Source organism: Staurois parvus, unplaced genomic scaffold, assembly GCF_062004578.1.
Source record: "Staurois parvus isolate SC_StPar_1 unplaced genomic scaffold, SC_StPar_1.0 ptg000287l, whole genome shotgun sequence".
NCBI lineage: Eukaryota > Metazoa > Chordata > Amphibia > Anura > Ranidae > Staurois > Staurois parvus.
Window position 1 is genome coordinate 174567 of NW_028318083.1, and position 72089 is coordinate 246655.

General features: G+C 43.3%; 1 protein-coding gene across 1 annotated transcript; it reads right to left on the reverse strand.

Annotated features, from left to right (window-relative positions):
* Positions 1 to 3660: 3660 nt before the first annotated feature.
* Positions 3661 to 35134, reverse strand: EEF1E1 (eukaryotic translation elongation factor 1 epsilon 1). Its single transcript, XM_089682169.1, has 4 exons — positions 34981 to 35134; positions 27709 to 27909; positions 20086 to 20181; positions 3661 to 3872 (listed from the first exon to the last, which is right to left on the reverse strand). Exons 1-4 carry the CDS (start codon positions 35065 to 35067, stop codon positions 3732 to 3734), a joined length of 525 nt encoding a protein of 174 aa, XP_089538295.1. The 5' UTR covers positions 35068 to 35134; the 3' UTR covers positions 3661 to 3731.
* Between the last annotated feature and the right edge of the window lie 36955 nt (positions 35135 to 72089).

Genomic DNA, 72089 nt, shown 5'->3' on the forward strand with positions numbered 1-72089 from the left:
TGTTTTCCCCTCTCCAATCAACTTTTTAATCAAGCTACGCTGTTCTTCTGAACAATGTCTGGAACGACCCATTTTCCTCAGAATTTCAGAGAGAAATGCACTGTAACCAGCAAGTACAACATTTGCTGCGTTCCTTCCCTAAATAAGGGCAATAATTGCCACCTGTTTTTCAAAGAATGAATGACCTCACTAATAGAACTCCACACTGCTATTATTTTGAACATGCCCCTTTCAATTAGTGATTCAATTACACAGAATCAGCAGCATGCATGTCATGACTGTTGGATTTCTATTACTTGGATATCTGTCTGTTGGATATTCTATTACTTAGTGATGTCTGACTGCTATTATTTTGAACACAACTGTATATACATATATACAAGTGAAAGTTAATTTATTTCAGTAATGCAACTTAAAAGGTGAAACTAATATATGAGATAGACTCATTACATGCAAAGCAAGATAGTTCAAGCTGTGATTTGTCATAATTGAGATGATTATGGCTTACAGCTCATGAAAACTCCAAATCCACAATCTCAGAAAATTAGAATATTACATGCAATCAATAAAACAAGGATTGTACATAGAACAATATCGGACCTCTGAAAAGTATAAGCATGCATATGTACTCAGTACTTGGTTTGGGCCCCTTTTGTAGCAATTACTGCCTCAATGCGGTGTGGCATGGAAGCTATCAGCCTGTGGCACTGCTGAGGTGTTATGGAAGACCAGGATGCTTCAATAGCGGCCTTCAATTCTTCTGCATTGTTCAGTCTCATGTCTCTCATCTTTCTCTTGGCAATGCCCCATAGATTCTCTATGGGGTTCAGGTCAGGTGAGTTTGCTGGCCAATCAAGCACAGTAATCCCATGGTCATTGAACCAGGTTTTTGTGCTTTTGGCAGTGTGGGCAGGTGCCAAGTCCTGCTGGAAAATGAAGTCAGCACCCCCATAAAGCATGTTTGCGGAAGGAAGCATGAAGTGCTCCAAAATCTCCTGGTAGACGGCTGTGTTGACCCTGGACTTAATGAAGCACAGTGGACCAACACCAGCAGATGACATGGCTCCCCAAATCAACACAGACTGTGGAAACTTCACACTGGACTTCAAGCATCTTGCATTGTGTGCCTCTCCATTCTTCCTCCATACTCTGGGTCCTTGGTTTCCAAATGAGATGCAAACGTTGCTCTCATCAGAAAAGAGGACTTTGGACCACTGAGCAACAGACCAGGTCTGTTTTTCTTTAGCCCAGGTAAGACGCTTCTGACATTGTTTGTTGTTTAGGAGCGGCTTGACAAGAGGAATTATGACATTTGAAGCCCATGTCCAGGATCCGTCTGTGTGTGGTGGCTCTTGATGCACTGACTCCAGCCTCAGTCCACTCCTTGTGAAAGTCCCCAACACCTTTGAATGGCCTTTTCCTGACAATCCTCTCCAGGCTGCGGTCATCCCTGCTGCTTGTGCACCTTTTTTTTCCACACAACTTTCTATTAATGTGCTTTGATACAGCACTTTGGGAACATCCAACTTCTTTTGCAATTACCTTTTGAGGCTTTCCCTCCTTATGGAGGATGTCAATGATGGTTTTCTGCACAACTGTCAGGTCAGAAGTCTTTTCCATGATTGTGATTCCTACTGAACCAGACTGAGAGACCATTTAAAGGCTCAGGTACCCTTTGCAGGTGTTATAGCTTAAGTAGCTGATTAGAGTGGGACACTTTGAGCCTAGAATATTGCACCTTTTCACAATATTCTAATTTTTTGAGATTGTGGATTTGGGGTTTTCATGAGCTGTAAGCCATAATCATCACAATTATGACAAATCACGGTTTGAACTATCTTGCTTTTACATGTAATGAGTCTATCTCATATTAGTTTCACCTTTTAAGTTGTATTACTGAAATAAATTAACTTTTGCACGATATTCTAATTTTTCGAGTTTCACCTGTATATTTGTCAATTCCCAGGAGAATTAAGGCTGTCTTGGATGCCAAAGGTGGTCCAACACCATATTAGGTAAAAATGTTTTTTTACCTGGTGTTTCCATCATTTTGTTTGACTTCCTGTAAATGTGTGTGTGTGTATATATATATATATATTACCATACATATTGCAGTTTACTATATTCAGGACTTGGGTCCTAGCCTGAGACATTCGTAAACAACATTCTGCTCAGATTATTTCACAGGGTAATAAAAAAATTGTCATTATCCAATATTCCTAGGGAGATCATTTTGGAATATAGTCTTGCAGCTGTGTTTGTTTTGATATTTTACATTAAATAAGTGATGCTGACAGATAAATCCATGAACAAATCTTGTGTTTTTTCAATAACTGACACGATTCCCCCTTCCCATGTGAACTATGTCTATACCTTACTTCAACATTGTTGAAGAGGGTGTCACCATATCCTTAAGTTATGTTTAGACATATGGCAGAGTTTGCACCCCACTTATTAACATTCTGCTAAAATTTTCTGTACTCGTACTACTTGGACCTTGAAGAATCTTGTCCTGAAAATGTGGATGTTAGTGTAAATAAAAAAGTACCACCCCTCTGAAAAGCAATCTATGGTGGATCGCTTTTCAGTCATTTGACAGGTCGTGAGGAAGCAAAACTCACATCCTGTTTTAACCCTGTAAATGACACACCACAGTGTGCATTATATGTAGTTGCAACACAGCCCTATTCTCTTGAACAGGTTACATTCTGAAAATAGAATTGTGAACAGGTGATTTAAAATGTTGCTGCAAAATGTGTACACCCTTTTCTTAAAGGCTACAGTAAAATTTCAGCTCAACCACCTCTTTTTACTTCCCCAAACTGTAAGAATAAAACGTACCCATAATGGGAGATGAAGTGGGGTGCATGCACAGTACCACAGTCCTGCAAACAAAACAGTATTTGATGTGATCTATCCAAAAATAAAAGAAAGGTGCTGTAAACACAGTGCTAGGGATCATGCATTTGGGTGTAAATTTTTGATTTAAAGGTCACTGGGAGGCATTCTAAGTTTGTGCCCAGCTTCTTCATTCAGTCATTAGGACTAGTCAAAACATTATGCTGGTGCAACTCATATCTGTCCACTTATAACATATAAGCACACAAAAGGTGGTGGGGGCTTGATAGAGTGATGCTATACATTCTGATTGGACTTTGGTGATGGTATATTGCAGTGCAGCAAGGTTAGTCTTCAGTAAACAATCTGAACATAAGAAAAGGTCAGTAGGGAATCAGTTTGTTTGTTTACATATGGGAATGTTAACATTGGATTTACAGAGAGTGGAAGGTTAATGGCAGAGGGGCCTGAGGGTAGGGTATATCTTTCTGTGCTATGAGTTCTCTAATGAATGATGACACCACTGATCTCTTAGTGATGGTAATACTAACGTATTGTAGGAAAAGGGGATCTTTTGTGGCCACGATCAGTTTTTCATGTTTGCATGCAATGTTATCTGTTCTGGGTTTAGAAATTTAACCTGCCAAGACTAAGGTTTATAATCCATTTTTTATTAATATTAGAGTAGAGTATCAACCTGTCTTTCTTTTGGCACAATATTATAAAACACAGGAAGGGAGAACAAAAAAAAAAAAAATGTATATCAGATTCCTTATTTTACAGAAAGAGGGATGAAAATACAAAACTTGCAAATCAAATATGTGAACTACCAAAAGTTTCATTTATTAAAATAAATAACTAGACAGGAATGCCAGTGGAAGCTGTCCAGTCAGCTAATGGATGTCCATATAGATTCTATTTTTAATAAAGACCAAGCTGGGGAGATGCTGCCAAAGTCCAGGGTAGTGTTGGATATAACTGAACCAACGAGATACATTAATGGAAGTCTCCTTCTCTTGAATTGAAAGGTCAGCCTAGGAAGAAAAGAAAATAAAGAAAAAAAAAAAAACGTTAAAAGCACATTTACAGCACAAGAAAAAAACAAAAAAAAAAAAGTTATATTTTGCAGTTTACAGGTCGTTCAGTGGTTGCTGTATTTCCCCTCCCCATTTTAGGTTTGTTTTCCCTCCCCTCTTTATAATTGGTGATTATGACAGCAACAATCTTCCTGTCCTGGGGTGACCCAAGGAGAGGAAAGGAAACATTGGACAACATTTTTTTTTTTTTTTACTTACTGAAAAACTTTTGGTGGTTACGGTAGACCCCTTTAAACTGAACAGAAGCATAATTTCCCAATGACTGTATAATGTGGAGTACTTACTCACATAACATTTCTGATACGTTGAACGAGTTTCATTTGTAAGCAGTTGTCTGGTGAAACTCAATTAAATTGTATACTTAATCAAATATTCATTTCAGTGTTTGTGTATATATACACACACTTGTCTCCTTGGTTTTTTTTTTTATTCTTTAATATCGAAGAAATGGCATAACAAAATCATACAAAAAGAAAAAAAAACAAAAAAACATCAATACAGAATGTTGGAGAGCTCAGCCCATCCCCAGGCATCAGGAACTTGTACAGATCACATGCGGAAAATCACTGATTCAAATAGGTGTATAGTCCAGGTGGAGATGAACCAAGCCACCCACATCTCTAAGTCACACCACCTCTTCCTTACATTGTCTTTTTATTAATAATAATAATATTAATAATAATAATAATAATATATAGAATACAACATTTAACCCCAGTGGAAGGACATAGTCATGTTCTCCATTTCCTGAATCTCGTTTATGCGAGCCAGCCAATGTGTTTTGGTAGGGGGCAATGCCGGGATGCATGCTTTTGCCACATTAAGGAGGTGTTTCAAGAAAGAATGCTTGTATCTTCTGTTTGACATAGGTGTGAGAGTGCGAATGCTGCAGGGGTTCACCAGTCATACAGAGATTCTCAAATGGGGATAAAAATGTATAAAAGAAATGGTGCTGCACTACTGCATCAATAAAGTGAGTGAACAATCAACATAAAAGCAAACAAATAAAGTCCTGCGCTACAGATTCATAAAGAAGGTGAACACTCCGTATTAAAAAAAAAAAAAAATTTTTAAAAAATGAGTGAACAATCTGCATAAAAAAATCATATGACTCATGTGCAAAAGGAAATAATCCTACAGGTGTAAAACGAGTGTCACAAGTGGCAACAAGGATAAATTGTGACCAAAAAATAGTGAATGCAATAAAAACAGAATCATAAAGTGTTCAATGGATGAAGTGCATGAAAAAAAATATATATAAAAAAAACCAAAACAAACAAACAAGGTCAATGGCAAAAAAACGTGGCATCAAAACAAATAGTCCCAAAACAACACAAAAAGTGTGTATATTCAGCACAAAGCCGTGAAAACTCAGTGACCTCAATAAACAGGCAATCCTTCACCACCTAGTGTGCACACTCACCTTCCAACTGCGACCCGAAAGGAGTCACAAAGCAAAACACAGGTTGATGATCCCAGACCGGATGGATCTCAGTGGTAAGACAAACAAAGGCTCCTCTCCATGGCATATACAGCAACCAGTAATACCGATGTCCTTAAAAGGTGTACAACTTTAAATCTCCTCCGCTTCCAAAATCCTCACAAAAAAGGATCAAAAAGAGCTCCGATAGTGTAGTAAGTAAAAACTTTATTAATAGACACAAAAAAAACAAAAAAACAAAAAACCTACTCACATGTATAAAACGGGTCTGCAGACCCAAGAGGCAATCACTGTATTAACTTGTTGCCGACCGCAGATAGCCGAATGATGGCTCCACTGCGGCTGGCCAGTTCTGAGTGGACGTCATATGACGTCCCCCCAGAACGCGCTCTGGGGCGCGCACCCGGCGATCTCCGTGATCCTATGGACACAGCTGATCACGTGATGTGGTAAAAGGCCAATCACAGCGGCCTTTTACCACCTGATCAGCGGTGTCCAATGACACGCTGATCAGAGGGAAATGCAAGTGCCAGTTCTCGGCTGCACTTTCCTCACGCTGTCAGATCGTGAGGAAAGTACTGCCGAGAACCGGCAGTTGTCACAGCGGGGATCGGCACCGATCATCAGGGCACTGATGATCAGTGCCCTGATGATCGGTGCCCAGCAGTGCCACCCGCAAGTTCCGCCCACCTGTGCCCAGCAGTGCGCCCACTAGCTCCGCCCACCTGTGCCCAGCAGATCACCCACCTGTGCCCAGCAGTGCACCCACCTGTGCCACTCTGCAATGTCACACACCTGTGCCCAGAAGTGCCACCTACCTGTGCCCAGCAGTGCCACCCACCTGTGCCCACCAGTGCCACCCACCTGTGCCCACCAGTGCCACCCACCTGTGCCCACCCACCAGTGCTGCCCACCAGGGCAGCCCAGCAGTGCTGCCAGTCAGTGCCACGCGGTTGTGCCAGTCAGTGCCGCCAGTCAGTGCCCAGCAGTGCCGTCTATCAGTACCCATCATCAGTGTCACCTATCAGTGCCGCCTATCAGTGCTGCATATTAGTGCCGCCTATCCGTGCCACCTCATTAGTACTGCCTATCAGTGCCCTTTAGTGCCGCCTATCAGTGCCCATCAGTGCTGCCTCATCAACGCACATCAGTGAAGGAGAAAAATTACCTGTTTGAAAAATTTTATAATAGAAACAAAGAAACTTTTTTTTTTTCAAATTTTTGGCAATTTTTTATTTATAGCGCAAAAAGTAAAGCGCCCAGTGGCGATTAAATACCACCAAAAGAAAGCTCTATTTGTGAGAAAAAAATGATCAAAATTTCATATGGGTACAATGTTGCATGACCGCGCAATTGTCAATCAAAGTGCGGCAGCGCTGAAATCTGAAAATTGGCCTGGTAAATAAGGGGGTATAAGTGCCTGGTAGGCAAGTGGTTAAAAACAGTACAGGGTGTATGAGGCTGGGAGTACCAAGATGGCAGCTGCTGTCCGTACCGAAATGACATCACCACTCTTCCATCCTACGCGTTATGTCACGAGTCACGTGACTTCATCAGGGCTAGGAAGGTGGTGCAGGACTCCATATAAAGGGAGTCCAGAGCTGCAATACATTAAGGGATGGGAATGCAGCCAGCAATTTTAAAGGAGAACAAGCAGGGAGGGCAGACACAGGAGAAAAATATTCCAGACGATTCCCCCTGGTCATGATGGATTCCATGGTCTAAAGGTGGCCTTGGGCTCTTCTCTTTGTACCGTTCATCATATCTAGGGTAATATTGAGGGCTATAGTTATTATAGGAGGGACTCCAGTTGTTCCAGTGTCCTCTCCCAGATGGTCTTCTTTGGAAAAGAAATCCCATTTCTAGGCTTCCATCCATTCCTAGGTGTCTGATAATTCGGAGCATAATATCCATGGTCATTATCTCCCCTCATATCCACTGGTTTCCACCCATTCCTCGGTGTCGGATGATTAGACCCATAATTGTTTCTTCTCATATCAACTGGGGGATCCCGGTTCATATTCCCATTGTCAGGGCCTCTTGGTTTTTTCCTAACCTCCACTTTAGCTTTCTTGATAGGAGTAGTCATTGTTGACGTTACTTCAGTTTCTTTCAAAATGGATTGCCATTTAAAAACTAGGCCACTCTTAAAATCATTCAGATCCCTCTGGTATATCTTTTACCCTTCCTGTATTTAACATCTCGATCAATACTCTCAAGATCTTTATTCAGTCGGTTGGTGTTATATATATATATATATATATATATATATAAATATGAGTTTTTATTATAGTATTAATGAGTGTAGGTCCACTTACATTTATCACCTTGTATTTCTATTGTTATTAGCATCCCCCTTTATTCACTTTTTATGTATGGATATCTATTGGTATTGTCAATGACATCCATTTATTTTTATTTACTTATTGATTATGGCAGGGGATGAGGGGTGTTTTCTTGTTCACCCCCCCCCCCCCCGTGTGTATATATACAGTTGCAAGAAAAAGTATGTGAACCCCTTGGGATTACGTGGAGTTTTGCATGAATTGGGCATAAAATGTGCTCTGAACGTCATCTAAGTCACAACAATAGAAGAACACAGTCTGCTGAACATAATACTACACAAACATTAGATGTTGCCATGGTTTAATTGCACATAACATGTAAACATTCACAGTGCAGGGAGGAAAAAGTATGTGAGGCCCTAGCTTAATGACTTCTTCCAGAGCTAATTGGAGCCAGGAGTGAGCCAACCTTGACTCCAATCAGTGTGATGATATTGGATGTGTTGCTGACAGCTGTCCTGCCCTTAAAAAACACACACCTGTTTTGGGTTTACTGGTTTCAAGAAGCACTGTCTGATGTGAACCATGCCTCGCAGAAAAGAGCTCTCAGAAGACCTACCATCAAGAATTGTTGACTTGCATGAAGCTGGAAAGGGTTACAAAAGTATCTCCAAAAGCCTTGATGTTCATGTGTCCACGGTAAGACAGACTGTCTACAAATGGAGAAAGTTTAGCACTGTTGCTACTCTTCCTAGGCGCGGTCATCCTGTAAAAATGACTGCAAGAGCACAGAGCAGAATGCTGCATGAGGTAAAGAAGAATCTCAGAGTGTCAGCTAAAGAACTACAGAAATCTCTGGCACATGCTAACATTTTTGTTGACACATCTACAATAAGGAAAACATGAAACAAGAATGGAGTACATGGGAGGACACCACGGAGGAAGCCATTGCTGTCCAAAAAGAATATTGCAGCACGTTTGAAGTTTGCAAAAGAGCACCTGGATGTTCCACAGCACTACTGGCAAAATATACTGTGGACAGATGAAACCAAGATTGAGTTGTTTGGGAAGAACACACAACACTATGTGTGGAGAAAAAAAGGCACAGCACACCAACATCAAAACCTCATCCCCACTGTGAAACATGGCGGAGGGAGCATCATGGTTTGGGGCTGCTTTGCTGCCTCAGGGCCTGGACGGATTGTTGTCATTGATGGGAAAATGAATTCCTGAGTTTATCAAGACATTTTGCAGGAAAACGTACGACCATCTGTCCGCCAACTGAAGCTCCGCAGAGGATGGGTGATGCAACAGGACAATGACCCAAAGCATACAAGTAATTCAACAAAACAATGGCTGCAACAGCACAGAATACGCCTTCTGGAGTGGCCCAGTCAGAGTCCTGACCTCAACCCGATTGAAATGCTGTGGCATGACCTTAAGAGAGCGATTCACACCAGACATCCCAAGAATATTGCTACACTGAAACAGTTTTGTGAAGAGGAGTGGTCCAAAATTACTCCAGATCGTTGTGCAGGTCTGATCTGCAACTACAGGAAACGTTTGGTTGAGGTTATTGCTGCCAAAAGAGGGTCAACCAGTTATTAAGTCCAAAGGTTCACATACTTTTTCCTCCCTGCACTGTGAATGTTTACATGTTATGGCAACATCTAATGTTTGTGTAGTATTATGTTCAGCAGACTGTGTTCTTCTATTGTTGTGACTTAGATGACGTTCAGAGCACATTTTATGCCCAATTCATGCAAAACTCCACGTAATCCCAAGGGGTTCACATACTTTTTCTTTCAACTGTATATATATATATATATATATATATATATATATATATATATATATAAATAATTGTCCCCATACATTTTTTATATTTAGGTCCACAGATGAGTTTCTCATGCTATCCTTTTATCTCTATTTATTTATGCCTCTCCAGAGTTATTTAATTGATCATGGCAGGATGTTTTTAGCAAATCATCTGCAATATTGTTTTTCTCCTGTGTTTGTCCTCCCTGCTTGTTCTCCTTTAAAATGGCTGCAGAGTTCCGCCCCCTTGAGGTATTGCAGCTGTGGACTCCCTTTATATGGAGTCCTCCACCACCTTCCTAGCCCTGATGAAGTCACATGACTTGTGACGTAACGCATAGGACGGAAGTGTGGTGACGTCATTCCGATATGGACGGCGGCCACCATCTTGGTACTCCCAACCTCATACACCCTCTACTGTTTAATACAGTGATTGCCTCTTGGGTCTGCAGATCCATTTTATACATGTGAGTAGTTTTTTTTTGTGTCTATTAATAAAGTATTTACTTACTACACTATGGGAGCTCTTTTTGATCCTTTCTTGTGAGGATTTTGGAGGCGGAGGAAATTTAAAGTTATACACCTTTAAGGACATTGGTATTACTGCTTGCTGTATATGCCATGGAGAGGAGCCTTCGTTTGTCTTACCCACTGAGATCATCAACCTGTGTTTTGCTTTGTGACTCCTTGCGAGTTGCATTTGGAAGGTGATTGCGCATGGTAGGTGGTGAAGGATTGCCCGTTTGTTGGGGTCACTGAGTTTTCACGGCTTTGTGCTTAAGATACACACTTTTTGTGTTGTTTTGGGACTATTTGTTTGATGCCACATTTTTTTGCCATTGACTTTTTTAAAATATTTTTCTTCATGCATTTCATCCACTGAACACTTTAGGATTCTGTGGTTTTATTGCATTCACTATTTTTTTTTTTTTAGGGAAGGAGCTACAGCGTCATTATCTCTCTGCCGCCGGCACCATGGAGGTCACAGCGGCCATCTTTTAATTCACCTCATGGTCAGTGTTTTTTTGATTCCTTTACCTATGCTATACTGTATGGAAATAAAATCCATTTTTTAAAAACGGTATCACGCTATTGGTCTCCTTTCTTTGTGGCCCTTGGTGAGTCACTTATCACCTATAGAGTCACCCAAAAGGGAGACCGTGGATTGTCAGCAACATCCAGCGGGGGGAGGAATATCTGGCCTGACCTGACCTTTAGGAGCTACCAGTGGATCCAGTAGAAAAAGTTCATCTTTAAATGCGCAGTTACACTGTGCATCTGGTGAGTGCACAGCCTTACCCTTCTCACTATCACCGCGTGGAAGAAGCACTTTTGAAGGAGAGGGATTGTCACCAAGACTGTTTGTTTTGCACTGCATGTTACTCTGCTTGTGACAATGTTTGTGATCACATTAGTCACCTAATCACTATATATCTTGGACGTTTTTGCATAATTATAGTTGTAATATAGCGCCGCATCCAATTTGTCTTTGTTGCCACTTGTGACACTCGTTGTTTTACAGCTGTTGGGATTATTTCCTTTTGCACATGAATCATGTTTTATGCCGATTGTTCACTCATTTTGTGATGTTTTTTATGCTGAGTGTTCACTCAGTTTATGAAGCAGTAGTGCAGCACTTTATTTATTTGCTTTTATGTTGTTTAGCACAGCACCATTTCTTTTACACATTTTTTTCTCGCCATTTGATTATAGTTAGGTGTTAGCAGCCATTTAGGCTAGTTTTTAGTTTGGCAGTGCAGGAGGCTTCTCTCATTTTTCTTTCTTCCCAAATGGGGATAGCTCCCTTAGGGTAGTTAGCTCACCTGGTAGAGAATGCAAGAACGCTCCCAGTTGTGCCTGCCTCAGAAAATCTAATGGGGGTCCAGGAGTCCAGGCAGGAATCCCACTGCCCCTGTAACGAGCAGTAAAGGACTCGGACATGGGGAAAAATGAGTAACTTTAAAAATAGTCCTGGTTATTCGAAGTGTTTCTCCCATCAGTGGGTGTTTGATAGACAAAAGGCAAAGAGGACCAAGGGTGCCAAGGAAGACCAGCCAGGGGATGTGCAATTGTGGTCTGCTCTATAACTTTGCTTTGTGTGTAAAACACCAATCCACCACTCTAGCAAGGTGTGCAGCCTCATGATACTTCACCGAGTCCAGGAAACATGCCCCTCCCCTAACTTTTGGCAAAGCGAGGATACTCCTCTGGAGTCGTGCCAGCTTACCCCCCCCCTCACAAAGCTCAGGAAGTCAGAACACAGCTTGGGCAGGCAGCTGGGCAGAAGTCGTATCGGGAGGGCTTGAAGCAGATAGTTAAGCCTCAGCATAATGTTCATCTTTAAGATACTGATACGTCCAAACCATGTGAAAACCTCCCTGTCCCAGCATGGTCCCAGCATGAAAGAGCAGCTTGAATCGTTATAGCCAAAGGGGCAAAGTTGAGTTCAAATGACAGTATCAAATCCCAAGGGATATTCGTACGCAGGTATCTAATGTGAGAAGAAGTCCATCTAAAGTGAAACTGGGAGGCAATATGTTGTTGAAAGGAGTGGTCTACAGAAATACCCATAGCCTCTGATTTGGAATAGTTTATTTTAAAGTTGGAAAGCTATTCGTAGCGGACAAGTTCTTGTAGCAAGGACAATAAAGAGGTGGTTTGGTGAAGACACAAAGAAAATCAAGTCATCCGCATAAGCAGCCAATTTGTGTTCCTTGCCCTTAGCTGTAATACCCTTAATGTCTGAATGCGCCCTGATAGTCCTTAGGAAGGGTTCCATGGTAAGTACAAAAATTAGGGGTGACAGAGGACATCCCTGCCTGGTCCAGTTACGAATAGAGAATGCATCTGATAGTGCTCCGTTAACTCCAACCCGCGCTGATGGGGTGGATGGAGTGAAGAGCAGAAATCCACTGCAGCATGCCCTCTTCTACACCAATATGTTTCATGGTTGTCTGCAGAAAAGTCCAGGAGACCCTGTCAAAAGCCTTTATTTGCATCTGCAGAGAAGAGCACCAAGGGGACCTGCATTGAGAGGGACTAATGTACGGCCGCTAAGACCCGTTGTGTGTTGTCTCTGCACTCTCTATCTGGAGTAAATCCAGATTGGTACGGGTGAATCAATGAAGGAAGAATCCGCAAGAGCCTAGACACCAAAATCTTTGTAAATATCTTAAGGGCTACATTTAGCAGGAAGATGGGCCTATAACTAGAGCAGAGATACGGATCCTTCCCCTGCTTATGGATTACTAAGATATGAGCCTGTAAAGAGCTTGCTGGGATCTTGTAGCCCTCCCTGAGGGAGTTAAATGCCACCAAGAACCTGGGGGCCAGTTTGTCCACATACTGCTTGTAGTAAGCCAGTGTGTAGCCATCAGGGCCAGGAGCTTTACCGGGTTTCATAGAAGCAAGTGCCCTCATGAATTCATCTGCCGATATTGGGACGTCCAGGTTCACGACATCCTCCGCCGTCAGGGTAGGCATCTTCGAAGCTCGCAGTCTTTAGCAGCCTCCTGTTTATCCCTCTGGGAAGGAGGGATAGTGCCATCCGGCAGATTATAAAGGGAAGTATAATAGTCTCGAAATGACAGAGCAATCTCCGAGGAGGAGGAAAGAAAGAAAGTGGATTTTATCTTTGAAATATACGTTTTTGCTCTGGCGGATCTAAGGCATTAGCTAGAAGTCTGCTTGGTTTATTGCCATATTCGTAAAAGGACCTTCGCACCCGAGTAAGTTTCGCCTTAGCCCGATCAGAAAGAAGGGAATTCAAACTATCTCTCAATGTCTGTAGCTGCTCTTCAACCCGCTGGGCTTGATATTTCTCATGTATTCACTCCAGGGCATGTATTTTAGTGAACAGAGATTCCATCTGAGAAGCGAGGGTTCTTTTTCTATGGTTACGTAAGCTTGTGAGAACTCAAAGGAGAACGCATTTATGTGCCTCCCAGAGACAAAACGGGGAAACTTCATCAGTGGAATTGGTCCTAAAAAAGGAATCAAGAGATTCCACAATCTGCCCTTGATAAGTCGGGTCGTGCATTCAGCTTCCAATGCCAGGGTCGATGAATCTGCTCGCCTAGTTCTAGAGTACAATGGGTTGCGGGCATGATCTGATATCGTGAAAGAACCAATGGTCGCATAGGAGACCAGCATAAGAGCATTCTGCGTGACGAATGCGTATTCTATCCTGGAATAAGTTTTATGATTATGGGAGTAGAAAACTATAGTCCCTATCATGAGGGTGTAGCAGCCCCTAACCATCCACCAGTTGATGTTCATGTAGTAGCTTTCCATCCGCAATTTAGAATATGAGAGGTGAGAGGCTCCTCTCGACACATCTTGTAGTAGATCGAGAGCCACATAACAGTCTCCCCCAAAGATCACTGTCCCCTCACAATGTTGATCCATCAGAGATAGGCAAGACGCCAGCGAAGAGACTTCAGTAGATAGATACAAACTGACTAAAGTAACTTTCTGCCCACAAAGCTACCCCCGGACCAGGAGAAATTGACCATCAGTGTCAGTAACAATTTGGTGTTTCACTCATTGGACTTGTTTTGAGATTAGAATCGCCACCCCTTTAGACTTAGAGAATGAAGAGGCACTATGATATGTCGTAGCGAAACAGAAATGACACAACCTTGGAATCTTGTCCTTGCGGAAGTGGGTCTCCTGAAGGAAAATAACGCAAGACCTTTGGCCCCACAATTCGCTCAACAGTTTATGGCGCTTCACCAGGCTGTTCAGGCTCTTCACATTGTACGACAAAGATAACTTTGGGCATGGTGAGGCACACTTGTCTTCTTGTTGAGTTGCATACAGCAGTTGTGTGAACAGATGCATTGCATGCAATTGTGAAAAACTGCACAGGCATTCTGAGCATCCCTGAGCAGGCATTCTTACTGATGTTAATTTGGGTCACAGTGGCTGTGCGTACACAGCCACTGCTCCCAATCTGACATCCATGTGGGTACAGGGCCCAAGACACACACTGTCTGTGTTGGGAGATCTGTGCACCCACATGGACATCAGATTGGAGCAGTGGCTGTGTCCATGTAGCTGCTGTGACCCAACTGACATCCAAGGGACTGTTTGCGAGGAATGTACAGGTGTACGTTGTAGTACACCCTGAGAGGACAAGGCCTAGAGCCAACCCAGTTACTGCTTACATTTGTGCTATTTAAATCATTGTTAATGAATGGTTTTCTATGTTTACTACAAAAGTGTGCTCATGTCAGAACAGGCCAGAGGGTAAATGGATGTAAAAGCATAGTTTATAAAGTTACTGGGGAGAGGTATTATGTTAGAAGAAGGAGGTTAATATAGGTTGTTGAACAAAAGTAAGATGCTATTAGTTAAATGAATGAACCTATGCAAAGTGAAGAGAGTTGAAATTAGGGTAGTATTTGGGTAAAATATGCAAAATTGTAGTGAGAGGTCAGCTGTGATGGGATAATAAAAAAAATGGAGGTGATGGAGATTAATACGGATGCAATGTGATCAGGTAATTCAAAGAACTGCAAGGGGGTCAAACTGTGCCATTTTTGGGGATGAAGGGGCGGCAGAGGAATGTATGACAGTGGAGGAGGGTGAGGTGGCTGAGAAAATTCCCTGAGAAAGAAGGTAAGGGCGATCCAGTTGAGACCACAGAGTCTGCTAGAAGTCTGACTATATCCGAGTACCATGATAGCCTGGGCCAATTCAGTGCAATAAAGTCATCAATATGTCTTACCGCTCTATCCTCTGAAGCGGGTGAGGCAGGAGTTTAGAAAGGAGAAATGCATATAAAATCAGGTTGAACTAATCCACAAAGCCATGAGGACAGCCACCAAAAAGCAAACTATTTCTGGCCCTCGACACGCATCTGTCCTGTTTGTTAATCTGGATGCCTACTTTGGGCATTCTTCACTGGAGACAGAGTGACTGGAAGATCTCTGCGTGGAGAGACCACTCTTGGATCCAGATTTTTATGGCTTAGGAGATCTGCTTGACATTTTCCATGTCTGGAATGTGCACCGCAGACAGGGCCAAAACATGATGCTCTGCCTAAGTCAGAATAAGCTGTACTTCCCTTAAAGCAACCTGACTCTGGATATCTCCATGATGATTGTTGTATGGCTCCCTGTATGCCACCACCTGGAGGGCCTGAGGTCCCAATGTGGCCTGTGCTAAACAACATGAAAGTTGTAGAGGTTGTGTCCAAGTTGACCAAGGCAAAACCAAGATGATGCCCACACACCCACTGTCAGGGATACGGGTGTGACCAGAGGTATGTGAACTGACGTAGGGAAACGCAGACTTCAGATATGTTATAAACATTATAATTTATTAATACTAACAATACAAAACGCAGTGCAATACTAAAACATAAATACAGTGCAAACGAACCAAACCAAACCACCCACAGATAACAATACATACAATGCAAGCGTAGTCAGGCAGGCCGGGTACAGCAACTAACGGGCAGGTAGGCACAGGGGGTCAGGCAGAGAATGGTCGGGGTCACAAGCCAGGGATCAAACAGGAGAAGTCAGCAGAGGTCAGGATCAAACAGGGTCGGCAACAAGTCAGTCAGGCAGGAACAGGAATGCAGGTAACAAGATACAGGGGCCCATGGAAAAACACACAGCAAGGCCCAGACTGCAGGTCTGGCCATCCCTTAAATACACCTCCGTAATCAGCTTCAGGTGTTTGGCTGACTGCAGGGTTGAGTCTCTGATTGCTGAGAGCACCCGCTGGCCAGCCCTGGTACTGCAACCCACAAGGCAGGTGAGTCCCACCATTACTGGCAAGTCCATTCCTGACAGTACCCTCCCCCTCAAGGAGTGGCCTCAGGACACTCCAAACAGTCCTAGCTGGGCAAAATGTTCCACCGCCCGGGTCTGGTAACTGGCGGGATATCAAAGAGTGGCACATCGGGCTGGACTCCGGGCAGAGGCACATCGGGCTGGACTCCGGGCAGAGGCACATCGGGCTGGACTCCGGGCAGAGGCACATCGGGCTGGACTCCGGGCAGAGGCACATCGGGCTGGACTCCGGGCAGAGGCACATCGGGCTGGACTCCGGGCAGAGGCACATCGGGCTGGACTCCGGATCACCAGGCGGAGCGGCGGGCGCCCGGCCCCCAGGCGGAGCGGCGGGCACAGGGCCCCCAGGCGGGGCGGCAGGCACTGGGCCCCCATGCGGAGCGGCGGGCACCGGGTCATCAGGCACGACAGCGGGCATCGGGTCACCAGGCATCAGGCCATTTGGCTCGCCAGCGGGCACCGCGTCATCTGGCAAGGCAGTGGGCACCGAGTCACCAGGCACGACAGTGGGCTCCGAGTCAACTGGCATGACCGCGGGCACTGGGTCAGACATTGGATCGTCTGGCTCGACAGCGGGCATCGGGTCACCAGGCATCAGGTCATTTGGCTCGACAGCGGGCACCGCGTCATCTGGCAAGGCAGTGGGCACTGAGTCACCAGGCAGGACAGTGGGCTCTGAGTCAATTGGCACGACAGCGGGCATCGGGTCACCAGGCATGACAGCGGGCACTGGGTCATCAGGCATTGGATCGTCTGGCTCGACAGCGGGCATCGGGTCACCAGGCATGACAGCGGGCACTGGGTCATCAGGTACCGGATCGTCTGGCTTGACAGCGGGCACCGGGTCATCTGGCGTTGGATCGTCTGGCTCGACAGCGGGCATCGGGTCACCAGGTATGACAGCGGGCACCGGGTCATCAGGTACCGGATCGTCTGGCTCGACAGCAGGCATCGGGTCACCAGGCATGACAGCGGGCACTGGGTCATCAGGCATTGGATCGTCTGGCTCGACAGCGGGCATCGGGTCACCAGGTATGACAGCGGGCACTGGGTCATCAGGCGTGATAGGATCATCAGGCTGGGTACAGACCATCAGGCTGGGTAGAGACATCAGGCTGGGTAGAGACATCAGGCTGGGTAGAGACATCAGGCTGGGTAGAGACATCAGGCTGAAGTGCGGGTGCCGAGGCACCAGGCTGAACCACGGAAGGCGGGTTCTCAGACGGCAGGCTCACCGGTTTGGATACTGGCAGGATGGTACTGGTTGGAAAGAATTTTCACTTTTTTCTGGTTTTAACTACTGGAGCACTGCAAGTAAACGCAGGTCTGCAAACGAATGGAGCAGCTGAGGACAGAGAAGAGCTGGAAGATGGAACAGAGGAGGGAGCAGCCGCCACAGAGGACCTCTCCACAGGGCCAAAGAAAGGATAGGTGCAGCGAGTGGGAGCAGGGGACTGGTATGTGGTAGTTAGAGTATACTGGGCCGTCACTGGGGGTGCTGTCGGGGATGCAGGAAGAGTGCCTTGAGCAGAGGAATGACGTTGCAAGCTGACTGAGGCTGGGTGCAACAAGTCTGACCATGTCTGCAGTATGGGTTGAACAAAGCTGAGCTTACACAAAGCCTGTCTGGTCAAAGACTGCACTGCGTTTATACAATCCCTTAATACCTGTGATGAACATGCAGCATAATGCTCCAAGAAGCAATCCACATCATCCTCTAATAACCATACCAGGGACTCTACCTGGTCTGCACTAAATGGTGGCAAAAAGTCATTCCTGCTTTCAGGGGTACCAGATGAAGCCAACTCTACACAAACCTGAATCAAAGGTTGCACCTCAGAGAACTCTGTGCCCTGATCTACTAGAAAATGAGCGATCCGTATACATTCTAGCAGTTGATCCCGGGTATACTTCCTCAGAGTCTGATAAGCATATTCTCTGTCATCAAAAACCAGAAGCGACAAATACACAACCTCATCAAGATCCATCCTTCCCAGCAACAAGCCAAGATGGCTTCCCTGTGCAGCCACTTCTGGTCAGGATCGGCCTTGGTGTAATGTCAGGGATACGGGTGTGACCAGAGGTATGTGAACTGACGCAGGGAAACGCAGGCTTCAGATATGTTATAAACAATATAATTTATTAATACTAACAATACAAAACGCAGTGCAATACTAAAACATAAACACAGTGCAAACGAACCAAACCACCCACAGATAACAATACATACAATGCAAGCGTAGTCAGGCAGGCCGGGTCAATAACAATCGGGCAGGTAGGAGCAGGAGGAGCAGGCAGAGAGTAGTCTGGTCACGAGCCGGGTACAGCAACTAACGGGCAGGTAGGCACAGGGGGTCAGGCAGAGAATGATCGGGGTCACAAGCCAGGGATCAAACAGGAGAAGTCAGCAGAGGTCAGGATCAAGCAGGGTCGGCAACAAGTCAGTCAGGCAGGAACAGGAATGCAGGTAACAAGATACAGGGGCCTATGGAAAAACACACACCAGGGCCCAGACTGCAGGTCTGGCCATCCCTTAAATACACCTCCGTAATCAGCTTCAGGTGTTTGGCTGACTGCAGGGTTGAGTCTCTGATTGCTGAGAGCACCCGCTGGCCAGCCCTGGTACTGCAGCCCACAAGGCAGGTGAGTCCCACCATTACTGGCAAGTCCATTCCTGACACCCACAGTTCACCGCTGCATAGTTGTGGGTGGGTAAGTGGGGTGGGGCCCAGATTGTATCCTAATTTTTCATAACGCAAGGGAGGAAACTCTGCAGTAGTGATAGTGAAAAAAACTCATGTAGAAATTGCAGCACAATGGTTCAATCTCTGCCTCACCTAAGTTAGGCCACTCCCACAGGGTCTGCAGGTACTGGACTTAACTACAGCAGACCACAGGCCTGGAACTGTCAAGAGCTGTCAGTGGGTCCAGTGAACACAGCGACTTAGTGGTCATTCCCGCTCACCTCGCTGGGGTCTGGGTACAGCTCCTCTGGGAAGTCTGTAGCCACAACGTTAGATAAATGCTGCATCTCTGCAGCACCAAGGCTCAGCAGCTGAACGAAATCTCACTAAAATATTTTGGATAATACCATCGGAGTAAAACTCTCTTGAGAGAGAGAGGAATGATGTGCATCACAGTGCAGATGCTAGCAAAAATTGTGGTTATGCTGGAAGAGGGAGGGGTATGCAGAGCAGAGTCAAGGCCTGCTATTTGCCAGTGTCCAATCACTGAAGGTGGGGCAAAGCACAACTGTCTAAAAAATTAATTTTCCTGTGATGTATGGTTAGGAAGTATCAGTTTTTGATACACCGTTTTTTTTTAAAGTGGAACTTTAGCCAGAGAATTAAGTCCTGCTAAATCACTTCAGGCTGGCCCCTCTTGTAAGTATAGCTATGTAAAACTTGTATTAGAAATAAGCGCCTATACTCTTTAAAATCCAGTAATACACAGTCTCACCCAGCTCTGCACATGCTCGGCTGCTGTATTTTTTGACACTGCTGAAAATCAGAGCCACTGGAGGTTGATGTAACAGCCTAAATATTTACTACTGCACAGAGGCTCTGTGCTTCAGCAAATTGGCAGCCTCAAGAAACAGAAGGGATCGTGGAGGCAATTTACAGCACACGCTAATTTTGGTAGCATAATTATTAATGTAGAATGGATGTTCCTTGCTAAAGAACATTAATTTTTATCAAGTTATGGGTCAAGTTCTTCTTTAACTATACCAATCCATATATTTATATTTATTATTTTACATATATATTGATTAAGGCCATTCTAGCTCTTTATATACTTACTATAATTGGATGGAGCCCATAATAAATTAAGATATCTGCCAATGTTAATTTATTTCCAGCCATGTATACTTTGTCCTCCAGATACATGTTAAGGTCCTAAATGGAAAAGCAGATCAACAATCTTGGTTAACAGTAAAATAGAACAGTAAGCAATACACTTAGACCAGTGTTCAGCTTGGGTAAAACGAAGCATTATATTGCAGAATTTTATACTGCATTTTATTGCAGTTTTTTTTTATACTACTTTGTTGGATTTTTAGGGTAGTTCCAGCAAGTAATTATTCAAAAGAGACAAACAGTATCACATAAAATGGGCCACAAGAAATGAAAAAAACAAACAAAAAACAAACAAACAAAACATTCAAATGAAAATGGTTTCAAACTGCAAAGTCAGACAGTGACCTCTACTGATAAAATCGTTAAATGAACCTCCTCATGAGTAAACAGACAGGAACTCTGGAGTAATAAAAATGCACAACTAATGCAGGCCATAGATGGGTCGAAAATCGGCCGATTTTTCGGCCGAAAATAAAATCGGCCGATTTTCGGATCGTTAGTGGGCGATTTGGTCAGCCGATTTTCGGTATTTTGGCCGTTTTTTTTTTTCGGTAAAGTTGGAAAAAAATCGGCCGATTTTGCCGATCGGCCGATTTTCGCGGCAATTAGTGGGCGAATCGGCCGATTTTTTACCGATAAAAAAACTGCGCATGAGCAGTGACCTGCAAGAGGAAGACAAAAAGAAGAAAAAGAAGAAGAGGAAGAGGATGAAGAAGAGGATGAAGAAGAGGATGAAGAAGAGGAAGAAGAAGAGGAAGAAGAAGAGGATGAAGAAGAAGAGGGTGAGGATGAAGAAGAAGAGGGTGAGGATGAAGAAGAAGAGGGTGAGGATGAAGAAGAAGAGGGTGAGGATGAAGAAGAAGAGGATGAGGATGAAGAAGAAGAGGATGAGGATGAAGAAGAAGAAGAGGATGAGGATGAAGAAGAAGAAGAAGAAGAGGATGATGAAGAAGAAGAGGATGATGAAGAAGAAGAGGATGAGGATGAAGAAGAGGATGAGGATGAAGAAGAGGATGAGGATGAAGAAGAAGATGAGGATGATGAAGAAGAAGAAGAGGAGGAGGATGAGGATGATGATGATGAAGAAGAAGAGGATGAGGATGAGGAAGAAGAAGATGAGGATGAGGAAGAAGAGGATGAGGATGAAGAAGAAGAGGAAGAAGAGGAGGAAGAAGAAGAGGATGAGGAGGAGGAAGAAGAAGAGGATGAGGATGAAGAAGAAGAAGAGGATGAGGATGAAGAAAAAGAAGAAGAAGAGGATGATGAAGAAGAGGATGATGAAGAAGAAGAGGATGAGGAAGAAGAAGAAGAGGATGAGGATGAAGAAGAGGATGAGGATGAAGAAGAGGATGAGGATGAAAAAGAGGATGAGGATGAAAAAGAGGATGAGGATGAAAAAGAGGATGAGGATGAAAAAGAGGATGAGGATGAAAAAGAGGATGAAGAAGAAGAAGAAGAAGAAGAAGAAGAGGATGAAGAAGAAGAAGAAGAGGATGAGGATGAAGAAGAAGAAGAGGATGAGGATGAAGAAGAAGAAGAGGATGAGGATGAAGAAGAAGAAGAAGAGGATGAGGATGAAGAAGAAGAAGAGGATGAGGATGAAGAAGAAGAAGAAGTAGGATGAAAATAAGAATAATTCCAGTCCAGCAAAAAGTGTCTCTGCAGAGAGCTCCGCTATTTCTGACAGTTCTCTGACAGTTCCTTGACATTTACAGCGGTTGAAACATTGTATCTATTTGTTTCCGAATAAAAACATCTGTATCCTAAATGGAAATAAATAGATACAATGTTTCAACCGCTGTAAATGTCAAGGAACTGTCAGAAATAGCAGAGCTCTCTTCAGGGACACTTTTTGCTGGCTGTAGAAGGGATGAAAATCGGCCGATTTTTTTTACCATTGATGGCAACGTCGGCCGCTTGAACGACCGAATTTTCGTTTTTTAAAAGAAAAATCTGCCGTTTTTCTCCCCATCTATGGCCTGCATAAGTGTATTGCCAATGAACGCTCAAGATTGCTTGCAAAAACACAAAATACTGAAAATATCATCAGTCTTGGGGTCATTAAGAATTTGTAAAGAACATTATCAGCAAGTATTCTCAATGCTTTCTCAGAAACCTCTGCACAGTCCTGGAGAGGCTGCACTGTAGACCTTGTTACATTTAACTGATGACCACAGACCCCTTTTACTTTTTACTCTGGTGATCTATTCCATCAGATCAAGGATTGTGCAGAATTTTCCTTTCCCCCTACTGCAGCAGCAGCCGCCAAGCTCAGCTTTGCTGGAATAGTGGAAGAGAAAGCACACTGCGCATGCACAGCTTTTCAGCAGAAAGTACACTTGCTGCTGTACTGCTGGGGGTGAGCACCCAATGTCTAGGATGTCCAGGAGTTGATATGCTAGCCAAAAGTTGATATGGGAAAGTAATAGTATGGGAGTATTTTAACCAGGCTTCAGGGAAGAACAGAACAAACAAGCATTACAATTACATTCAAATAATTTTTTTGAAGAACCACACATTGCATTGAACCTATTGGAGCCACTTGACTGCATATGCCATTTATTTAAAAGATTAAATGTAACATTTAAGCTAATCCACTGGATTCAAAATGTTATTTAGCAGAGACCCAGAACAAGTACACAGAACAAAAAAAGATAAAAACCTCTTATTTGCATAAATGTTTAAAAGAGAATTTGTAGGTCCTTAAAGTTGAACTACTCTACAGCTGAGCATCACAAACCAAAAATGCTATGCAATTCATTTTTAATATTCATAGCAAACTCACCCGTCCATGTCTCCATGCTTTATTTTGATGACAAATCACCTTAAAAAAACACCCCCTAGCATTTCTGGCCGTGGTCATCTTGAGTAAGAGCAGATGATAGCATTTACACCCTGGAATCCATCTGCCCGTATCTCAGGCATGCAGGTAGGAGGGTTTGCTTAACTGAGAAAACCTCTCCTCCCCTCCTGAAGACTCCTGGGATGTATGACATTTGCCTAGGCCTGGAAACCAGTAAGTAACTAAAGAATATTTAAAAAAAATAAAAAAAATGTAAGTAAATATGATTTACTTTCCTATCCATTCACTAATGCTAACAGCATAAGGATTAAAAAAAGTCAATATTCACTGAGAGTGATTTCTGCTTTAAGCATAGTCAAGTGACATCATTTGGGACTCTTGTAAAGTGCCCAAAGACCCCACAATCTAAAACTCATACATGCTGCAATTTGATTTACACTGCTCAAAAAAATTAAAGGAACAATTGAAAACACATCAGATCTCAATGGGGAAAAATATGCTGGATATCTATACTGATATGGACTGAGTAATGTGTTAGGAACATAAGAATGCCCCATCATTTGATGGAAAGTAAGATTATCAACCTACAAAGGACTACATTCAAGACACTCCGAAAATCAAAGTGAAAAAAGGTGCAGCAGACTAGTCCATTTTGCTGAAATTTCACTGCAGCAACTCAAAATGGTACTCAGTAGTTTGTATGGCCCCCACGTGCTTGTATGCATGCCTGACAACGTCGGGGCATGCTCCTAATGAGATGACGGATGGTGTCCTGGGGTATTTCCTCCCAGATCTAGACCAGGGCATCACTGAGCTCCTGGACAGTCTGAGGTGCAACCTGGCAGGGTCGGATGGACCGAAACATGATATCCCAGAGGTGTTTTATTGGATTTAGGTGAAGAAAGCGTGGGGGCTATTCAATGGTATCAATTCCTTCATCCTCCAGGAACTGCCTGCATACTCACCCCACATGAGGCGGGCATTGTTGTGCACCAGGAGGAACCCAATGCACCAGAGTAGGGTCTGACAATGGGTCCAAGGATTTCATCCTGATACCTAATGGCAGTCAGGGTGCCATTGTCTAGCCTGTAGAGGTCGGTGTGTCCCTCCATGGATATGCCTCCCCAGACCATCACTGACCCACCACCAAAATGGTCATGCTGAACTGTGTTACAGGCAACATAACGTACTCCATGGCTTCTCCAGACCCTTTCATATCTGTCACATGTGCTCAGGGTGAGCCTGCTCTCACCTGTTAAAAGCACAGGGCGCCAGTGGTGGACCTGCCATTTCCGGTGTTCAATGGCAAATGCCAATCAAGCTCTGTGGTGCCGGGCAGTGAGAACAGGGCCCACTAGAGGACATTGGGCCCTCAGGGCACCCTCATGAAGTCTGTTTCTGATTGTTTGGTCAGAGACATTCACACCAGTGGCCTGCTGGAGGTCATTTTGTAGGGCACTGACAATGCTCATCCTGTTCCTGTCCAGCTCTCCTAGAGTGACTGCCTGTCTCCTAGAATCTTCTCCATGCTCTTGAGACTGTGCTGGGAGACACAGCAAATCTGGCAATGGCATCCTGGAGGAGTTGGACTGCCTGTGCAACCTCTGTAGGGTCCTGGTATTGTCTCATGCTACCAGTAGTGACACTGACCCTAGCCACATGCAAAACGAATGAAAAACAGTCAGAAAAGATGAGTAGGGAAAAATATGTCAGTAGCCTCCACCTTCCTGTTTTGGGGGTTGTCTCATTGTTGCCCATCTAGTGCACCTGTTAATTTCATTAACACCAAAGTAGGTGAAACTGATTAAAAACCCTCTTCTGCTACTGACCAGATCAATATCCCAGGAGTTTAACTGACTTTATGCTATACTCTGATTAAAAAGTGTTCCTTTAATTTTTTTGAGCAGTGTACTATCGCAATTAGATCCATCAACAAATATGTAGTGCAAAGGCCTGATTAATTTGTATATATATTTATTGGTCAAATTAGGTAGGTCCTCATATTACTTAGTTTTGAGAAATCCAAAGTTCATTGTATAGACACTGTATGGTCAGATTGTAACATGTGTGGTGAGCCAAAAGCTAACCATCCAGCTTACAAATTTGACTGTACAAGTTCCTTTAGATCTACAAAAACTATGTAATATGAGGACCTACCTAAACCTTCCTATCATGCCAGAGCTTACCCTACATAGTTGTTGGTAGATTTAAAAAGATATTGTACAATCAGATTTTAGCATGTGGGGTGAGCTTTGCTGAAGGACTTGGCTTTACTTTACACTCATTGTACTTTACTATTAGTTAATCACCTGTGTTATAAATAACAAGCATTACTGTAGTAGAATTACATTAAACACACTGCTCATTTATTTTACAACACACTAAATTATTAGGACTCAGTAACCATTTAAGTTGTCTATTTAAAAAATACACAGGAGGTGACAGTTGCTTCTTTTGTTTGCATTTTAAAAATGATTTGCCCAATAGCCTAACAGCTTTACATTTTTTCTCTTTTTATCCACGGGAAGAAGATGTGGCCAAGAGCATTTACTAAAACGTATTCAAATTAGTACCAGTTAAAAGTGATCTGACATATGTGAATACCCTTCAGCTTATTACTAGAATAACCAAATGTTCTGCTTTTCATATAGCTCTCCAGTCAAGTCATAGCTACAGGATTTGTGTAGTTTTATGAGGCAAGGCATTACACAGAATGACCAGCTTGGAAAATAATACAACTATTCACTGGTAGCAATAGGCAGCTCTATTAGATAAGCAAAGTGATCACAATCATCAAATATGGTGAATTAGGAATGTGCTGAATCACAGGGCCCACTTAGAATCACTGGGATTCAGGAATTCTGCAGTTGAATCCGCTAGAACAGGGGTCTCCAAACATAGGGCCAGTTACCGGTCCTTCAGACTTTAACCACAAGCCTACAGAGACATTTTTGCTTCCACTGACACCAATGATGGGGCACTATCCTTCCCATTGGCACCAGCAATGTGGCATATTTCATATAACTGGTATAAACAATTAGGCTTTATTGCCTTCACTTATACCAATGATGGGGCACTATTCCCCCGCTGATACCAATGATGGGACATTATTCCTCCCACTAATAACAATTGTGGGGCACTATTCCTCCTTCTACTGACTTCAAGCGATATGTAATTTTTGTTTTGGTTTTTTTTTACTCCCAATGACTCCCAAGCTTGAGACATAGTTTACTCTCACAGGCCACTCCAGCCCCCTTAACCACCTCCCCCCCCCCCCATATAGTAATATGACGAATGCAAGGTGGTTCTATCGTTCTGGGAGGACAGCTCCCGGAGCGCACGGCGATGCCCTGTGTCCATCGGACACAACGGATCACCGATCCACGGAAAGAGCCGAAGATGTCGGCTCGGTCATGTGATCAGCTGTGTCCAATTACAGCTGATCACATGTAAACAGGGAAATGCCGGTTATCGGCATTTCTCTCCTCTCGAGCTGTCGCACTGACAGCTTGAGAGGAGAGGAGAGCAGGTAATCGGCATTACGTGGAGGGGACAGGTACACATGGACACTGACAGGTGGCACTGCTGGGGCTACACGGATCATCAGGGCACACTGATCATCAGTGCCCTGATGATTAGTATAGCCCCAGCAGTGCCACCTGCCAGTGTCCTTCAGTGCCAGCTGTCAATGCTCATCAGTGCCACATCAATGCCACATATCAGTGCCCATCTGAGCTGCCTTTCAGTGTCACCCATCAGTGCCACCTATCAATGCCAATCAGTGCTGCCAGTCAGTGCCACCTATCAGTGCCATATATCAGTGCTGCCTTTCAGTGCCCATCAGTGATGCCTGTCAATGCCCATCAGTGCCCCTACCAGTGCCTCCTCATCAGTGCCCATCAGTGCAGCCTATCGGTGCCCATCAATGTAGCCTCATTAGCGCACATCAGTGAAGGAGAAAAATCACTTATTTACAAAATTTTATAACAAAAACTAAGAAAAAAAAATTTTTTTTCAAAATGTTCAGTGGCTTTTGGTTTGTTTAAGAAAAAATAAAAAACCCTGGAGGTGATTAAACACCACCAAAATAAAGCTCTGTCACAAAAAAAATGATAAAAATTTCATATGGGTACAGTATTGCATGACCGCACAATTGTCAAAGTGAAAGCTGGAAATTGGCCTGGGCAGGAAGGGGGTATATGTGCCCTGTAGGCTAGTGGTTAAATATCAGTGTTTATTTTGATTGTCCAAACTAATAATAATATGATTTCAAGGTAAGCTGTTGTGTGCCTTGTTTGTTGACTAGGACTGTCTTTATTTGCTTATACAGAGCAGTTCCTCTTTTAGGAGCCATCCACTCAGTTATTTTTTAAAAAAAAAGGTGAACAAGCTTTGTCAAAGTGATCGCTAATACATTCATAACCCCAAAGTAATTCAACCCCATCTTGTGTGGCAATAATATGCCTAGATGTGCAACATAACCTACCTATCATTTGTCTTTTCAACTGATAATATAGTCTTAGATTGTAAGTTCCAAGGAGCAGGGCCCTCCTAACTCTCCTGTATTGTCTCCCTTCATATTGTATAGCGCTGAGCAAACTTGGCACTATATAAATCCTGCATGATAATAGAAATGGCCTATGTATAGTATATTCAGCTTAAGAATTATTAAAAAATGTAATGTGTATTGCAGGTCAAGTTAAAACAGACCTGCCAAAAAGCATGGCCTCAGCATATCTGCACTGCACAAAAGGCACACTAACCTTTAGAATGGTTCGAACATCTTCTTTAGAAGATAATCTGTCTATACGAGTAATCCTATATTCCAACCACTGTTGTACAATTGCCTTCTCTTCTGTTGAATCACCAAGGAGTTCCTCTTTCCTGGCTTCCATAACTAAATGAGATGCGATAGTGGTAAGTCCCACCAAGCTAGGGTCTTTATTAGTTTGAAGAACTGGAATCTGTGAAAAAAGAATAATTTAAAAAGCTTTTACTTATTCATGTATAATTTGGTTTTCTTTAACGTTTAAGACCCCACCCCAGCTTTTTCACATTGGAAACAAGTAAACTGCAGGTCAAATACATATGTCAATGACTTCTGAATGATCTCAGAAGTGTCTCAAACTGATACCATCAACACAAGCCCTAATTTATGAAAAAAACAAAACAAAAACAATAAACCTGTGGTCTTTTCCTAGCTTCAGACTGGGAGGGTGCTGTTATGGATGTCCATATTGCAATCTGAATGACATGGAACCTGCCTATTTGCTGTCCACCTGCAAAGTTCTCTCAGGATCCAGAAGGATGCACGTCAGGATACCGGTTAGCAAAAGCACAGACTGCAGAACTGGATTACTTTTCTCCTCTCCTACAAGAGGCTCCAGTGAGAAACAAGGATGGCGGACTGAGCTTAGAACAGCTGAGGGCCACATGTTGGCACTACTGCTATTCATAAAACGCCTTGTATTTTTTTCAATTAATACAAGGTTTTCTCCGTTCAGATGAAGTAGGCAAGGCAAATCAGCAACATTCCAATCCCCACATGGTACAATCAGCATGAACCCCTGCAGTCAGTGTGTAATGGTGCAGCTGCTTGGCACAGAACCTGGAAGATTACGGTCATCAATGTAATAATGCTGATCACTACAGCGTCATTACCTTTCCAGTGGTCCCCTCAGGTATGAGATATGCATACTTATGTTCACATCCAAGCTGGGGACTAGGCAACTGCACCAACTCTATATGCAGCACAGTGACCAGTCTCCTTGATCATATTAGGCCAATGATGTCACCAGCACCCCCCACCAACCTTTGTGTATATGCATCTACAGGGCAGGGAATGCCCTTGCAGCAGTTGATTCGGCAGCAGGGACAACTTCCTCCTAGATTTAGTTTGAAACCAAGTCCAGCAGGATTATTGGATGATATTTGATCACATCCCTGTAATAATATGAATATTTGTTCTGCCATCTTACCCTCTCTTTGATCTGCTGTTGCCATGGTGCTGCACATGTGATAAGTTACGACATCAGCTATTGGATGGCTTGACAGTTCAGCCAAGAGCACTAGAAACTGTGACAGTTTTCATCCACAGCATGCTTTGAGAGGCAATAGATTGAGAAGCAATTAACCACTTGCCCTCCAGAGGATTTACCCCCTTCCTGCCCAGGCCATTTTTTGCGATACGGCGCTGTTACATTAACTGAAAATTGTGCGGTCATGCAATTCTGCACCCAAGTGAAATTTATGTCCTTTTTTCCCCCACAAATAGAGCTTTCTTTTGGTGGTATTTGATCACCAGCACATTCTTAATTTTTTTGCACTATAAAACAAAAAAAAAAAAAGACAATTTTGTAAAAACAAAATATATATATTTTTTTACTTTTTGCCATTAAATATATCCAGTAAAGAAAATGTAAAAACAAAATTATTTTATGAATTTAGGCCAAAATGTATTGTGCTACATGTCTTTGGTAAGAAAAAAAAAATCCCAATATGTGTAAATGAATTGGTTTATGTGAAAGTTATAGCGTCTACAAATGGCATTATATATACTGGAATTTTTATTTTTTTATACTAATAATGGCAGCGATTAGCGACTTATAGTGAGACTGTGGAATTCAGACACTGGGTGGAAACTGACTAACTGCCAATGACATCCCAATGACACTAATACAATGATCAGTGCTAATAAAAAGCACTGACACTGTATTAATGACACTGGGCAGGAAGGGGTTAACATCTGGGGCAATCATAGTGTTAGCTATGTGCTGTTTTACAACATGTGCTGTGTGTGTTTTACTTGGGAAACATGCTGCTGTGTATTTCTCTACTGTGCAGAGAAATACACAGCAGCATGTTGTTGTTGGCAGGAGAGAGACCTGTGTTGTTTACACACTAGTCTCTCCCCTGTCAGTGTTACTCGGCGTTCGCTGGGTGCCAGCAGAGAATCTCCGGCCAGGACCTGGTGATTGACATTCGTAGCCGCCAACGCCAGTGCAGGTAGGGCTGCGCGTTTGTGCCCCCTACCCGGAAATGCAAGTCACGTGTATGTATATATATACACGCGAGTTTGTGCAGCCCTGTTGCCCTGCTATAGGGCATCGGGCAACTGGTTAAAGGGGCGTTCAAACCTAACTAGTTTGAAAAATGTTTTCTCCCCCCTCCTCCTACCTATACTGCCTAATCTATGTAAAAAAACATCTTGATACTTATCTACTTTTAGTCTGCTCCAATAACATGATCCCTGGGTTTGTCAGCGGCAGCTGCAGGGAAGAGGAAGGAGTGCCTGACAACAGCAGAGAATTCTGGGGGTTGAGCCATCATGCATAGGCTCCCATGTCTCAGCCGTTGTTGGTGCTCCCTCCTCTACCCTGCAGCTGCTGCTCAACAACATAGGGGAGATGGCGCTGCGGCATCACATGACTGAATTAAAAACAAATAAGTACACACTTTTTTTTTTTCTGAAACACAGGTTAGGCAGCAGGAGGGAACATTTTTAAGACTAGTTAGTGTTAGGCTTTATTCACGCAGAAACGGACAGCTGCTGGAGTGCTTTACCGCCTTTGCAGCGGTCCATTCTTGACTGTGGTAGGGAGCAGCAAAGTGCGCAGTTCAGTGCATCGCACACAGCTCCTTTTTTTGTATTTGTACAATCTTTGTTTGAAGTGTACAAAAGTACACTTCATTCATGTTGTTGTATAGCAGAGTAATGCAGTGCTGTACAGTGCAATGGGATTCTATACAGTGTCTGCATTTCAGTGTGAATGGGACACACAGGAATCAAATGTTCTTGTGTCCTTGCAGTGATAAGCGATTTAAAATCCAGTATGCCCTGTGTGTGAATTAGCACTTAGGGTGGCCATAGATGGATTGAAATTCACCCAGTCAACGGGGATGGCCTAGTTTTGATCCATGTGTGGCATACCGATAGACTTCTGTTTAACTCCCTGTTGGCTAAAAGCCACTCGATCAGCACTGCAGGAAATGGCTGCAGCACTGATCTTAGTATTCTGACAGCGAGTGGGAAGGGGAGGGAAATGGGTGGATGCCTACCCACTTTCAGAATACAAGTAAGCCAGACTGTGGCAAGTGGGAATCCTGACATCAGTGGGAATAAACAATGCCCTTCATTGGTGTCAATGGGAGGAACTGTGCCCCATTCGTTGGCGTCAATGGGAGGAACCGTGCCCCATTCGTTGGCATCAATGGGAGGAACCGTGCCACCATTCGTTGGCATCAATGAGAGGAACCGTGCCCCATTCGTTGGGGCCAAGGGTAGGAACTGTGCCCCATTGCTGATGCCATTAGGAGTGCTAAGATCGACTTCTGTTCAATTGCCCTGTTGGCTAAAAGCCACTTGATCAGCACTGCAGGAAATGGCTGCAGCACTGATCTTAGTATTCTGACAGAGAGTGGGAAGGGAAGGTGAGGGAGATGGGTGGATGCCTACCTGCTGTCAGAATACAATTGGGCCAGACTGTGGAAAGTGGGAGTGCTGACATCAGTGGTAATAAACAATGCCCCAATCGTTGGCATCAATGTGAGGAACTGTGCCAAGATCGACTTCTGTTCGATTGCCCTGTTGGCTAAAAGGCACTTGATCAGCACTGCAGGAAATGGCTGCAGCAATGATCTTAGTATTCTGACAACATGTGGGAAGGGAAGGGGAGGGAGATGAATGGATGCCTACCTGCTGTCAGAATACAATTGGGCCAGACTGTGGAGAGCAGGAGTGCTGATATCAGTGGGAATAAACAATGCCCTTCTTTGGTGTCAACTTGGAGGAACCGTGCCCCATCCGTTGGCGTTGACTCGGGGGAACCGTGCCCCATCTGTTGGCGTCAACTCGGGGGAACCGTGCCCCACCGCTGACGGCGACTCGCGGGAAACGTGCCCCACCGCTGACGGCGACGCGAGGGAAACGTGCCCCACCGCTGACGGCGACGCGAGGGAAACGTGCCCCACCGCTGACGGCGACGCGCGGGAAACGTGCCCCACCGCTGACGGCGACGCGCGGGAAACGTGCCCCACCGCTGACGGCGACGCGCGGGAAACGTGCCCCACCGCTGACGGCGACGCGCGGGAAACGTGCCCCATCGCTGACGGCGACTCGCGGGAAACGTGCCCCACCGCTGACGGCGACGCGAGGGAAACGTGCCCCACCGCTGACGGCGACGCGAGGGAAACGTGCCCCACCGCTGACGGCGACGCGCGGGAAACGTGCCCCACCGCTGACGGCGACGCGCGGGAAACGTGCCCCACCGCTGACGGCGACGCGCGGGAAACGTGCCCCACCGCTGACGGCGACGCGCGGGAAACGTGCCCCACCGCTGACGGCGACGCGCGGGAAACGTGCCCCACCGCTGACGGCGACGCGCGGGAAACGTGCCCCACCGCTGACGGCGACGCGAGGGAAACGTGCCCCACCGCTGACGGCGACGCGCGGGAAACGTGCCCCACCGCTGACGGCGACGCGCGGGAAACGTGCCCCACCGCTGACGGCGACGCGCGGGAAACGTGCCCCACCGCTGACGGCGACGCGCGGGAAACGTGCCCCACCGCTGACGGCGACGCGCGGGAAACGTGCCCCATCGCTGACGGCGACTCGCGGGAAACGTGCCCCACCGCTGACGGCGACGCGAGGGAAACGTGCCCCACCGCTGACGGCGACGCGAGGGCAACGTGCCCCACCGCTGACGGCGACTCGCAGGAAACGTGCCCCACCGCTGACGGCGACTCGCAGGAAACGTGCCCCATCGCTGACGTCGACTCGGGGGAACCGTGTCCCATCGCTGACGTCGACTCGGGGGAAACCGTGCCCCATCGCTGATGTCGACTCGGGGGAAACCGTGCCCCATCGCTGACGTCGACTCGGGGGAACCGTGCCCCATCGCTGACGTCGACTCGGGGGAACCGTGCCCCATCGCTGACGTCGACTCGGGGGAACCATGCCCCATCGTCAATGTCATTAGGAGGAATTCTGCCACATTGTTGGTCTCAGTGCTAAGTGTTATGTCCCATTGTTGGAGCCAGATAAAGGTAAGTGAAGGGCCGCATCAGGCCCCAGGGCCACAGCTTGGAGACCAGTGCTGTACACGACCAGTGCACCACATTCAGTCCATGATCAGATCTCTCCTCTGCTGATTGCATCAGCACACACCACGCCGGGTACTATTCATAGTGCAGCAGATGTCCTATAGGGAGACAACTATTCATAGTGAGGTATTTCTTAGGATTGATCTACATTACACAGAACTGCTCAGCACCGCACTACACTTCCAGCACTACTCCATTTACAGGGCACCGGACACTAAGCACTATGGTAACCAAACACACACATTATTCAGCTTAGAGATGGTGCCACTGTAGCAGCAAGATGTGTATCCCATGAAGATATGTCTCCCCTGAAGCAACTGCACATGTGCTGGTTTCAGACAGAAGAAGCCGATCGCCAACTTTAGCACAGAGCTGCCACAGTTAACCCCTTACAGGCTGCACCGCTGAAGCTGATCCCGCGGATCACTAGACGCCGACGCTCCCGCAAGATGGATCGAAGCTGCATATTGGGGAGCATAATGGATCGGAGGGAGGACAGTGACATGGGGAGGACAGTGAAATGTCGGGGGGGGGATGAGGGGACAGACGGACAGTGACATGTGGGGTGGCCAGTGACTTGGAAGGACAGTGGCATGTGGGGGGGCAGTGACATGGGAGGACAGTGACATGTGGGGGGGGGGGGGGGGCAGTGACATGGGAGGACAGTGACAAGGGGAAAACTGTGACATGGGGGGGGGCAGTGACATGTGGGGGAGGGGCAGTGACATGGGCGGACAGTGACATGTGGGTAGTGACATGGGGAGGACTGTGACATGTGGGGGGGGGGCAGTGACATGGGAAGGACTGTGATGTGGGGGGGCAGTGGCATGGGAAGACAGTGGGGGGTGTGACATGGGAGGGCAGTGACATGTGGGGGGAAGTGACATGAAGGGGGGAGTTACATGGGAGGACAGTGACATGCGGAAGACAGTGACGTGGGGGGGGGGGGCAGTGACATGGGGAGGACAGGGACATTGGATGGGATAGTGACATGGGGAAGACAGTGACGTGGGGGGGGGGCCAGTGACATGGGGAGGACTGTGACATTGGGTGTTGGGGCAGTGACATGGGGAGGACAGGGACATTGGATGGGATAGTGACATGGGGAAGACAGTGACAGTGGGGGGGATGACAGGGACATGGGAAGAGGACAGGGACATTGGGAGGAAAAGTGTCAGTGACATGGGAGGGGGGGCAGTGTCAGTGACATGGGGAGGACAGTGTCAGGCACATGGGGAACAGTGACATGGGGGGGACAGTTATACTGAACAGGGGGGGGGCAGTCAGTGAAATGGGGGGACGGGACACAGTGATAGTGACATCGGGGAGGACTGTTCTCCCCGATGTAGCTATCACTGTCCTCCCCCATGTCACTGACACTGCAACCTCCATATCACTGCCACTGCCCCCCATGTAACTGACAAGGTCTCCCCCATGTCACAGACACTGCCCCCCCATATCACCAACACCATCCCCCCCATGTCACTGGCATGCCTCCCCCCCCCCCCCATGTCGCTGACACTATCCTCCCCATGTCACTAACACTGCTCCCCCCCCCATGTCACTGACACCATCCGATGCTGCCAGATGTCGCTGCAGACTGTTCCCCATGTCACTGACACTGTCCCATGCTGCCAGATGTCGCTGCAGACTGTTCCCCATGTCACTGACACTGTCCCATGCTGCCAGATGTCACTGCAGATTGTCCCCCCCCCATGTCACTGACACTGTCCGATGTCGCTGCAGATAATTTGACAGGTAACAGCCCCCGCCGACCACTCGGCGTGTAAGGGGTTAATTTCCCTCAGGTACATGTTCGGATGTAGTAGTTCGACTGATCGCGCCTGAAACCGGCACGTGCGCAGTTCCTTCGGGGGGGACACAAATTAGCATTACACCACCGCCTGATAACACCCATGTCATCCTCACATTACCTGTCTGTCCCCCTGAGCCCGGCTGCTGTACTTTCCTGCCTTTAATCCCAGAAATTTCTCCAATGCACGCAACTCCTCAACCGCCATCTTGGTTGGCAAGTCACACACTGCCAACCGCGCCGCACAAGACCTCCCCCTTCCCTTCTAAATGAGATGTTACTCGATTGGTCCAAAAGTGAGTGACGGTCCTTAGAGCCCAATCCCTACCACAAGGTCTGATTGGTAAGAGTAGACAGGGGCGGGGCACATGTGGCTGAAAACAAATGAATGGGCTTGCGCGTTGTATGCACTTGCAGCTCAGTGCTGAGAGGTCGGCGTGTCTGTAGGAATGGTTGTAGATTTGTGTGTAAAGGGAGATAAATGTGCGACAAACACCGGATGGAAGTATTATGACTTTATTGTGCACTTATGGCAAAACTGGCTTCAGGTTCCCTGAATTCTGTGTAGCTCGGCGTGCCGCTTTTCAGCCTGGAAGCATGCTGTGTAGAAGCCTCACTTCCTCTTCTAGCGCAGGCACCAAATGTATGGGAGAAGACTGAAAAGGGGCGGACTGACCATTCGGGCTTTGCATGGGGCTGGGCGGATCCATGTCACTGTCAAGTGACCGTGTGGGGAGCGCAGGAGGAGGCAGTCTTAGATCCCCACCCAGAAGTAGCTCATCTGTCACTTCACGTGGTGGCAGGGCGAGTTGGGTGACGGGAGGGGAGGCTTCCAGCTGCCTTGTTGAAATCCATGCAGGGAGATCGGTGCTGTCACTGTCCCTCCACTGCACCGATCATCCCTGACTGTGCATCGGATTTCCCTCCCGGCTCCCCACCCTCTGTGTTCCTCATCTCCCCCCCTCACAGGTCTCTGATGCCTCCTCTTCTCTGACAGTGTCCAGCCCCTCCCCCCCATCCTCCACTGCAGAGGAGAGAGGATCTGCACTGCCTCCCTGTCCAGATCAGCCGGCAGCTCTGTGATGCTTCTGAATGTACTCTCTCCCCCTCACTCTCCTCCCCCCCCCCTCTCTCTCTCTCTCTCTCTCTCTCTCTCTCTCTCTCTCTCTCTCTCCCTTTCCCCCTTCCTCTCTCCCTTTCCCCCTTCCTCTCTCCCTTTCCCCCTTCCTCTCTCCCTCCCCTCTTCCCGTCCCTCCTCTCTCTCCCTCCATCCCTCTCCCGCTTTCCCTCTCCCTCCCCCTCTGTCTCCCCCCCCCATCTCTCCCTCTCTGTCTCTCCCCCTTCCCCTCTCTCTCTCTCCCATCCATTCCTTCCCTTTTCTTCTTCTCTCTATCCCCTCCCTTCATTCTTTCCTTCCTCCCCTCCTTTCATTATTTTCTCCCATCCCTCCTTTCATTTCCTTCCTCCTTTCCACCCCCACCTTCATTCCTTCCTCCATCCATTCCTTCCCTCCCTTTCTTCCTTCCCTCCCTTCCTTCTTTCCTTCCTTCCTTCATCCATTCCCTCCCTTTTCTTCCTTCCCTCCCCTTCCTTAATTCCTTCCTCCAACCATTCCCTCCTTTTTCTTCCTTCCTCCATCCCCTCCATTCTTTCCTTCCTTCCCTCTCTCTCTTCCTTCCTTTCGATCTCCCTCCCTTTCTTTCCTTCCTTCCTTCATTTCATCCCTCCTTTTTCTTCCTTCTTTCCCTCCCCTTCCTCCATTCATTTTCTTCTTTCCTTCCTCCATTCCCTCCCTCCCTTTTCTTGCTTTCCTTCATTCCTTCCTCTATCCCCTCCCTTCATTTTTTTCCTTCCCTCCCTCCTCATCCCTCAATCATTCCTTCCTTCTTTCCTCACCTTCCTTCAATCCTTCCTCCCTACCTTCATTCCTTCCTTCCTCTATCCCCTCCCTTCCTTCATTCTTTCCTCCCTCCCTCCCTCCCTCCTTTGATTTCCTTCCTCCCTCCTTCCTTCCCTCCCTTTCCTTCATCCATTTCCTTCCTTTCTTCATCCATTCCCTCCCTTCCTTCTCTTCCCTTCCTTCCTTTCTCTATCCATTCCCTTTTCTTCCTTCTTCCCTCCCCTCCTTCCTTCCTTCCCCTTCCTTCCTCCAACCCCTCCCTTTATACTTTCCTCCCTGCCTCCCCTCCTTTCATTTCCTTCCTTCCTCGCTTTCTTCCTTCTTTCCTTCCTTCCTCCTTCCCTCACCCTCTTTCATTCATTCCTTCCTCCATCCATTCCCTCCCTCCCTTTTCTTCCTTCCTTAATCATGCATTCCCTCCCTTTATTCCTTCCTTCCTTCCTTCCCTCCCCTTCCTTTATTCCTTCCTCCATCCATTTCCTTCCTTTTCCATCCCCTCCATTATTTCCTTCCTTCCTTCATCCCCTCCCTTCATTCTTTCCTCCTTCCCCTCCTTTTATTTCCTTCTCCCCCCCCTCCTCTCCTTTTATTTCCTTCCCTCCTCCCCCTTCCTTTCCTCCATCCATTCCCTTTCTTCCTCCCTCCATCTATTCCCTCATTTTCTTCCTTCATTCCTTCCTTCCCTCCTTTACCTTCATTACTTCATCCATCCATTTTCTTTCCTCCCACCCCTCCTTCCTTCCTTCTTCCTTCCTCCATCCATTCCCTCCCTCCTTTTTCTTTCCTTCCTTCCTCCCTCTCTTCCTTCCCTTCCTTCCTGCCTCCCTCCTTTCATTACCATCCTTCCTTCCCTCCCTTTCCTTCATTCTTTCCTCCATCCATTTCCTTCCTTCCGACATCCATTCCCTCCCGCCCTCCCTTTTCTTCCTTCCCTTCCTTCCTTTCTCTATCCATTCCCTTTTCTTCCTTCCTTTCCTTCCTTCATCCATTCCCTCCCTTTTCTTCCTTCCTCCATCCCCTCCCTTCATTCTTTCCTCCCTCCCCTCCTTTCATTTCCTCCCTTCCTTCTTTCATTGCCCCCACCCTCCTTCATTCCTTCCTCCTTCCCTCACCCTCCTTCATAAGCAAATTGTGTAAACAAAAAAAAAACAAAACTGATCACTTCCCCAAAGTAGTGCAATGTTACTATGGTAACATTATACTACTTTGGTCATAGTAAAATATGGAAAAAAAATCTTAAAAAAAGAAAACAATTTAATAAAAATAAAATATAAAAAAAATTATCAATTTTGTTTTTCGTACTGTCACCAGTCAGTGCCCCTGATCACCGCCATGCCAGTTATATGATGACGCTGTACTGCACTGGTGACAATATGTAAAAAAAAATAGTGAAAATCATTTTGCTAATTTCTTCATTTTCCAAAAAATTATGACAAAAAAATTACAACTTCAAAAAACTTGACATGCCTGTTATGATGTTACTGTTACTGTTATGCTCCAATTAGCTCTGGGAGAAGTCATTAAGCTAGGGCCTCACATACTTTTTTCTCCCTGCACTGTGAATGTTTACATGTTATGTGCAATTAAACCATGGCAACATCTAATGTTTGTGTAGTATTATGTTCAGCAGACTGTGTTCTTCTATTTTTGTGACTTAGATGACGTTCAGAGCACATTTTATGCCCAATTCATGCAAAACTCCACGTAATCCCAAGGGGTTCATATACTTTTTCTTGCAACTGTAGGTCACATAGTGGCTGGAAGGTGTACTCAGCTGCACATGGTGGCAAAATATTTTTCTCTTTTCCTTTGTGCTCAACTGTCTTATGTTTTTTCTTACTTTCATGTACAGTTGACTGAGCGTTGTCATCTGTCATGAGCTATTCACCACAAGCACAAGGCTCTCTTAGCCTAGCTGAGAAACCATCAGCAAGGTTCAAAGAAAAAGTAGCAACCTCTAGAACTTTTATCTTCCTGGATTGTCAAGACTATCCAAAGGCCCTACAGAGTAGGCAGCCAGGAGTCTTAAGCAGTGGTGAGGACCTATTCGACAAAATCAATCTTGATGTCGTAGACAGCATATGCCTATGACATATCTCCTTAACCATTTCAATACCGTGCAATTTTACACCTTCCTGCCCAGGCCAGTTTTCAGGTTTCAACGCTCTCACACTTTGAATGACAATTGTGCGGTCATACAACACTGTACCCAAACTAAAATTTTATCATTTTCTTCACACAACTAGAGCTTTCTTTTGGTGGTATTTAATCACCACTGGGGTTTTTATTTTTTGCTAAATTAACAAAAAAAACCCAAAAATTTTGAAAAAAAAGTTTTTCTTTGTTTCTGTTATAAAAGTTTACAAATAAATAATTGTTCTTCATAAACTTAGGCCGAGATGTATTCTACTACATGTCTTTGGTGAAAATAAACCAAATTAGGATGTATTTTTTAGTTTGTAGGAAAGTTATAGAGTTCACAAACTATGGTATAGATCTGAATATTGATCAATCCTGAAGTACTGATGGCCAATCTAATTTCTTGAGGTCAAAGAATGTCAGAACAGTACAGATATCCCCCAAATGATCCCTTTTTGCAGAGTAGACAGTCCGACGTACTTCATAAGAGGCATGGCGAGTTTTTTAAAGTTATATTTTTTTTGTCATAATTTTTTGGAAAATGAAAAAATTAAAAAAATTATTTTCACTATTTTTTTTACATACTGTCACCAGTGCAGTACAGCATCATCATATAACTGGCATGGCGGTGAACAGGGACACTGACTGGTGACAGTATGAAAAAAAATATATATATATATATTTTTTTTTATTATTTTTAATTTTTTATTACATTTTTTTTATTTTTTTAAAGATTTTTATTCATATTTTACTATGACCAAAGTAGTACAATGTTACCATAGTAACATTGTACTACTTTGGGGAAGTGATCAGTATTTTTTTTTTTTTACACAATTTGCTTATAGCAAAGAATTACTTTGCTATAAGCAAGCATTTACCAGAATGAAATCGATTCATTCAGTTTTTTTTTGTTTTTTTTTTGTGCTTAGCTGTGATTTGGTCACAGCTAATCACATGACATGTGCATGTGACCTGCTGTGACCATTCACAGCTAGGCACTAGTATACAATGGATGGCATGAATGAAGCCATCCATTGTATACAACTGTCATGTGACCTGCTGTGATTGGTCACAGAAGGTCACATGGTACCAGCAACGGGGGCCGGTACTCAGATCTGTCATCGGCCGTGTCCGAGGTACACAGCCGGTGACAGATCGCGCCGCTGTGCCGCTCTGCAGTTGCGCGAACTGAGCATGTGCGGGAGCACGCCAAATGGCGTGCACCCGGAATGCAGAAGCACTTTTGCCGCCGCCAAATGGCCATTGGCTGGGCGGCAAATGGTTAAAGACTATCTACAGGAAAGCAAGCTGGTCACCTCAATACACCTATCTTATGCACTTCAATGTGGATCTGGAAGCTCTTACCAAGGTTGATTTTGGGAACTGTTCATGCTTCTGAGTCTCATGCTAATAAATTGTAACTTCTTTGGCTTCACCATCCCAGTCAGTTATTTATCACTAGTATGATGCCATGTAGGCACCAGGAAACTGGAAAATTGTATCAAATACTTACTGTAATTTTCCTTTCCTGGTGCCTCTCCATAGCACCATAGGGACCCACCTTGGTCTTGCTCTAGTTACTGAGAATGTGTTGGAGTCTTTCTCTCAGTCTTCTATAGATTTAAACTGGTCCTGTAGGTGGGAATAAGAGGTGGAGATCTATCACTAGTAGCTGCCATTTATAGTATTTGATAAAGTTTTTCGGTTTTGATGCACTGCCATTTACTTCTATGGGCCTCCCAATGCACTAAAGTTTGGAAGACAAGGGACATGTATTTTTCAAAACGTGCTGAAATGCTGAGATAGGAACCGACACATAGGCCCTGATTTACTAATGTGAATAGACAGCGTCTAGGCGCATTTTCGTAGGCTAAAGTCTACTTTTCATTGGAATCTGTCTACTTTTAGACGGCAAAGATATTTACTAAAGAAAGCGTCTAACAAACAGACGCGAAAGCGAATTTACTAATGGCCACAATAAAGGAATGCTTCTAAAAAAGCAGACGTCCTAGAAGCACGTCTAAGAGAACGAAAAATCATCGTAGAAACATGTTCAAATGGAAATTTGCTTTCCCAAATATTTGGACTTCACTTTAAAGAATATATTAATTTTCAAAAAAATTTTCAGTGGGTAAAATATAGTTTTTTTTAGGGGATTCATGACAGTCAAGAACTAGACAATTTTCCAACATCTATGCACGGATAGAAATGCGCATGCGCAGAACACACTTTTGCCTTCTACCGTGGACGCTTTTCTTTTCGATGCTGTTTAATAGTAAATCTCTGTGTGGAGTCTTCTGGAAGATGGCAATCACACCCGTCAACTGTGTTTGACAAAAGCACTATTTTTAGATAGGCATATCTTTATGTATTCTAATTTGATTATCTTCTATGGATTCTATTTTTGTTTCTTATCCTTTATAATTATTTCTGCAATGGTTTTACATATTTTGAAGATCTAGATAATATATATTTTGACAGCTGAATCTAAGAATAAAGGTCAGCAATTAAGAAAAAAAAACAAAAGAATGGCATGGGGTCCCCTTTCCCATCCATACCATGCTCTTCGGGTCTGGTATGGATTTTGAGGGGAATCCATGTACCCCATTCTCAACTGGGACCGGGATCTGGGGGCCCCCTTGTGAAAGCCCCCCCGGCCTGTAGACCCCCACAACCACAGCCCAGGGTTGTGGGGAAGAGGCCCTTGTCCCCATCAACATGGGGATAGGGTGCTTTGGGGAGGGGAGCCCCACCTGCCCCAAAGCACCCCCCCATATTAAGGGCATGTGGCCTGGTATGGTTCAGGAGGGGGGAACTTGCTCTTCCCCTCCCCTTTCCTAATCTGCCGGGCTGCATGCTCTGATAAGGGTCTGGTATGAATCTTGGGGGGGACCACCACACAATTTCTTTAAAATTTTGGCGTGGGGATTCCCCTCAAAACCCATACCAGACCCGAAGGGCTTGGTATGAATGGAGGGGGGACTCCATGACTGTGTTTTATTTATTATGGTGCCAGTTTTTAAATGTAATTACCACTTTTTTTTTCTTCACTATAGTTCAAAGAATCAGCTGTCACTTTCCTCCCAGTTAAAAGAAAGAAAGTTTTCTTTTAGTTTATTTCCCCCGAGTTAAAAGAAACAATGTTTCCTTTTAGTTTCTTAAAAGAAACAAACTTTAACTCCAGGGAAAGTGACAGCTAATTCTGTGAGCTATAGTGAAGAAAAAAAAAAGCCGGTAATGGCATTTAAAAATCAGCACAGACATACACTTTGTATTGTGAAAATAATTCCTAAAATATTTGTAAACCGAGGCATTATTGTCAATGGATTTTCATTCGTAAACTGAAAATTACATTAACTGAGGCGTTCGTAAATGGAGGTACGCCTGTATAATATTGTGCCTTAAATATGTCCTCATATACCTCCCCAATTGGAACTGTTGAAATTTTGCTACAAAGTTAAATCTCCACAACGATAATCTCATAACTTGTAATGCCCATTATTAATCATTTGGAAGCAGCGTTTCAGGGTTTCTAATACATTCATGTTCTTTGTGACACATTTAATGAATGCTAGAACATTTTTGGAAGCATATATTCTTGCCAGTATACATACTTCTGTCTGTACGGTCCTTTACATTGATCATGCACAGGGACTTCGTCATGTCTGGAATATATCTTTTTACACTGAGCATGCCCAGCGACTTAGCCATTTGAGACATGTTTCTTGTTACACTGACATGCCCAGCGACTTAGCCATTTGAGACATGTTTCTTGTTACACTGACATGCCCAGCGACTTAGCCATTTGAGACATGTTTCTTGTTACACTGACATGCCCAGCGACTTAGCCATTTGAGACATGTTTCTTGTTACATTGAGCATGCCCAGGGACTTTGAATTTTCAGAGATATTACCAAAATGGTGGTCCAACAGCACTTTGTAAGCAACATCTAAAAATAATCTTCAGCCAACCTCCCTCAGCTGTCCACACGCACCACACACCAATACAGCGCTGCTGGAAAACTCAAACTTAAAATGAAAAGGAATACAAATGTTATGCTGTGTTAATAAATGAGACCAGTTGGTTATATGTATCGCAATCCCAAATGTTCACAATATTATCCCCCGAAATGTTTTCAACCTTATCAATGTTTGTTGGTTTCATTTTGCAATAGTGGTGTTACCCTCTTTTTTTTTACAGCATTTTTCACTCTGATTTTGGTACACATAGAACACTTTGGAGGATAATAGGACAATATTAGTATTGCAATCCTTTGTTTTGGGATACATAGAACCAACACACATCTGAATTGACAACATAGCACAACATTTGTGTCACATTTGAGATATCTGGCTTGTTACACTGACCTTACCCAGGGACATAGGGTTGATTCACACCATAGAAATGCAGTCTGGATGCGTGTGACAACACAGTGGTTAAGTGGTTAGCACTAATGCCTCAAAGCTCTAAGGCCATCAGTTTGAATCCCAACCACAGCAATGAAGTTGCATGTTCTCCCTGGGCGGCTGCCCTAAAATAGATGTGCTGGCAGCATCTTTGCTTTCTGTCTAAATGATCCCTAGAATGTGAATTAGAATGAGGCCTCCTTCAAGGCTGGGCCTTATGTGAGTGTCAAACGCTGGGGTGAGATAAGGGCCTGGACTAATGATTGATTTGATATTGCTGGTTTGCCCCTTTTGGGAAGGGTTTGTCAAGCCAAGAGCTGAGATTCCAAAGAAAATGAGAGTCAGAGAGTGTGAGGGACAGGAGGGTGGGGGGAGTGCCCTTCGGGCTAAATCACACAATGGGCACAATTCACTATGTGGTATCTTACCGCATCCAAATATGCGGTGGGATCCCACACAGCATTTTTTATAAAAACCGTTTGCATGCCCTAAAAAACACTACTAAAATACCGCATAAGTTATTTTATCAAGTCTTGTGGCCTTTTAGTAGTGAAAACCAATGCAGCGTTCATGTTGCAGCTGTCAGCGGAGTTCCCCACTGACAGCTGAATATAAAAGAAAGAATTGGCGGCAATTGAAAAATAAAAATGGCATGGGGTCCCCCCTTCCATCCATACCAAGCCCTTTGGGTCTGGTATGGATTTTGAGGGGAATCCCAACGGCAAAATTTAAAAAAATAATTGCATGGGGTCCCCCCAAAATCCATACCAGACCCTTATCCGAACATGCAGCCCGGCAGGTCAGGAAAGGGGGGGGGACAAGCGAGCGCCCCCCCCCCTTGCTGAACCATACCAGGCCACATGCCCTCAACATGGGGGGGTGCTTTGGGGTAGGGGGGCTCCCCTCCCCAAAGCACACCTTATCACCTTGCCCCCAGCCCCCCCCCCTTCGGGGGACATTCTTTTACTTTTCTTCTTTTAATACAGGACTTATCAAAGACTGACTCCTCTCCTTTTTCACACTATACTTTTTGTTTTTTTTGTAAATGTGTAGGGGTAACATGTACCCCATACTCATTCAACTAGTGGGGGACAGGATCTGGGCGCCCCCTTGCTTCCAGATTCCGATAAGCCCCCCACCCGCAGAACCCCACAACCACAGCCCAGGGTTGTGGGGAAGAGGTCCTTGTCCCCATCAACATAGGGAGAAGGTGCTTTGGGGAGGAGAGCCCCCTTGCCCCAAAGCACCCCCCCATGTTGAGGGCATGTGGCCTGGTATGGTTCAGGAGGGGGAAGTGCTCTCTCGTCCCCTCCCCTTTCCTGACCTGCTGGGCTGCATGCTCGGATAAGGGTCTGGTATGGATTTTGGGGGGGACCCCACTCAATTATTTTTTTACATTTTGGCTTGGGGATTCCCCTCAAAATCCATACCAGACCCAAAGGGCATGGTATGGATTGGAGGGGGGACCCCACGCCATTTATTTTTTATTTCTTAATTGCTGACCTTTGTTTCTTTTTAGATTGAGCTTTCAGTGGGAAACCCCGCTGACAGATGACGGCTCATAGTTTTTGGGGGACTCCGCAGCCCCCCATTCCTGATTGGAGCCTATAGTGAACAATAGGATGTGACTTGGCCTACGATTTGCAAGTCGCCTGGCATGAAAATCGCACTCGATGTGACCGGGGGGACACCCTGGTCACATCAAAGCGGATTTTGAAGTGGTGTGACTTACAGTGAACTCGCATGATTTCAACATTGGATTTGATGTGAACGGAGCCTATAGCGGACAATAGGGTGCGACCTGGCCTACGATTTGCAAGTCACCTCGCATGAAAATTGCACCCGATGTGACCGGGGGCCACCCTGGTCACATCAAAGCCGATTTTGAAGAGGTGCAACTTACAGTGAAGTTGCACGATTTCAACATTGGATTTCAACAAGTTGCCTGGCATGCGACCGCATTAAAGCCGATTTTGAAATCATGCGACTTACACCCCGACTTTTAAATTGTTCCACTTACAGTGAAGTCACATGATTTAAAAGTCGGGGGACATGCCGATTTCAAGTGCGATTTACAAGACATCTGACACTGATGTCTCTGCAAATCGCACGAAAAGTAGTGCATTCACTACTTTAGAAATCGGTGCGGCTTCGACCAAGTCGGAACCGCACCGATATGACCGCTCTAATAGCAGTCACATTGAGTGCGACTTGGCATGTGATTTGCATGCCATGCGACTTGCAAATCATATGCCAAGTCGCACCCTATTGTCTGCTATTAGAGCAGTCATATGGGTGCGTTTCCGATTTGGTCGGAGCCGCACTGATTTATAAAGTAGCACATGTACTACTTTTGTTGCAATTTGCATAGACATCTGCGTCCGATGTCTTGCAAATCGCAAAGAAACAGCATCTCACCTTCACTGTAAGTCGCATGATTTCCAAATCGGCTTTGATGTGTCCAGGGTGTAAGGTCTTTTTATGTTTGATTTCATGAGTGTTTTTCCGATTTTCGGGAAATACCACATACTAGCGATAGTGAATTGACATTTTCAGTATCACATGCGAGATGTGGTCATGTGACTGACTTAACTCATGAGATAAGCGTTAGTGAATTGTGCCCATAGTGCCAATAAATGTTGCCATGGGGTTCCCCTTCACATCCCTGTTCAATGTTCTGTTGTATTCTGCACAGATACACTTGTTTTACTGTTGCTTTATTTCTGGCTATGCTAATGGAATCAGGTGCAATCACTTTCTCCGACCAAATGAATGACAGTGGTGGGTGTGGACTTCATTGGGCATGGGTCCTTGTTTGGTGTGCTCCAAATCCAACCTATGTTATATAAAGGGCTGTGGATGGCTTGGCCTGGTAATAGGCCAGGTTATTTTCAGCAATTCTTTGCCTGTGGTGGTTTTGGGGGCAGAGGAAGAGATATTGTGCCGAATGGCCCCCAGACCCCACTCAGGTTGTGTTTTGATGTGGGCTGTAAATGTTTTGTCATAAAATAGTGCCACACATATATCTCTATAACCTCATATTTGAATTAAAGCATCCAAACCATGTGATTATGCAACAATGGTGAATACACTGAATACAACTTAAAAGTCCATAATTGTTGCTTGATCCGTGCGTTTATAATTTGTTCCCAAACAGGTGCTCTTTTTTGCTTATATCCACATATATTCCTATAGGTGCTCCTCCACCAGAGACATATATATATATTCTCACCTCCTTTTATGACCCAAATTGCATAGGTCAAATATCGCCTTTCCCTTTTAACCCGGGTAAGTATACTGTGTAGATGACACCACTTTTCTCCTCACTCTGCTACAAACGTTCCCGTCTCCTCTGTATCCCACAAATCCTCCGCATATGTAAACAGAAACACTTGCCATAGTGTAGTATATAAATATAGCGTGATTTATTAAAAAAAACAAAGTGCACTCACATTTAAAAGTGTCCTGCTGGGACACCACAGTCAAAAACCTTGTTATAATGTATTTTCAATGTGTTGAGGAATTTCCAAGATGTCGGCTCGTAAATGTCCTGTTTAGCAGCTTGACGTCATTGGCCCACTCTACGCGTTACATCACATCATGTGAATTCCTGCACAGCAGAGAAATAAAAAGCAGCATGTCTCCCTAGTAAAACACACACAGCACATCATGTTAAACAGCACACAGTTAACCCTTTGATTGTCCCAGATGTTAACCCCTGCCTGCCCAGTGTCATTAGAACAGTGTCAATGCCTCTTTTTTGCTTATATCCACATATATTCCTATAGGTGCTCCTCCACCAGAGACACATATATATATATATATTCTCACCTCCTTTTATGACCCAAATTGCATAGGTCAAATACCGCCTTTCCCTTTTAACCCGGGTAAGTATACTGTGTAGATGATACCACTTTTCTCCTCACTCTGCTGCAAACATTCCCGTCTCCTCTGTATCCCACAAATCCTCCGCATATGTAAACAGAAACACTTGCCATGGTGTAGTATATAAATATAGTGTGATTTATTAAAAAAAAAAACAAAGTACATTCACATTTAAAAGCATCCTGCTGGGACACCACAGTAAAAAAACCTTGTTATAATGTATTTTCAATGTGTTGAGGAATTTCCAAGATGTCGGCTCGTAAACTTCCTGTTTAGCAGATTGACGTCATTGGCCGACTCTACGCGTTACAGCACATCATATGAATTCCTGCACAGCAGAGAAATACAAAGCAGCATGTCTCCCTAGTAAAACACACACAGCACATCATGTTAAACAGCACACAGTTAACCCTTTGATTGTCCCAGATGTTAACCCCTGACTGCCCAGTGTCATTAGAACAGTGTCAATGCCTTTTATCAGCACTGATCACTGTATTAACGTCAGTTCCCACGCAGTGTCAGAATTCCCGCTATAAGTCGCTGATCGCCGCCATTACTAGTATAAAAAAAAATTCCAGTATATATACCACCATTTTTAGACACTATAAGATTCACGTAAACCAATTTATTTACATGTATTGGGATTTTGTTTTAGCAAAGACATATAGCAGAATACATTTTGGCCTGAATTTATGAAGAAATTAGATTTTAAATTTTTTTTACTGGATACTGTATGTTTTATAGGAAAAATGAAAAAATATTGTTTTTTAATTTCAAAATTGTCACTCTTTTGTTGTTTGTAGCACAAAAAATAAAAACCACAGAGGTGATCAAATACCATAGAAAGAAAGCTCTATTTGTGGGGAATAAAGGACATACATTTAATTTATATACAGAATTGCATGACTGTGCAATTGTCAGTTAAAGTAGCGCAGCGCCGTATTGCAAAAAATGGCCTGGCCAGGAAGGGAGGTAAATCCTCTGGAGTGCAAGTGGTTAAATCAGCTCATATGGGTGTGATAGTTTTAATTTTTTTTCAAATATTATAGATAGCAGTAGTTAGTCACACTCAACCAGACTTGTTCTGTAATGTTGAAGACATTTTGCCTCTCATTCAAGTGACTTCCTCAATTCTAATGAATGTCAGGAACATACCCTAAAGTTTATAACCAAATGAGCAGCTTTGTTATGTTAGAAATGAACTTTGCATTAAAACTCCTAGGACTAAGGTCTTTGCCTTAACAGTACTAGAATTGTTTTATGGCATAAAAAGTCCTATTTAGTGCCAAAGCACCCCAACCTGATTCCACTAGAAAGAGGGGCCCGTAGAACACTTAGTAGGGATTACAGCATAACCATCCTGCCAGCAGACACAGCAAGATGCACTAATAAAATGAATACATTTGATTACTATTTAAAGGTGACCACTCTGTTTAGTAATACCAACGCTAATGAGCCACCAAAGTGAGGTCCATTTAACTGTTACAAGAAATAGATTGTCAACAATAGTATTGGTTCTATAATTGGTTCTAAAATCAGATATACATTGAAAAAAAGCTTAACTTTTCCTTTTTTGTTTACCTGTACATGTTTTCAGAATAAAAAACTGGGTTGGGAGAGGAAATATCTATTCTTGAATCTTAGTTTTTGTTAAGCTGATGAAATATTAAACTAAAAATAAACATAATATTTTTCAGCATATAGATAAAAACCTAATTTCATTCTGATGACAGGTCCTCTTCAAGACCATTTACTTTGTTGCACTGTTTATTTTAGAATCTTTTGAATCGGATGTTACTGATGAAAATTTAATCTTGTAACACAAAACTGCATATATCTGCTGCTATCAAAGTCAATGTTCAAACACAAACTACCCAGGGATATATGTTGTATGTCAAATACAATCATCTTGGCACATGAATCATAAAGGAGATAAATGTCCTTCGGAAATGCCTGACAGGCTAAAACATGTCACATTCAGATGTCTTGGCATGAGTTGTGCTTGTCAGTAAAATTAGACAGTGTCAGATATTGCGTGGGTCTAGTCTTACTTTTGTCAAGGAAACCTTAATACTTAAAATAATTTGTCCCTAGTGTTATTGAAATTTGGCAGAATGTTGCTTTTAGGTTTGGAAACCATACATATCTGCACCTCTAACTCCACGTGGTTGTGTTTATTTGAAATGATGTGATTCACATTGAAACTGTCAATGTGTGTTATTAAGATGTATCTTTACAGAAATTGGGACAACAACATGAGATGTTAGTGGTTGCGGAAACTCAAGAGACTATGATTGATCCTGGTGTACTCTGAAGAAAAAGTGCTAGGGGTTTGATTTCTAGTGCAAAAGTAGAACTCAAGTAATACTTCTTTACTAGGGTAGTTTTTCCTCATTTAAAGGAAAATTCCCCTCAACACTGAAAGTTCTGGTTTAAGATCTGTCATAGTAGATACACTACAGCTTTACTTACATGGGGCTCTAGTGGCAAGGTAAGTACACTGGCATTCTCATGCCTTTTTCCCAAACTGACAGTAATTACCATTTTTATAGCGATCGTCCTGGTATACGTTTATTTAAAGCAGTATCTCTCCCACTAACCTGAATGTTTTGTATTGCTTTGAGAAAATGTTAATTTTATTTGATTGCACTCTTCCTGAAATTTCCTGCTGTTGCAAATTTCTAGTTGTTCTTAGCTGTTATTCAGCCTAGGGTTTTATGAAGAACAGCCCCTCTAAGAGTGATTGACAGTGACATACTCTATATCATTGCTAAGATTTGACTACAACTTTAGCTCCTTTAGTTGGTAATAGGGTACCCCACATTCATGACTGACAAATTTGTCAAGAAGGTCTGTGGATTGAAGTTAGAGACAGAGGAGATGATGATATCATAAAACACGATCAGTTTAAAAACCGCTATCAAAACTGTAAGGTAATATCTGAAACTGGATAAGACCCTGAGCAATGGGATCTCCCATCGTGACTACCCTCTACATGGGGTGGTGGGGAGGAGAGCCTTACATTCATTTAAGGGAACAATATAGAATTATTGGTTTAGATATGTGGATGATACTTGAGTCAATATTAAAACAGCTGAAGTATCTGCTTTTGGTGAACATATAAACTCAGTGGATAAGAACATTAGGTTCACCCATGGGATACAAATCAGGTGCGTGAAAAAAAAGGGTCCTGCACCTTTTTTTGGTTCGGATGCGATGTATTGTTATTATTATACAGTATTTATATAGCGCCAGAAAGGTTTGCTCAGCACTGTACATTATAGTGGGGGACAGAACATGAGACAATACAGTAACAAGACAATACACGAGGGGTTCGAGGGCCCTGCTCTTTCGAGCTTACAATCTAGGAGGGAGGGGAAAGTCGTACAGGAGGAAGTGGCTGTTGTGGGAGGAGTGGTGGGAGGGGTGGAGGAGATTGGCTGTTAGGTCAGGGTGGGGTAGGCTTCCCTGAAGAGATGGGTTTTCAGGGTGCGCCTAAAGGTGAGGAGGGTAGGTGACAGTCTGATGGATTGAGGTAGTGAGTTCCAGAGGATGGGAGAAGTCCTGGAGAAGTCCTGCAGTCGGGCGTGGGAGGTGGAGACCAGGGAGCTAAAAAGTAGGAGGTCTTGTGAGGAGCGAAGATTACGGGTGGTATTTGGGTATCAGGTCGGTGAGGTAGTTTGGGGCGGCGTTATGAATGGCTTTGTATGTCAGAGTTAGTAGTTTGAATTTAATGCGTTGGGCAATCGGGAGCCAGTGGAGGGAATGACAGAGGGGGGTGGTAAAAGCGGAGCAGTTGGTAAGGTGGATGAGTCTGGCCGCTGAGTTCAGGATAGACTGAAGCGGGGATAGTCTGTGATGAGGTAGGCCGGTGAGAAGGGAGTTGCAGTAGTCCAGACATGAAATAATGAGGGAATAATGTAAGGCTCAAATCGCACTGCACAGACATTGCATGTGATTTGCACAGGAATGCAGTGCAGTTCCTGTGGGAATCATATGCGATGTGCTGCACCGCATTAGTGTGAACCAGGGCTAAAGGTCAGCAGAAGGTCTGTCCCCTTTCTAAGTCCTTCATGGAGTATATTTATTTGATTGCACTCTTCCTGAAATTTCCTGCTGTTGCAAATTTTTAATTGTTCTTAGCTGTTATTCAGCCTAGAGTTTTATGAAGAACAGCCCCATATTTCTCTCACTGCATTACTTTCTCTAAAGCTTAAAATGTTACTGAACCCACAACAGTAAAATCAGTCTGTATATGCAGTAAAGCATGCTTGTTATACTCACTGTGGAACCTAAGGGATTATTCCTCTGCATTGTTTAAAAAGGCTGTTTGATCCTGTCTTCTCTGACCCTCCCCTTCTTCCACAGTCCCCAATCCATTTCCTGATACAACAGAGCCTTAGGGGCAAACCACACATGCTCAATTTGGTGTGTATTGCTAGAGAGTTTTTTTTTTTTTTGGCAGAGTGCATGTGATCAGCACAGGGCCAATCAGCACTGTCCAGACAGAGGTCAGGGGTCCTGCATCATCATAGGGCAATCAGGGGAGAATAAAAACCCCTCCTACAAGCTTTAACTAGTGCTCTGCTGGACACTTATAGAAGTGCTCTAACTTCTGATAAGAAAAGGTATTTAGTTTATAAAGTTTATATTTACTAAAATAATTGAATTTCCATGTCCTGTGTACTGTGGGAGACCAGATATAGTGAATGCAGGGTCCTGGGTTTAGTAACACTTTAGGTTCAGTTTTGTTTAACACAAACCCTTCCCCTTTTTATCTTTTAAAAAATATGCAAAAAAAATCAAATTTGTTCATAAATTTTGGCCAAAATGCATTCTGCTACATGTCTTTGCCTGTGCGGGCTGCCTGTCTGCAGTACATTGCGGGCGGGTGGTTTGCAAGTGGTTAAAGTGTATCCTTACTGAGAACTTTTTTTTTTTTTTTTTAATAGAGTGGGGAAAGGTTAAAAGTACATTTTTATTGTTGTCTGTCTCCACTGGGGAGATTCAACCTCTCTTTTTTTCCCTGGCTATCTTTGTCACTGGTACAGAAAGCAATGGAAATTCAATCTGTTTAACCCCTCTGGAGGTATTCCCGAGTGTAGCTCGGGGTAAAGTTTCAGTACCACAAGCGGTAACCCCGAGCTACACTCAGGAATACCATGTGGCGCTGTTCCATGATCCCTCGATCACTTACCTTGTCCTGCGCTCCCACGATGTCCCTCCTGCAGTGTCCCCGGTAATGTAATCCGGCGTATGCCGGCATCTGTCATCTGGGTTCCGTCCTCTGCGAGCGTCGGGACGTACGGGGGACGGAACGGCGGGAAATTTGAAAATGACAAAAAGTGACATTCACTAAAATCACATAGTAAAACATTACTGTATCAAACCATTTCACATATATTCTGTCCCTAGTCCTTTGTCCTGTGCCCTGCCTGCATTATTACTGTTCTTTCTGCCTGGAAACTGAGAAACGTCCATGGCATCCAAAAAGCGTCCCTTTAGGTCAAAAGCGGTTTTAGACTAGCTAGAGAACAGCGATAGTAAATCAGAACCACTTGCAGAATTGAGTGATAATGATTTGTGGGGAAATTCTTCATCAGACACTGAAAACGATTTTGCGACTTTGCTCAGTGATGTGCAAACTTGGCGCTCTATTTCAAATTTTAGTGTTTTTGGTTTGATTATATTATTGAATTAAATTTATTATTATATTATTATTTTTTAGGATTATTTATTAAATTATAATTTATGATTTTGTGTTTCAAGTTTTATCCTACCCGGATGTTTACTAGACTCTTGTTCAGACAGATTTCAGTGAGGTATTCCTAAGAATTACAGGCCTACAATATAAAACGCCAAATTTCCATGCAAAATAATGGTACCGCTTTCAGCACCAAAAATCTGAAATAATCATACCGCCAGGGAGGTTAAGTGGGCATTTCACCTCACTTTTTAAAGGTTTCTTCTCACTTCCTGGTGCAACTCTAGTGAAGGCAGTGAAGGGAGATCGTCCAAAAAAATCCTGACAGGTGTTTAAACCAATCCCCATCTATCCAAAACAAAAAATAAAAAAAGTTTTGACTTTAGATACATTTTAGTGCTTTACTGGCTGTGGTTGTGATTAAAGCCAAAATTACAAGAGAACTACAGCAGCCATACAACGTTTATTAGGATTATTCTAGGCAAATTAAATTGCAAAGTGTGCTTATATTTACCCAACCCATTATTTAACAGTTAATGCACATAGGTAGATGAACGTAATAAATTTTCTTGCTTAGCAAATTGATTTGTGATCTGAAATATTGATTGGAGATCAGTGTAGACCAGCCTTTTTCAACCAGGGTATCCAGGCACCCTGGGGTGCCTTCAGGTATCTTCAGGGATGCCTTGGCAAAATCCCTAAAAATTGCCCAAAAATTGTATACAAGCCTGCCTTTTAGTTACATAAAACCACAGATTTTCATTGTGCACCATTACAACTTTCTAGCTGTCGCCAACATAAAAAACCAATGATGTCATCAGTTGATAAGAAGGACATCCGGCCCCTGCACATCATCCTTGCTTGTGCCTCACATTAGCTGAGTGAAGGGGATTAACTGAGGGAGAAGAGAAACATTGGAACACTAGTCAGTACCAGTGTACAAAAGGTGTATTTGCTTTGGAAGAATAAATCACCTCTGATGTTGGGTGTCCTACATGTGCAGATGTTGCTGAATACTGTAAAACTATTTGTTTACTTTTTTTTACATTTTGTAATAGGGGCCTGAAGATTGTGCAGAATTTTAGAGTGTGCCTTGACTGCAAAGAGGTTGAGAAACACTGGTGTAGACAATCCCATGTATCTTTGCTATTATTTGGACTTACAGTGCTGAGAAAAAGTATCTGCCCCCTTCCTTATTTTTTATTTTTTTGCAAATGATTCAGATTATCAAACAAATTTTAATATTACACAAAGAAAACAGCTGTACAAACCTGCCCGGCCCTATGTGAAAAAGTATTTGCCCTCTAAACCTAATAACTGGTTACTGCAAACAAGTGTTTGTAATAATTGGCAATGAGTCTTTCACATTGTTGTGGAAGAATTTTGGCCCACTCTTCTATGCATAATTGTTTTAATTCAGGCACAATGGAGGGTTTTAGAGCATGAACAGTCTGTTTAAGGTCATGCCACAGCATCTCAATCGGATTTAAGTCTGGACTTTGACTAGGCCACTCCAAAACCTTCAATTTACTTTTTTTTAGCCATTCAGAGGTGGACTTGCTGGTGTGTTTGTGTCATTGTCCTGCTGCATAACCCAGGAGTGCTTGAGCTTGAGGTTGCAAACTGATGGCCAGATATTCTCCTTCAGGATGAAGATGTCTCCTTTCAGACTTGCCAGTTATGGGCAGTACTTTCCTCACACTGTGACAGTGCGTGGAAAGTACTGCCGATAACCCACAAATGTATTCACATGGTGATCAGCTATGATTGGACACAGTTGATCACGTGGTAAAAGGCCGCTGTTATTGGCCCTTTACGGTGTCAGAGAACCCGGTGCGCGCTGCAGGAGGCGTGCAGGGGCTGGGAGGATGTTATATGACGCTCTCCCAGAACTGGACGAACGCGCTGTAGCCATCATTCATCTATAGTGCGGTTAGGAAGTGGTTTACTCTACTTTACAAAAAATGTGGTTAATTACAGCTCATTCATGGTTTAGCAATCATCATTTAAAAACTGCATTTATTATTTACTAGGGTTATCTTTGTGTAATATTAAAATTTGTTTGATGATCTGAATCATTTAAGTGTGAAAAATATGCAAAAAAAATAAAAAATCAGGAAGGGGGCATATACTTTTTCACATCACTGTAAAGTGGTTGTAAACCCTTACATACATGCAATGAAGTGACTGACCTCAGGAGCTACACAGAGATTAAACAAATCCACCTACATGAGTTGTACCTGTTTGTCAGCACTCGTCTCTTCTAAGCAATTCAAAGTCCAGAATTTAAAAAGCTTGTCTGAGATTTCAGGAAACAAGGGCCGAGAGCTGAAATCAGACACTGCAGAGCTCAGTGAGGAGAACTCTGAGAGCTGATTGGAGGGAAGGGACACACCCTTCTTAACACAGTACACAGGAACAGAGCTGAGGCTATCAAATACAGGCCGCATGCTGGAGGCCCCTACCTTTCCCTTTTTGTGTCTTGGTTTCAGGAAAACTTGTCAGAAATGATTTCTGCTGATAGCAGAGGAATGAAGCAGCATACAGAAATGAAACAGCGATCTTAATTGAGACGCACTATAGAGGGATATCCTTTGTTCATATTTCATGTCTGAGGTTTACAACCACTTTAACGCTTCCCGACCGCCCTATTGCAGAAATACTGCTACACGGAGGCACGGGTTCGCAAAATCACATATATATACGAGCCGCGCACGTACCTTACCCATGCCTTCATTCGCGGCTGCGGCTGTCAATTACCAGTTCCTGGCCGATGATTACTCGCCGTCGCCCCGTGATTTCCGAGGATCTCCGACGGGGAGGAGAACTGTTTTTTTTACTAACAGTTCTCCCTATCAGCTTGGGCACACTGCTTTGGATGGCTGTTCACAGCACAGCCATCCAAAGCAGTGTGATTACAGTGAAGCACACTGACACAGCCCCCTAGTAAGACACTCCCTGCACACAGTTAACCCTTTGATCGCCCCTTATGTTTATCCCTTCCTGCCCAGTGCCATTAGTACAGTGTCAGTGCTTTTTTTGAGCACTGATCACTGTATTGATGTCACTGGGGATGTCAGTGACACCAAGTCAGTTCCCCCCAGTGTCAGAATGTCCGCTGCAGTCTCGCTATAAGTCGCTGATCGCTGCCATTACTAGTACAAAAAAAAAAATCCCAGTATACAGTGAAGGAAATAAGTATTTGATCCCCAGCCTATTTTTGAATATTTGCCCACTCACAAAGAAATGATCAGTCTAAAAATCAAATAGTAGGTGTATTGTAACATCGAGAGACAGAATAGCAACAAAAAATTCAAAGGAAATGCATGTCTAACAAATTATGCACTGATTTGCATGTTCATGAGGGAAATAAGCATTTGATCCCCTTAACAAAACATGACTTAGTACTTGGTGGCAAATCCATTGTTGGCAATCACAGAGGTCAGACGTTTCCTGTAGTTGGCCACCAGGTTTGCACACATCTCAGGAGGGATTTTGGCCCACTCCTCTTGGCAGATCCTCTCCAAGTCATTAAGGTTTGGTGGTTGACATTTGACAACTCGAACTTTCAGCTCCCTCCACAGATTTTCAGTCAGATTAAGGTCTCATCTGACCACAACACTTTCAACCAGTCCTCCTCTGCATCATACAGATGTTCAGTGGCAAACTTCAGACGGGCCTGGATATGTGCTTTCTTGAGCAGAGGGACCTTGCGGGCACTGCAGGATTTCAATCCTTGTCGGCGTAGTGTGTTACCAAGTGTTTTCTTGGTGACTGTGGTCCCAGCTGCCTGGAGATCATTGACAAGATCCTCACGTGTAGTTTTGGGATGATTCCTCACTGTTATCATGATCATTGACACTCCACGAGGTAAGATCTTGCATGGTGCACCAGACTTAGGGAGACTGACAGTTGTTTTGTGTTTCTTTCATTTGCGAATGATTGCACCAACTGTTGTCACCCTTTCACCAAGCTTCTTGGCGATAGTTTGGTAGCCCAGTCCAGCCTTGTGTAGGTCTACAATCTTGTCCCTGACATCCTTGGACAGCTCTTTGGTCTTTGCCATGGTGGAGAGTTTGGAATCTGATTGTTTGATTGCTTCTGTGGACAGGTGTCTTTTATACAGGTAACAACATGATATTAGCAGCACTCCCTTTAAGAGACTGCTTCTAATCTCATCTTGTAACCTGTATGAAAGACACCTGGTAGCCAGAAATCCTGCTGAATGATAGGGGATGAAATACTTATTTTCCTCATAAACATGGAAATCAGTGCTTAATTTGTTAGACATGCATTTCCTTTGAATTTTGTGTTGCTATTCTGTCTCTCAGTGTTATAATACACCTACCATTCGATTTTTAGACTGATCATTTCTTTGTGAGTGGGCAAACATTCAAAATCAGCAGGGGATCAAATACTTATTTCCTTCACTGTATATACCACCATTTGTAAACTCTATAACTTTCATGTAAACCAATTAATTTACACGCATTGGGATTTTTTTTTTAGCAAAGACATGTAGCAGAATACATTTTGGCATAAATTTATGATGAAATTTGATTTTTAAAATTTTTTTACTGGACATGTTTAATAGCAAAAAGCAAAAAATATAGTTTTTTTTACCACCAAATACCACCAAAAGAAAGCTCAATTTGTGGGAAAAAAAGGATGTAAATATAATTTTGGTGCAGCGCTGCATGACCGCGCAATTGTCATATTAACGCAGCGTCGTAACGCAAAAAAAGTCCTGGTTAGGAAGGGGGGTAAATCCTCAGGAGGGCAAGTGGTTAAAATCACAGTAAATCATCAGATTGGTTCAATTATATGAGTATTTTTTGCCCAACAATTTATAGATCTGCTAAGAACTCAAGGAGCAGTATGTCAGATATGGACAGATATGAGAGCAATCATTGTGGACAAATAAAATGACACCCCTCTCTTCCTATGAAAGTTGATGTCACCAATGGCATGATAAGGTGGGGACTGCTATAACTACAGCTTGCTTGAGCAAACAAATCGCTGTGTGATAATAAGAGCTTTTTATGGTCTTACGAGCTCTTTATTTCTTTTAAGAGTTTCCCTTAAAAGCTGTTTGACTGGAGTTATGTTTGAATCTGTTGAATTATCTGTGAAAACTGTTCTAAAAATGTGTTTCCTAGGAGAAATCATCATAATCCACTACCTCGCCTCCCATCTATTACTTACAGTACAGAGCAGACTCTCACAATCCTGTGTGGGCCATACCTACAGAGAAGGTTTTGCTTTAACAGATATAAGGACATAATTGAACTGACCTTAGTAAGGTTTGAGTTGAATGCTGGTGGGAGCACAGTGGCTAAATGGTTAGCACTCCCGCCTGGCAGTACCAGGGTCGTTGGTTCAAATCCCAACCACAGCACCACCTGCCTGGAGTTTGCATGTTCTCCTTGTGCCTGCATGGGTTTTCTCTGGTTTCCTCCCACACTCCAAAGACATGCTGGTAGGTTAATTGGATCCTGTCCAGGGGCAGACTGACAACTCATGGGGCCCCCCAGGCAATAGGGGATCATGGGGCCCCTGTGTCCTTGCCCAAACTCAAAAAAGCCTATGAAAAAGGTACCAGGGGCCCTCAGGCAGTGCCTGAGTTTCCAAATGGTCAGTCTGCCCCTGATCCTGTCTAAAATGGCCCTAATATGTGTATGTATGAATGTGAGTTAGGGACCTTAGACTGTACACCCCTTGTGGGTTAGGGACTGATGTGAATGTGCAATACATATGTAAAGTGCTGCATAAATTGACAGTGCTATATAAGTACCTGAAATAAATAAAATAATATTTAAAGCAGATCTGTCACAAGAATATACATGCTAAGTACACATTTGTTACGTTATGTGATCTGTTACAGCTTTAAAGTTGAAAATGTTGTGTGCACTTTGCAAATTGTCTGTTTTAAGGGCTGTAATGCATGTGCTGTATGCTGGAGGTTATCCAGGACAAGGCAAAATGATTATGCATTTAAAGTGATATTAAGAGCAATAAAAAAAATAATAAACCTGTTATACTTGTTGTATAACCTGTTTTGCACAGAGCAGCCCTGATCCTCCTCCTCTCATGTCCCCACTGGCACTCCTGGTTCTTCCCTCCTGCCAAGTGCCCCCAGAGCAAGCAGCTTGACAGGCCACAGAAGGAACTAGAGGCTCCAGGCGCATAGCCTGTGTTCTTTGCCCATGTTCTTTGTGTCCTCTGTGTTCCACATCCGGCCCTCTGCCTCTTCCAGTGACGTCACTTCGGTCACTGACCGGTGCGTTCCACGCTGGTCAGCATGGACTCTTCTTGGTGCAAACAGCATTTCACTCTGCTGCACCCCCATGACATCCAGGTGGTCTCCCAACCAGCACACACAGCTCCACACTGTCCCAGCTTACATCCATTGCACCCAAAGTGTATGACCGACGGGACCTGCAAGATGGAGAGGAGTGCCCACATTCCCCTACACAGATGAGCTTGTCATTTTCTTGCTTCTTGTGAGTGTTTTTAATCCTATTATTAAATACAGCATCCAATTACTGCACTTAGCTGGCGCCTCCTGTTCTCTTTTTTATATGTGAGGGTTTACAACCACTTTAACACACTTCCTGTCCTAGGATGGCAACATTTTCGGCACTAGATAAAGTACAGGAAGTAAGTGTTGTCACCATAGGAGAGGAAGCATGTTACTGGCAGGATCAAATGAAAATAAAGGAAACTAACACGGTCACCCCATCTAAGGACTGGTAAGCTGCAATACATCAATGCTTATTCTTGGGTATAGATACGATGTAATGTTTTCAACTTAACGAGGAACTTCACCCCCACCTCTGGAGTTAATGACCTTAGATTGTACGCCCCTTGAGGGTTAGGGACTGATGTGAATGTACAATATATATGTAAAGTGCTGCGTACATTGACGGCGCTTTATAAGTACCTGTAATATTGATCGTAATCCCTTTTCTGCTGGGTTGAGGGAAAGAATCCGGCAATATTATGCTTTGATCAGCCAAAAGCCACTGCAGGACAGGATCTGTGCCATCTTCTTTGCTGATGTCATCAAGAGACCAACTGTCTCTTCTGGGTCCTAACAACAGGCCCCCTGATGGGGTTCTACAAAGTGCATTACCTCAGTAACCAAAATTTATTTAATGAAGGAAAGGTACTCACAAACAGCGAATAAAAACAGGCATGTAAGTCCACAAAGGGACTTCAAAGGAAAGAGGCCAGCGCGAATCCCATCATGGGTGTAGGTACTCAGTCCAGCTGACGCGTTTCGAAGGTCATGCCTCAGCAGCAGCTCTGAGGAAGAAGGCATGACCTTCGAAATGCATCAGCTGGACTGAGTACCTACCCCCATGATGGGATTCGCGCTGGCCTCTTTCCTTTGAAGTCCCTTGGTGGACTTACATGCCTGTTTTTATTCGCTGTTTGTGAGTACCTTTCCTTCATTAAATAAATTTTGGTTACTGAGGTAATGCACAAGGTTGGTGCGCTTCTTGTTTCACTTCGCAGTTTGTTCGGGGTTCCCCAGCCTTGGTTTGGAGCTGCACGACCTTGGATACTCCGGTGGTTGCTTCTCTGGAGGTTTTAATTCCCTCTACTCACCACCGGCCTGGGTCCCGGAGTGCAGGAGAAATCGCTATTGGTCTATTGTCGGGGTTCTACAATGCCCTGAGGCTTCAGGTAGGGGGGGGTGCCATTCTCACATTTTTTTTTGTAATTTGCTGAAATGGGTTTGGAGGAGCAAGATGAAAGGAAGTGAAAAAACTGAGTGAAGGTCAACATTAAGCTGGTCATAAATGGCTCCAATTTAATCCGATTGCTTCTGAATCAATCCAAATTGGAGCAGGGGTCCTCCTTTCGGTGCCACTGGCCTCAATAAACTTTGATGGAAAAACTGAAGAAGAAAGATGGCAAATTGATGGCAGAACAGTGTCATTTGATGTCCTGTCACTTTACAGTATGTCCCATCTTTAGCTCAGATGATGAGAGCTTCCTGGGAAGAGGAGTGCTTAGGAAATCGTATGGCTCTGCTATTTCACACAGAGTTCTAGGTATGAATTCCAAATTTTTTTTCTACCATGTACAGTATGTGCTCACAGTAATCCACTGGATGAATTGTGAAGATCCCTGCAAATCCCAGTTGGACATAACTTATTCCTGGGTGGGCACTGGTTTCATCATTTTCATTCTATTTATGGCCACAATGACAGCTAGCTTTGCATACAACAACATTTATATAAAATCTTAGTTATGGTATATTTTCTTTGCACATGGATTACTTGTATGAGTGTAGGAGCATGATGTGATCTCATTGCAGTTATGATTTAGTTGTTAAAATATGATATTGTTGTACCTGTTGTAAGTTTGTGGTGTGGATTTGTGTACATGCCATGTTGATTAATACCTTTATGATCCATCATGTACTTGAAAGCTGTAGGGGCACACTTTCTAAATTAGGATGACAGCACAGCAGCAGTGCTTGAAATGATTGAACTAATTGGGACAGTTTATACAGTGATCGAAACTGTCAGACGCTCCTTAGTTAACCCTTTGTTGTGGTTTTTAACATTGCTCAGGATCACTGATTTCATTAAAATGAATTCTCCCATCTTCTGCGTTTGTATATATTAGGGGTCAAATCATTTAAGTGGTCAATTAAAGCAAAAGGCATCGCTTATACTGTGGTTTAATTTGAATAAACTGTCTTCTTTTTTATCTTCATCTTTGTCCTTTTAAGAGGCTCCAGTAAAGTGACGGGGCCTAAACCCCTATCTTTTGTGTCATCTTATTGTAGATTTTTTTGGGCAGTACTGTTTGTGTGTTTAAATGTGGAGCTGGCAAATACAAGATGGCAGGTATCTCGTGTTGCTGTTATAGTTGAGCTGTTTAAATTGACTATAAATGCTCAGATTTTTTAAAATTCAAATAAATATGTTTTACTTACCTGCTCTGTGTAATGGTTTTTGCACAGAACAGCCGCAGTCCTCCTTTTCTGGGGTCCACTGCTGACACTCCTGGCTCCTCCCCTCTACCGAGTGCCCCCAGAGCAAGTCGTTTGCTATGGGGACACTTGTGCATGCTTGCTCCCCGGCCCTGTTGTGTATCCATTGACACACAGAACGCGGCTTGGCCCTTACCCCCCACTTCCTCCGCATTGGCTGTGATTATCCCTGAGCCAATGAGGAGGGACAGAGCTGCTGCAGTTGTGCACATCACTGGATTGAGATCTGGTTCAGGTAAGTATAAGGGTAGGCTGGGGGCAGGGGTGGACTGACAACTCATGGGGCCCCCGGGCAATAGGGGATCATGGGGCCCCTTTGTCCTTGTCCAAACTCAAGAAACCCTATGAAAAAGGTACCAGGGGCATCCCATGGGGCCCCCTATTGACCCTGGGCCCTCGGCCAGTGCCCGAGTTTCCAAATGGTCAGTCCGCCCCTGACTGGGGGCGAGCTGCATGCAAAAGGTTTTTTACCTTAATGCAGAGAATGCATTAAGGTAAAAAAAAAAAACTTCTGCCTCTAGAACGACTTTAGGATTGAAAATATGTATATACATACTGTATCTTAAAGTTAATAGATATACATTCTTCCTGTGACCGTATGAGATTGGTGCTAGTTTGGATTATTTGGTCAATGAATTCTAAAATATATTGACAACTCTTGAATTAAATCCCTAAACTGGGGTCCTAGCTTCCTCCCCAGTGTAAAGGGGGGGGGGCCTTTAGGCTGGCGGTGTTTTATGTGTTGTTTTCTTACCTCTTTCAGATGTCTCCTGGATGGTCATGTGACTCGCTGGATCCTATTCTTAAGCTGGCCATACACTTTTAAAATTTTGTTAGAAGTTTTTCATGACTTTGATTTTCTGATTGTTAGAGGGGTCAAAATGACATTCGTTTTGTCACCTCCTGAGATCCCTGTTTTTGCCACCACATGGCTGGCCATGTAAATGAGCTCTAATGGTTGGGTAATGATGGCCATAATTCAATATGGAAGACTAATGACATCTTGTGGTGAAAAATAGGCACTGCGAGGGCTGCTCCAGATTGAAGGTCAGTATTTTATTTTTTTTAGTTTTAAAAAATTGAAAATCTGGTGTACTTGTCCTTTTCATTTACTAACATTAAAGCTCATATACCAAAAAGGTGATTGTATTGCTAGCGATACTTTAACATTGTAACAATTGCTGATACTCAACTTATTGGGCTATACAGTCAATTCTCTGTTGTTCAAACCATATATCACTCCATTGCTAGTTCCTTGTTATTAGCTGCATTATAGGCAGTGGTATAGTGACTTCCACTAGTGGAAATAAAATTAAGGTTGCAATTCTGCTGCTAGTTTAGAGTCACTGACTACAGAAGTGTCCATGAGCCTATATTTCATATTTCATATGGGCCTACACTGACCATACACCATGCAATCGGATTGTACAAGCATCTACCACAACTTGTAGTGCAGAACCTGCTTTATTTGATACAAAATGAATTGGATGCTTAGGTTTGTCTTCATATTACATAGTTTTGGTAATTCTAACAGATAAAGAGATAGTACAATCAAATCGTATAGTACAGCTTGTACATGTTATCACAGCTTTAAATGTATACTTGTGTGATGCTCCTGGGTATCTTGGTGGAACCTCTGATCATGGTAAAACCCATATATACTGTATACACTCACCGACCAATTTATTACCCACACGGAAGAAAAATATATTTTAAAAATATTCTTCCCAAATATATTGACATATATTTGAAATACTACAATTTTGGCCGTATTAAATATATTTCAAAATGTATTTCAGTATATATATATATATATATATATATATATATATACTGTATGTTGAAATGCGTTTTATATATATATTAAAATATATGAAAAATATTTTTAAAAATATATTTTTTTTAAATATATTCTTAAGATTTTGTTAACATATAAAAAAGTCATTTTAACATATATTTTTTACATATATTTGTAAATGCATTCCAAAAATGTAGATTAAATGTATTTTTAAAGACATACAGTATATTTGAAAATGTATTTTTAAAAATATTTTTCATATATTTTGTAATATATAAAAAATGCATTTCAACATATATTAAAATATATTTTTAAATATATATTATACGGACAAAATTGTAGTGTTTTAAATATATGTCAATATATTTGGGAAGAATATTTTAAACATATATTTAAAATATATTTTTCTTCCATGTGGGTAGGTACACCTTGCTAGTTGGACCCCCCTTTTGCCTTCTGAACTGCCGTAATTCTTCATGGCATAGATTCAACAAGGTGTTGGAAACATTCCTCAGAGATTTTAGTCCATATTGACATATTACTGTTGCCTTCCTATCATCTCAAACCAGTCTGCCCATTATCCTCTGACCTCTGACATCAACAAGGCATTTTCGTCCACACAACTGCTGCTCACTGGATATTTTCTGTTTTTTGGACCATCCCTAGTGATGGTTGCGCATGAAAATCCCAGTAGATCAGCAGTTTTTAAAATACTCAAACCAGTCCTTCTGTCACCAAAGGTAAAGTTTGTAATTTATGCATATAAACAACTGTGTTCCCCAAAATACCAAAATAGAAAAAATACACAAAGTACAAAGGTATTAGTGCACAGATATCAAAAAATGGCAGGGATGCCTGAAATTGCTGTATTTTTCCTTAAATGGCTCATAATTATGCTCCCAGTGCTTTAACCCCTTTGTATTTTCTGTATTTTGCCTATTATGCTGTGTTTGGAAACACATCAGTTTAAGTACATAGATTAGTGTCTTTACTAGGGATGAGCTGTGGCATGTTCGGATCCCAGTCCAAATCCACCTGAGCTATCCTGCCAGGAAGCTGTCACTGCACACCGCTAATCCTAAGCATCTTTTCACTGCCTCGCAGCTGAACTTATACAGTGGGGCAAAAAAGTATTTAGTCAGCCACCAATTGTGCAAGTTCTCCCACTTACAAAGATGAGAGAGGCCTGTAATTGGCATCATAGGTAGACCTCAACTATGAGAGACAAAATGAGAATTGGCTGATTTGGAAAGAATTTATTTGCAAATTATGGTGGAAAATAAGTATTTGGTCACCTACAAACAAGCAAGATTTCTGGCTCTCACAGACCTGTACCTTCTTCTTTAAGAGGCTCCTCTGTCCTGCACTCATTACCTGTATCAATGGCACCTGTTTGAACTTGTTATCAGTATAAAAGACACCTGTCCACAACCTCAAACAGTCACACTCCAAACTCCACTATGGTGAAGACCAAAGAGCTGTCGAAGGACACCAGAAACAAAATTGTAGACCTGCACCAGGCTGGGAAGACTGAATCTGCAATAGGCAAGCAGCTTGGTGTGAACAAATCAACGGTGGGAGCAATAATTAGAAAATGGAAGACATACAAGACCACTGATAATCTCCCTCGATCTGGGGCTCCACACAGGATCTCAGCCCGTGGGGTCAAAATGATCACAAGAACGGTGAGCAAAAATCCCAGGACCACATGGGGGGGGGGGACCTAGTGAATGACCTGCAGAGTGCTGGGACCAACGTAACAAAGGCTACCATCAGTAACACACTACGCCGCCAGGGACTCAGATCCTGCAGTGCCAGACGTGTCCCCCTGCTTAAGCCAGTACATGTCTGGGCCCGTCTGAAGTTTGCTAAAGAGCATTTGGATGATCCAGAAGAGGATTGGGAGAATGTCATATGGTCAGATGAAACCAAAATAGAACTGTTTGGTAGAAACACAACTCATCGTGTTTGGAGGAGAGAGAATGCTGAGTTGCATCCAAAGAACACCATACCTACTGTGAAGCATGGGGGTGGCAACATCATGCTTTGGGGCTGTTTCTCCGCAAAGGGACCAGGACGACTGATCCATGTACAGGACAGAATGAATGGGGCCATGTATTGTGAGATTTTGAGTGCAAACCTCCTTCCATCAGCAAGGGCATTGAAGATGAAACGTGGCTGGGTCTTCCAACATGACAATGATCCCAAACATACCACCCGGGCAATGAAGGAGTGGCTTCGTAAGAAGCATTTCAAGGTCCTGGAGTGGCCTAGCCAGTCTCCAGATCTCAACCCCATAGAAAACATTTGAAGGGAGTTGAAAGTCTGTGTTGCCCAGCGACAGCCCCAAAACATCACTGTTCTAGAGGAGATCTGCATGAAGGAATGGGCCAACATACCAGCAAAAGTGTGTGCCAACCTTGTGAAGACTTACAGGAAACGTTTGACCTCTGTCATTGCCAACAAAGGATATATAACAAAGTATTGAGATGAACTTTTGATATTGACCAAATACTTATTTTCCACCATAATTTGCAAATAAATTCTTTCCAAATCAGCCAATGTGATTGTCTGGATTTCTTTTCACATTTTGTCTCTCATAGTTGAGGTCTACCTATGATGCCAATTACAGGCCTCTCTCATCTTTTTAAGTGGGAGAACTTGCACAATTGGTGGCTGACTAAATACTTTTTTGCCCCACTGTATAAGGGGCATGTTGCTGCTGGGCGGGGAGGGGGAATACCTCAGCCACTTTTGATTGGCAGCATGCAGTGACAGCTCATTGCATTTAGGTACTGCCCTGTATAGCCAAGGGAAATTACTGAGCAAGCTTTTTTATTTGTTATGTGTATTTCTCACGTTTCATCTTACTATTTTGTTACTTGCTACATCGGTTTTAGTAAAGTAATCCAATATTGTGATTATCTGATCAAATGGAAAAACTGATTCTGAAACCTTGTTGAATTCATTACATTCTCTTCTTATTTTGTAATAAATAAAAAACACATTTCAACATGCAGTATATATATATATATATATATATATATATATATATATATATATAAAATGCTCATTGCATTTAGGTACTGCCCTGTATAGCCAAGGGAATATACTGAGCAAGCTTTTTTATTTGCTATGTGTATTTTCATGTTTCATCTTACTCTTTTGTTACTTGCTACATCAGTTTTAGTAAAGTAATCTAGTATTGTGATTATCTGATCAAATGGAAAAACTGATTCTGAAACCTTGTTGAATTCATTAAATTCTCTTCTTATTTTGAATGAACATGATCAAATTAGTGTAATTCATGCTCATGTTTACTATGTCTAATACCCATTTGTAGCACTCTTTTTTAAAAAAAATTATTTTATCTGTACATGCAGTTTTTAAAATATCTCACTGGGGGTCACTGTGGTATTGTACATTGTATATCTGGAGATCTTATAATAAAGGAGTGCATGTTTTAAAGTAAATGTTGTGTGATACATGCCTAATTATTCAGATTATGTTATTTGAAATGTAGTTTACTAGTTATTGTGCCTTCTTTAAACGGATTTTGCAGTTTATATTTTAAAGGACAAGCTGTGATGAAAAACAGACAAAGCACATTTTCTTGTTTTCAATTAAAAGTTCAGAAAACAGGTCTTTATGTCAAAACTGCACTCATACTATAAGCAGTATGTTTTGTTACGTTTATTGCAAGCCTCTAAGTAAGGATAGTATCATTGTTCTAATCCTCAGTTTAACATATTGCAGCATGGGAACAAACTGAATTACATGAAAATTCCTTTAACAGTTGGGATTTTGTTTTGCTGTATAATATAGTCCTTCATTCTATGGGGGTTATTTACTAAAACTGGAGAGTACAAAATCTGGTGCAGCTTTGCATAAAAACCAATCAGCTTCCAGATTTTACTGTCAAAGCTTATTTGAACAAGCTGAAGTTAGAAGCTGATTGGCTACTCTGCACAGCTACACCAGATTCTGAGTGCACTGGTTTTAGTAAATCTCCCCCACTATGTGCAATATCTTAGAAAGTGTCAATGAGATGTGGAATATTCAATATTCAGTGTTCAGATGGTGAAAAGAGCAGCTGTTTTTTCACCGCGTTCCCCAAACCATAGTGATCATGTCTCCAAAAATGAAACTTCTATGTCATGGGATGCCTGAAATTTGAATTGTAGCTCAGGGCAGATTTCTGGCACAGGTAGTGAACTGGCAACACAAGCAGGAAAAGGGAGATGTGTACACATACAGTTTGAACATTGACTACATACTATAATGGAAATTGCCACTGTATAAGTTTTGAAAATAAAGCGGCTTTTGAAAATTAATGTGGCTACAGAAAAAAAAGAATGGCAACTTAATACATCTAATAAAAAATAAAGCAATTACACATTTTATATGCTTATTGTAAAAATTTGAGTAGAAGTGTGAAAATCTGATTAATAAAAATATTTGACAGCTTTAGGCTACGTTCACACTAGCTTTGTCAGCAGGCATCAGACAGACGTTTGGGAAGTGTTTTTAACACTTCTCAAACGCCTATGAAAATTCTGCACATGGCAGCACCCAGTGCTGTTCACACGGAAACAATAGCGTCGCAGCAAAACTGATGCCTCGTGTCGAGTTAGGAGGAGTTGAAGCCTCCCATTCAAGTCTATGGTGCCGCTCCACAAATGCCTGGCAGGTGTTTGCAGTGCAAGGCGATTGCAGAGCGTTAATACTATTTAACTTCCTTATAGGAGTTTGTGGTGCGGTTTTAACGCTTGGCAAACGCCTATCAACCACCTCAAAACCGCGTATAGGGCATTTGTGGAGCATTTGGGGAGTGTTTGAGGAGCATTAAAAATGCTTCCCGAATGTCTGTCTAACACCTGTCAAAAACTATAGGGGCATCTGGCAAGAGTCAAGTGTGAACGAGCCCTTAGTCCTTTTCTTTTTTTTTTTAATTTACTCATTGCGTGAGACATATGACAGAATGCAGAGAATTCATATAAAAAAGTGCATGCATTGTATATATTTTATATACAAGAACAGTTTGGTAACAAATTAATAAACAACTATACCATATTAAACAGCTGTCTCTTTCTTTATAGCATTATGAAAGAGGCAAATAGATACAGTGCTACTACATACAGTATATATATATATATATATATATATATACATATATATATATATATATATATATCAGGGTGGACTGACAACTCATGGGGCCCCCGGGCAATAGGGGATCATGGGGCCCCTGTGTCCTTGCCCAAACTCAAAAAAGCTTATGAAAAAGATACCAGAAGCATCTCTTGGGGCCCCCTACAGACCCCGGGACCTCGGGCAGTGCCCAAGTTTCCAAATGGTCAGTCCGCCCCTGATATATATATATATATATATATATACGGTATCACACAAGCAAAGCCATTAAGAAATGTGTATATAAAAATCAGTGCAGCGCTAAAATAGGTATTAGGATAATCCGTCCCAAATTAGGTAATCAATCAAATCACATAAAATATGTAAATAATAGTGACAGTCCATGCAGATAAAGGTGCGATTCACAGTAAAATCCAGTGGTAGTGCTCCAAAACGGTGCAGTAAAATGACGCACTCACCAGATGCATAATTAAATTACGCATTAAATGTATCAGTAGAGGTCTCCTTAAATGGATCTGGTCTCGTCTGGGTATGGGAATAATCCTCCCTCAAGGTGGTGTAGTCAGGGGCACACAGGAATGCAAGAGGATCCAACTAGCCAGAGGTCCCTTTAAGGGATGGATAGGTGCTGGTGCCTGATTACAGGAACTCCCTTCTCTGGATACACAGGGTGGCTGGATCAGATGGGCTCTGTGAATAAATAGCTCCTCAAGGGAGTCCACAAAAAGTGCCCATAGTGTAGTAGTTTAGGATATAATTTTATTAGTTAAATGAATTTGCAAATTCCAATCTGAGTAAAAACAGTGGTGAGTAAAAGCAATGCAGCGTTAGGTGTAGTGTGGACTGACCATCCAGAAAGCAAGATGGCTGCCGGGCCTCCACGTGGCTCTGGTGGTGTGACGTGACGACATCCTGGCTCTTCCTAACGCGTTTCGTGCGCATGCACTTCTTCAGAGGCGGATACCATGGTTCGCCTTTATCATTAAGAAATGTGGACTATCAATACCAATTGGCATTTAAAGTGTCGGCTGAGTTACACCAGGCATCCCAGATTTTATGATATTTAAGTAGGCAACTTCTATTCTCATATATCACTTTTTTATAGAGGATTATTTGATTAACCACCAGGATCCGTTAAAAGATTGGAGGGAGGTTGGAGGTCTGCATCTTTTTGAGCCCTACTTGTGTGTATTTGCATTGCCCACAATTATTTTATTGTGCCAGGTACAGTTACCTTTTTTAACACTGAGTTTTTGTTGCACTGTCTGTTTGTAGAATGGCAATAGTAATTATAATGGAACACTCTGGCTCTGTATGTTATTTCCTGTGTCCTGCACTGCAAATTCAGGACATAGTTTCCTTCATCAACTTCAGAAGGCACTTGGTTTCTTGACCCCATGAATTACTGGGTCTGCAAACTGGACCAATGACCTTAGCTGGCCTAACTTACAGTTCAGGTGCTTGCTTATTCATCCTCAAGTATCCTCTTAAAAAAAAAAATCTAAATTAATCCACACCTGTATTCTGACTTGCAACTTCTAGACCACAATTTCTGTCATCATCTTCAGGGTTAAGGTGACTTCTGCAATAGGATTTGTTTCCGCTTGAAAGGCTATTTATGCTTTTTTATTTTAATTTGTTTTACACAAAGTAACCCGCATTGTCGTGCAATGTTTATCCATTAAATGACCTGTTTGATTGTCTTCAGTGTGTTTTGCTTTCTCCTTATAGAATGGCAGTACATATTACAAAAAGAAAGCTCTGGTTCCACGTGTGATCTCCTAAATCCTGCCCTGCAGCTCCTGGAATACATTTTCCTCCATCCTTTGCAAATCCTTTTTGCGTTAGCTCCCTGACTTCTTGTGATGTCACATCAGCTTGATATGATGAAAACTATTAACAAATTGACAATAAAGAATCAACTTTAAACATGTTTTAACTTAACTTGTGTATATATGTTAAGATGTGCCATGATGAAATGCTATTTTTGCATAAACACACTGTATTAGACAGTTGCAATTGCTATTATTTGTTATTGCATTGTAATAAAAAAGATGTTCAGATGTTTATGATGCAGAAATGATAGCTTGTGACATCTTTTTATTTCAAACTGAGAATTTCACTGGAATCTTAGCAGTACAAAGATTAAAGTAAAAAACTGTGGAAACGTATTTGGGTGTATGGATAATCTCTCCATAGTGTACAATCTATAGGAAATGCTGTTTATTGAATAAATAGGAAATGTTTTTTTTCCAGCCACAGTGGCACACTAGGGCATGACCACTGAACAAAAACCAATAACCAGTCAATGTACTGCATATCTGATGAAGCTAGCCAATCCTTGGTTTCATGAGTCCAGGGCCAGTGACCTGCACTGACCTAAGTAACCATTTAGGTGCTTGCTTATCAACCATCAAGTGTCATTTTTGAAAGATGCCTTTAAAATATTAGTCAATCCTTTATTGTTAGAGTAGAACTAAAGACAAAACTTTTTTTTAATTTAGGATAGAGGAAGGGAGGGTTATAACCTCTGCAGAGTTGCGCACACACTGCATTCTTTGCTCCTGCCTTCTCAGTTTGTGGTAGTTTCTTCCCAGCTACTTTTTGGAAGGAGCGCAGGTTATTCACCTTGGATAGTCCTTGCTGCCACTTACAGTGACATAGTATATCTCTGTTCATTGAAACTCTTCTGCTCTCAGCAACTGGTTTGTGAGTACCCACGTTTTTATCTTGGTGTATTTAAATGAAGTTGCTTAAGTCTAGCAGAGCAACAATTTGGATCCCAAGTGCAAGGATAGCAGTTCCAATTTTATTTGTGTTCCTTCAGCTCATGACCCTCTAACAGTTCAGGGTGGCCTGCAGTGTCCCCTCACAAGGACCTGACACCAACAGCCTGGATTGTTGTCCCCTACTTGAATCCATACACACCTTGGAATCTTCCTTAGTTAGACCAGGTATGGCCCCTTCTCTCTCTACCTTATGATATGATTTCTGACTCAAAACGCAAGGGCTGTAAGCATACTTATATGCTTTCTCCAGAATCGTTATCCAATATTCCTGAGCCTTTTGCTGCAGATGCACTGTCCAATGAAGAACCTTGTAAATCTGTTTTGGATGAGTTTGTTTCTGAGAAGTCACAGTAGCTCTTAAGCAAAAAGATACCATATTTGTTTTTATTAACACAAGGCATACCACAACACCTGAAGCTAGAACTAGTGCTGTTACTAGCCAGT

What these genes read in the sequence shown, in the direction of transcription:
- EEF1E1 (XM_089682169.1), bottom strand. Translation starts at nt 35,067, where the DNA reads ATGGCGGTTGAGGAGTTGCGTGCATTGGAGAAATTTCTGGGATTAAAG. An exon ending in GGGCTCAGGGGGACAGACAG is followed by an intron (nt 27,910 to 34,980) that starts GTAATGTGAGGA and finishes CTTTTTTCACAG; the next exon opens with ATTCCAGTTCTTCAAACTAA. An exon ending in ATGGGCTCCATCCAATTATA is followed by an intron (nt 3,873 to 20,085) that starts GTAAGTATATAA and finishes TTTTCTTCCTAG; the next exon opens with GCTGACCTTTCAATTCAAGA.